The sequence below is a fragment of the Bubalus kerabau genome, chromosome 16, assembly GCF_029407905.1.
Source record: "Bubalus kerabau isolate K-KA32 ecotype Philippines breed swamp buffalo chromosome 16, PCC_UOA_SB_1v2, whole genome shotgun sequence".
Lineage (NCBI taxonomy): Eukaryota > Metazoa > Chordata > Mammalia > Artiodactyla > Bovidae > Bubalus > Bubalus kerabau.
In genome coordinates this window covers 29,059,937-29,132,025 of record NC_073639.1, presented here as the reverse complement: position 1 = coordinate 29,132,025, position 72,089 = coordinate 29,059,937, and the positions used below count along the sequence as shown (strand labels likewise).

The following is a 72,089-nucleotide window of genomic DNA, read 5'->3' as shown; positions in this document are numbered from 1 at the left end:
TCTCCCAGAAAGGTATTATATGAAATTTCACAACCATTCTACAGAAGCTAAAATACAATACTGAAAAAAACTAAAACACAGTTTCAACTCTATGGATGAAATTAAGTTAGAAACTAGACATCCACAGGTAAGTATGTATAAGATAATTCTACATATGCTGTAATAAAATAGAACTCATTGTGTGTAGGTGGAAGAGTGATTTACACATCAATATTTGAATGTTTAGAAGGATTAGAAATGCATTCACTAATTGCATTGCAAATCTATAAAGTGTAAGAAATTCTTTACAGAAAGAAAACAGGTTGTTGCAGCAAACCAGTAAGACAGAAATAATACAACTAAAAAAATAGAGTGAATAAAATATATAATGGTATAACTGATGCATTCATGTTTAAAAATAAAATCATCCCTACAAAGTAATTTTATTTACAAAAGAACCTTAAAAATTTCACAAACTACTTAAATATATCAATGTGAACAATTGTTATTAATAATGCAATTTGTTATTAACTCCATATAAAGGACTACAGAGCTGAAATAATTCTGAAATGTATTAAAATGTCTCTGTCTTATTAAGAGGAATATAGGCAACAACATGTAACATTTTCTCTGTCATCATTATGAATATCACATATGTAGCACCTAACTGAATTAATCCAGTTTGTGTCTCTGCTTCCAAACCTAGTGAGACTTCTATGTATGTCTTCACAATTATCCATTTCCCCTTTCCTATATACAGCTGTAATCCAGAAAGAACTAGTTATTCTCAAATTAGGTATCAAGACTAACCATATCACAGTTCCACTTTTCATACGAAAACATTTTTATCCAGGACTTTATAAGTATTTAGCACAATGTCCCAAACATAAAGGAGTTCATTTCATATTAATATTTTTTAATATGTGAGTACATGAATGTATGTAGTTAATAAGCAAATAAATAAGCAAGCGTGGGAGACAGGCATACTGATAAAATCAAACAATGAAATTTTAGCAAGAAAAAAACCATCCAGAGCACTACAAGCATGAGCATTTTATACTTACAGATTTTGTATGAACAGAGGACATAACTTGTTCTAAGACCACTGCTCGTCTAGGTACATACCTGAATGAATTGAGAGAAACCTTAGGAAACCTTATAGGCAACACACCCTATACTATTGGCAGACAGCACATTCTAGAAGAGTCTATCATATTGACATTTAGCTTGTTGATGCATTTTTCATTACAACTTGAAGGCAAGTCATATTTTTGTAAAGGTCAATGGAGGTAGGCACTTAAAGCACTCAAGTTTGACAAAGTTATTCATCATCAGTTTTTCTAGGAAACGTACTTGCTCAAATGACAGTCACTAGACATTGCTTTGCTTTTAATTTCCTTTGTTATTATTGTTTAACTATTCCCCATGGAAGATAAAGGTTTTGTTGAGGCAACCAAGAAATTCTTCTAAAGTCTCCTGCTGGGGACTTAATATCCTAAACCCAATTTTCCCCTCCACCAACACATCTTTAAATACTACCTTTTGTTGCTGGTGGGGGGAAAAAAAAGCAACTTTCAAAAAATTGAAACCTACTCTACATCCCATGTAGACATCCCTTTATTTTTAAAACCTCCTCGTCATTAAATGACAGAGTTGTTTTAGTGGTTCTCCCCCTAATTTAGTGTTAGGGGCAAATTGCCTAGTGGGAAAACATTCAATTTAGTGGGTAATGAGAAATCTACTTTAAAGCAACTCCTAAAGGAAACCTTAGAAAAGAACATCTCAAGTTGTGTTTGTTTTCTCTTGTCATGACAAAACAACCATAGCCAGTTACTAAGAACTCAATCTATTTCATGTCTGAGTTCTATTACCCTCACAAATTTGAGAAGGAAAAATTGATCTCCTTAATTTTATATTAAGAGATACTCTTAACTTGTTCTTCTTTTCCTATTCTCCATGGCACTTTTCACTTTCCAACATACTGGTTTATTTATTTATTACACACACACACACACACACACACACAAAAGCAGTTGCGAACACCTGTCTATTTTATTCATAATGTATTCCAAACACCCTAGTACATCATGGTGGTGGTGAGTTGCCAAGTAGTATCCGACTCTTTGCGACCCCATGGACTGTAGCCGCCAGGCTCCTCTGTCCGTGGGGAATTCCAGCCAAGAATACTGGAGTGGGTTTCTATTTCCTTCCCCAGGGGATCTTCCTGGACCAGGGATCAAAACCGCATCTCCTGCACTGGCAGGCGATTCTTCACCACTGAGCCACCAGAGAAGCCCCGAGTACACAGTAGGTGCTCCATATGTATTTCCTGAATGAATAAATGAATTAATCAACCAACCAAAATGTTTTGCCATTTTTCATTTCAAATTCAAGTCATATGGCACATTACATGCTATTAACTTTGGAAGGACCCTATATTTGATAAATTTGAGTTCACAAAAGAAAAGATCTAAAATCTAGATTATAATACAGCTCTATGTAAGCACTACGTAAAGAAACAACCTAAAGAAATGATCTTTTTGTTTTCTCTTAGGCTCTAGCTAAATATGCAAAATAAGTCAGCTGTACTTATATTGCAATATCTGCATCTTAAAGATATTTATTTATTTTTTATTAAACCTAAGCATCAATAGTGAGAAGAATTGAGATCTCAACCAAAACTTTCTTAGGGAGACATATCCAGTGGGACTAGGTTAGCACTAAGCATATCTGTTTCAAGTGAAAAGATACTCGTACTTAACTTGCTATTTCACTCAGAAGCTATCCAGGAAAGTAACTTAATCAAAAACAGGCAAGACAAAACCTGGGGCCCATTTCATTTCTCCAGCCCAAAAAGGAGACTATGGGTTCACCTCCTATTTTAGCAGATGTTCATGCCTTCATTTTATTTTAAAAATGAACTTAACTCAATACATTTAGCCAACGTCTCCTTGGGTTTCTAGAGGTTTGTTTCTGTTTCAAACTCCAAATGCCTAAGAGCACTCAGACTTCAGAATGCTGGAGAACTTACACCTCATCAAAAAACAATAAATTTCATTGGAAAGTACTTTGAAAATACTCAAGTTTAGAGAATTTATCTTACTGACTTGGAAAAGGGCAGGGAAAAAAAATTTGAAGAAACAGTTTCTGAATTTCTTTGTCTGATTATTTCATTTTGTAATTCATCATGCTTATACATCAGCTTGAGAGAACCAAATGATCCTAAAACAACTGGCCAGCAGTAAAGTGAGCATTTGCAAGTAAGCACATCTTCTTGAAAATTATAAGCTACATATGGGCCAATAATTGCACAGTAATTGAGTGCATTAAGATAAACAAATTGTGGCAGAGAGGACAAAGCCAACAAACAAATAGGAAATACTGGAGAAAACATAAATCCAAAGTTAGGATTGCTTACTTCTCCATGTAGTAGTGTGTAATGTCAACCCTACACTGATAATTACTGTCTTGATCCTGGGTAAGTATCCCATCTACTCAGCTCTCAATGTTCTTCTCTATACATGAACAATTTGAATTAGATAAAAAGATTTTAGTTTAAAAGGGAAAGGGGTGTGGTATTTCACAAAGTTCAGTAAGTAAATTAAAACAACAGGAAAACTGCAAGACACCAGGTCAGACCTGCTTACCTCTTAGGCTCTCACTTCCACTATCCCTGCCCTCCCCCTGCCACTCCTACCCCATCTGTCTGTGGGTAACTTTCAGGAAACCCTAGATGCACTTTGTGAAAATCTCTGAAAGAAATGGTTTCAATGGACGGCTAACTTTCTTATTCTCCATGAGGTGCCACAGTATGGCTGTAGATCATCAATTTAAGCTTATTCTGTTTTGCTACATCATTCATAATTGTATTATTGTTCTCATGAATATAATGCATTTAGAGTGGATAGCAGGCATAAAGAATAGCAATTGTGTACTTAACATGCTCAAAGATAGCTATCCCACCTCAGGACAGTAAATCAAGAAAGTATTGCATTTTTACAACTTAGCAATCAAATCGTATTTGCCTATAACTTTTATAACAGAAAATGTAAAGAGACAATAAAAATTTATCTGTCTTTGGTTTGATATATAATTCTGAAAAATGCTTTCAGCATTAAAATTCTGATTTTAATATTAAATCAACTGCTAGGTGAATATTATACTCTTTCTAGTGTATCTTTATTTGATAACATTAAAAATAAACTTCTTAAAAATGTTTCAGAATAAACCTGATACTTAAAACACTTTTTTTTTAATCTAATGGAGTTTATTTCATGCTCTTATAGTGACAAAAAAAAAGGAAGGAGGGGTTTAAAATGGGGCTAAAGAGACAAAAAGCTAAAAAATAAATTTGTTAACCAACTGAAATATCTTCTATATACCTGCAATAAAACATGGAATTTAGCTGTGTATACTGCCACCTATAATTCACCAAACTATAACACATTTCTCTCAAATAAAAGAAGGAAATGCACAAATGCTCTTGAACACAAGAAAAATTCTGCAGTGACTATGTGACCATCAGCAATTTAAGACAACACCATATTAAAATAATGTCCTTAAATGCCATAGCCTTTTTTTCTCTATCCATTTTATTCTTAATTATTACAGTTGAAATAAAACTCTAACAGTAATAACATTTCTGCCTTTACATCTAAAACTCATCTTCATATGTGGGCAAAATTTAAGAGCATAGAAATAAAAAGAAGAATTCCTATTACAATTTTCATCTATGAATCAGATCTCATGTTCCCATGCATGTATATCCTTATTTTAAACACAAAAACATTACATAGTTATGAGAATGCCAGCTAAATCCAAACTACTCACTTAAGGAGGAAGAAGAGCAGGTTTTCAGAGGGGCCTTTATTTTTAAATTGTAATTAAAATGTCCCATCTCAACAGAGCTTATTTCATAAGTGTTATTAAAAAGAATCATGGTAAAGAATAGATCTTTAAAATAAATAAATCATATGTTCTAGGATGATATCTACTCATTCCTGCCTTTCCGAGATAAACACAGTCTTAAATTATTTCAGTTCTATTGACAGAAGAAATATAGTTAATCTGACAAGGAATAATACACTAAAATACAAATAAATGAAGAAACAGAAACTTTTAGAAAAATACGAATGTGAATTCAGTAAGAAATAACCATACAACAACCAGTAACTTAGTTTTTTCTATCAGAAGAAATTGTCAAAACTATCTATGCATGTTAGAAGCATTCTCAGCATTAGGAATCTGAAAAACAGGTCATTAAGGATTCTCCCACTGAGAGAGGGCTTCCCAGGTGGCCTAGTGGTAAAGTATCTGCCTGCCAATGCAGAAGACACAGGAGACACCAGTTAGATCCCTGGATTTCTGGATTGGGAAGATCCCCTGGAGAAGGAAATGGCAACCCACTCAAATATTCCTGTCTGGAGAATCCCATGGACAGAGGAGCCTGGTGAGCTCCAGTCCATGTTGTCGAAGAGTCAAACACGATGAGCACACAACTGGAAGAAGCCTCTTCCTAGAGTTTCTAGAACCTCAGTATCAAAAACTGGGATTTTTTTTTTTTTTTTTTTATCCAGCTAGTGAAGAATATATATAAAGGTTAACAGTCCTAATTCCTTCTCTTTCCAACGTCAAAAGGGACCCACCATGCTGTTAACAGACATGTCTGACCTGTGAATCCTTGAATTCCCCTTCCAGAATCTGCCTGTGTTGTGACCATCAGCAGTTCCGGTGAAGACAGGCTACTGAGCAGCAGCTTCCAGCAAAGGATGACATCTCTGCTCTAGGAGCGCTTCCTGCTTCTGCTGTCCCTTAGATACTGAGGTTTCTTTTGTCTTTGTTTTTGTTTTTTCTTTTCTGCTTTCTGGAATAAATTTGAACAACAGGACATTAAACACTTTTAAGAAACTTAACTGGAGGGATGTAAATCCTCTATATGTGAACGGTGGTTTTCAATTCTAAATGAAAAAGCGGTATAAAAAGGATCACCTCACCAACTTCCCTCAGGAAAACAAAACTTGGGTACTGCGAGACTGAGTTCCCGTAAATGCATGATTTACATAAGACAGAAACTGACCAATGAACAGCTGCCATCAATCCTGCTCAAGCCAATGAACTTACCGCTTGGACTGCGGCTGGGCTCCCGCTGCGGACTCTCTACAGACTTGAGCCTGGGTTGGTGCAGTTGGCATTTCCCAATTATAATTCTTCTGCTGTTCTGGAATGAACTCAATTTCTGGTAATTCAAGCTTGACTCAGTTTACTTCATTATTCAGGCTGATAGATACTACTGTAGATCTAGTTATTCCGTGGTTTTATATTTGAATTAATGCTCAAATCCACCCGGAGTTCATTTTTGTATATTGCATAAGATGAAAAAGTCAATCTTTCCGTTCATCACAGACATGGAACTTTTCCATTGTAAATCAAGCAAACATATAGTATCCTCCAACTCTGATCCATCCTGTTTCACTGATACATTTTTATATTTTCTTATATGGAAAAATACAGTTGTATCTACTGTGCCCTTTTTCTTTCTTATGTGTGTGTACTTTATATTTACACTTAAACCCTTTCATTCTGGTCAGCTAATCCTGGTTTTATTAGCCTGTGAAAAACCTCTCAGATTATTCTTAATCCTTCATGTATAAAATAATTCTGACCTAATTACAGAATTGTTTCTAAAGTCCATCATATCTAAGCCATAAACAATACAGGTCTGTCAGTTATGAAAAAGGAAACTGGGGAATAAGAAAAGGAGAAAAAATACACATACTATGGTAATCAACAGTTCTTTTTGGAACTGACATCCCTTCATTTGAAGAGACTTGAAGAACAGAAGCTAAAAGCAAGACAGTGTCCTCTCTGACTTAAAATTCAGGACATTCATTGCTTTGAATCTAGCAAGTCAATCAACCTTTCTTTTAAACTTAACTCCAAAACATTTATAAATTATAATATCTCCTGATTCTACCTATGGCAGCAAATGTCCTCCTATCTCAGTCATATTTACTTTTAACATCTTAACATTCTAATCCTGGGGGACTGCTTCTTAGCTTGCCATTCTGACCTTATAAAAACAATAAAACAATTCAGAATACTAGCCATTGTACTTATTCTAGTTATAGTTATACAGTCAACATAGTAGATACGAAATAAGATGAAAACTAGAAAACAAAGAACATTGTAAGTTGATAACATCACTTTTGAGTAGTAGCAGTTCTGAGAGAGAAGGAATGCATTTCATGAGTTGTAAATGAGAGATCAAATGTTTTGAACACACTTGTACAGTGAATTTTCCATTTTAATTTGGGTTTCTTCTGAAATAACCCACTTCAAAGACCTTTCTCAAATACAGATGATTAAGAATATAGCCTGTGGAATTGAGTATAACATCTTAGATATATTTTAAAGATGAATAAAGTGGAAAGTTAAAACGTCAAGCATTCATTCATTTAGTCAGCACATCTTTATTAAGCATTGGTAATGCAGCCAACAACACTATCAAAAGTGGGACCGTTCAGCTGAGTGTTTGTTAGCTTCCTTGGGCTTATGCAACACATTTCTCCCTTATTCACCTAGCAGAATGAAAATATGTTTTTGTTAAATTAGATACTTGGTTAGGTAGTCTAACCAGACAAGGTTTTTAAAGTATTTTGAGAAAAGCAGCCATCATCACATCACTATTAAATTACAAGCAGCAGCCAGAATTCTCAAATATATATGCTAATGAATAAGCAATAATATTAGGTTTTATTATAATTCTAAGGCTGAGCACTGGCTATTAGCCCAATCCATACCAAAAGCATTACTCAAGTGTGAAAGCTAAATGAGGCTCTCACCCAACTCTGCTGACCTTAAATTTGGCCAAATTCTTGTGGGTGGGGATAAGGAGGAATAAATCCAATGAAACAAAATTGAAGCTGCCTTGGGATTCATGGGGTCGCAAAGAGTCAGACACTACTGAGCGACTGAACTGAACTGAACTGGCATCATAGATGTAAGTAACTGGGTCCAAAGTCAGGATGTTGGCCTCAAATTGAAAAGCTCAATTTGCTGTTTTTATGATCTCCATAGAAAAGCTTTTTGCTATCACTATTTTCACTTCTTTACTGTGCAAGTCCCTCTCACCTGCTTTAGATATGTTTTTTCGGCTAATCTGTATAGTACTGCTGCCTTTAAAATCATAACACAAACTGCCCTTTTCTATAAATCTTTGCTTAATTGTTTTTATTCTAGTCTTTTCTATATTTCCCATGCACTCAGCATTCATAGTCATTAGATGTTTAAATGTATTTTTATGCCATTTAATGAATTTATCTAAACATTTTATATGCATTCTTTATTTATCAAATAGATGAGGAATCCTGGAGAAATATATCCATGATTTACATTTATTTTCTATTCTTTAGGTATTCATATGGCTCTACTCCTATCACACCAGCACCAATGCATTTTTTTTCTAAAAGTATAATGAGTTACTAAGGAGAATACTAATAACAGCAATGCTAGACACAGATATAGCAAAAGAGGAGAATGATAAAGAGAAAGGCTTGAGGCTCAAAACTAGTCATTCTAATAAATTCATTCTATCTTAAGTGATTTTTAGCAATTTGTTTTTAATCTGGAGAATTTTTGTACCCATTGACATGATATCAGTTCAGTTCAGTTCAGTCGCTCACATGACTATAGTAGTATATACTGTATTAAGGAATTAGAGGGAAAATAGTGACTATATCAAATTAGAGTTTTTTAATCCTAAAATGTGGACTTTCTGGTGGCTCAGACAGTAAAGAATCTGCCCGCAATGCAGGAGACATCCTCAGTCTGGAGGATTCCCTACAGAACGGTATAGCAACCCATTCCAGTATTCTTGCCTGGAAAATCCCATGGACAGAGGAGCCTGGCAGGGTACAGTCCATGGGGTCACAAAGAGTCAGACACGACTGAGCAACAAACACTTTCACACAATCCTAAAATGTTGATAATTATAGAATTAAAACAACAGTATTTTATAATGAAACACCATGTTTTCATTTAAATGATTTTCCGAATCTACACGTATGTTTTTATCATATAAACTAAAACATATAGAAAATTTAAACTTATCTAGAAGAAAATTAAAGTGTTAAAACAACGCGATTATGAAGAGAAGCTCATTGATTTTTTATATTTTGATGTTTAATTAACATTTAGCTAGTTTGATCTTCACTTACGATTTGTGTTCTCTTTAAAATTATAATATCCTGCAAAATAAGGACAATGTAAAATTGTCCTCAAAGTAAATACTTTAGTATGGATTCCATGAAGAACAAAAAACACCAAGAAAATCAATATTAATTATTCTCAATAAATATTTAAGGACTATCTCATTCAAAACATCTTGCTATAATATTAATTAACATTTATTAAAAGTCTACTATGGGCTAAGAGTTTTACATATTATCATTTCAATTTAAGCCTCACAATGACTTAACAAGGTCAATTTTTGTCATATTTTAACAGATGCTTAGGATGTTTAACACACTTTGATAATGTTTCAAAGGAGTTAAGTAATTTGACCAAGCTCAGATATTTGCAGAAGCAGGGATTTGAGCCCAATTTGGTTTAATTCTTCATAATTTACTGTATCATCACCCACCACAGTTAGGTGCCTTCAGAAATAAGTAACATATAGAACCTTTCTTAGAGGGCCTACATTACACATACTCTGAGTTATTGGGCACATTTCTAAAAGAAATATGATATTTTTCTTCTATCAGTACTTATTACCAAAATAATAATACATATTTTATACTTACAGTAAGTAAATAAGACTCCATCATCTTCTTCCTTTGGTGATCTCTTCCTATATTTAAAATTGTTTTTAAGTCATTTCCTTTCATTTCCTGCAGGCACAGATTATCAAATAAATTTCATTGTTTGATTTTCAGAAATTTCAAATTTAAACAGTCTTTTTGGAGTAACATTGAAGAAATGAGTATGAAAATGATGGTTGAAATTTTGCTTAACAAAACACTCTTTCCCTTTTAAAGATCAATTCACAGATACATACAAAAAAAAAGAATATTTGTGCTGTGTAAAATGGGTACATGTCTTAGTTCTTCCTAGCTTTTAACAATCTCTAATAAACTAAGTGAACAAGCCAGTACTTCTTGGACCATTGATCAACTTAGTATATGTTTCAGGAATGGATGAAGTAGAAGTGCCTTCCTTTTGGATATGGTTGTATTATCAGTTTCTATTTTCAGTCACTAAAATCCATGATTCCCATGCCACACACTTCAAATGTGAGAAAGAGATGGATGCTTCATAACCTCACTTGTAAGAAAATGTATTCAAGTTTTGGTCTCCTAATAAATCTCAAAAAATAAAAGCCTCCTCAAATATGTTTATGAACTTCTCCTTGGCTCAACTCAGTGAAGTACTAGCCATTTTGACTGGTCTAAAATCAGTACTTCTATTTTACAAAATCTGGATTAAAGATGAACTTTAAAGATTGAACTCCATCTTTAATCTGTAAATTAATTCATTTTTTGTTTTACCTCCAAAGTAAATCCAATCAGATAGACCAGAGGAACATCATAGTGGAACCTCAACCTGAGAGCATCAGAAGGCCTGGATTTGAATTTTGTGCTAATCTGCTGAGTTACTTAAATGCTGAACATCCTGAGTATCATTTATCTATAATGTTGGGATGATATTACTTGTAGACATGGGCGAAAATACTACAACTTATCTAAGAATGCTTGACATATACTGGCTGTTTAAAAACCACTTTGACCTAAAAAACAAAAACAAAAACAAGAAATTGCAATCAAATAAAGCATTTTACAGTATCGCATAGACAAGCCTATTTAAATAAGACATCATGGAAATCAGGTTTCTTATAGAAAGAATTATAGTAACCAGCCAAACTGAAAAAGATATTTTTCTTAAACTGAAATATCTGTTCTACTATTTGGTCTGTTTACTATTATAATTCTAATTACCAATGTAATTCTCACTCTACATGTGATAGTGTCTCTGTGGTGCCTGTCTCCAGTAACATTTTCAAATCCTTTAGAAAAGAATACTATGACTTGTAACCCTAATTACAATTTGAGTAATCTCATTCTGTATTCATAAAAATCAAGGGGCTTCCCCTTGATGAAAACAATTAATACTTGCCAGGCAAACACTAGTATTTTGCTGACTGTATCAGTGTCAAAAAAGAAGCAAACTCACTGGGGAAGAAAACAGAATCCTAGACATCTTTTCTCCTACTCATATAAACTTAATCAGGGCTTGCAATTAAATTTTTGAAATTGTTCTATATCATCCTTAATGTTTAAAGCTTCATTTCTACCTCTGGGCCCCATCAGTAAGTAAAACCCACATATCATCCCTGTTAGCTGGTTTTTTAAAATGTGATGTCTTATAGTTTTATTTACAATCCTAATCACATCATTGATTTCAGTAATCTTCAGTAAGAGTAATTATTAATGCTGTCAAAAGCAGAGGCTTGGATTCAAGTTTTTTCTTTTCCTTTTAAAAAAAAATAAACCTGGATAATTAAGATAAAGCTTAATAATGTGACTCTAGAGGAAACTCATTTCCTATGATTGACTGTGTAATACAGCAAAGATAATGTCTTCACTTAAACTTCTACACATACCCCAAAATACTTATATGAGCCACAAATGGTTAAAAAAATGCTAGGAGTAGTCACTCATCATAACACAGAAGTAACTAATTTTCTTTTTCATATAGGCACCCCCACCAAATTCTATCTGATTGAGTATTTTTCTGTAATTTAAGACAACAATAAATCTATCTTGTCTACTTAATGCCCCCCAAACTAAGGCACATGACACTTTTACTAACTGAGGTGTGTCTTAAGGACACTAAGAAAAATTTAAAAATAAACAACAGGATAAACCAATATAAAGAGATGAGACATTTTGAAGAAATCAGATTTTTCAATATCTAAGGCAATTTTTTATAGAAGGATAAGATGAGGTAATGCATTTTGATTTTCAGAAGAACAGGTCATGATGTAATAAAGATTGTCATTCCATATCAGATCTCTTTATTTACATTCTGAAAGAAGGTGTGGAGCAAAGCATAAGTTTCCAAAGGATTACCTATTTTTCACTAGAAGACACAGTATGTGAAGGAGCTGACAAGTATGTGAGTGTACTCAATGTTGATCACCCACCCCATACTCAGGAAATATATTTGGAAACAGTATCAAACACTATTGCCTGATTTTAAAATACTCCTGGACTTCTTACTGATCAATACCTCTTAGAGAAAGGATAAGAGTATAGCATCTGAACTGAAACAGTATTATTAGAAAATGATATTTTGAGCATTAGGATATATAATTCATGTTGCTTTCATTTGCTCAGACTATTGTAAAAAATCCATAAATCATTTTCTTGTTCATGTATTGCTTAAGTGCAATTTGTCATTTTGCATTAAAGGGCTGCTTCAGCTCATCAGTGCTTTTAATTCACTGTTTAGAGTTTAACAAAATGCTGGCCCTGTCTGATAACGGAAAAGACACTGAAATGTGAATCCCCATCAATATTAACAAGGTTAAACAAAATGGAGAAAACGTTTCTACATTGAATATCAAGTAACATTTAATAGCTAGTATTCTCAGCCCCCCAAACAGGTTGGTTTGGTCTCCATTGGGTTCCAAGCATTAGAACACAGTAACTAAAGAGTTACCTGAATGCTTATAACATATAGCATGTATATGCTATAAATCTTTTCCAGCCAACTCTCATCAACACTCACTCTCCTGGAATGAACCAAAACAAACAGTATGGCATTGGTTCCAAAGCCTTGCCTTCACACCTCTGAAGTTAGGTTACACTGCTACAAATAAACGGATTTCATGGTTACCCATAAGAGCTGCCATACAGTCCAGATCCTTTGCGTTTGCTCTCTGCACTGTGCTTGCTGGGAGTAATATAAGTGCAGTGAACCACCCAGCTCAACCCTGGCAGGGGTTTGGCATTTGAAAGACTCCTTATTGACAATTTAAATTTTATTTCTTCTATTTCTTTAAAAAAAAATTCTCTCAAAGCTCTGGGCACACTGCAATAATAAGAGGATTTAGAAACAAATTGCTTTCAAGTCAAGTTAAACCACTGCAAACACTCATTCATCCAAATGCTAGTTAACAAACTTGTTTCCCTGCCGCCTTTCCCTGAAAAGGGCAGGGAGGAAAGCAGCCCCGTTAGTTTCAAAGTTTGTAACTACTGTGTACAGAAAACGTGACTGTGAGATTCTTAGCGCCCACCCTCGCCTGCTGCCCTTAGAGGACAATGAAATTAACAAGGATGGTTTATCACTCACACACCAACAAGGACTTCTATGAAGACTGATTTTGATAACCAACCCTCCAAATAATAGTAATAGCTGCTTTCCCCCATCTGTTTTAGGATACAGTTTGCGTTGGCCCGGAGAGTTGGCGCTCCTGGAGGGGACGTGGGGAGGGAGGAGGGTTATGTTAAAGATTGCTTCTCCCCGCCGGTTTCAGTTATGAGGGGGGAGGGGGTGAAGGACGCTGCATATAAGATATTCTGTACTTCAAAGAGATTGTCAGCCCCACCACCCGGGCTGTTATTTATGTAATCACGGCCTCACTAAATTCTGGGGTCCGCCGAGTGAAAAAGCAAAGGGGGAAATCTGCTCCATTGACACAGCAAGGAAGAAAGTACACGGGTTTTAAGAAGGCATTTTTTAAAGATAGATTTAAAGTGTTGTTTTGTTCCTTGGGTGATGGGGTGGGGCTGTTTAATGGTTCCAGGGTAACGAGGCAGAGAAGGTTGCTAACGCCAATGTCTGAATCGTGGCCCGGGACAACATGCTCTTGCAATTACCCTTGGCTGGAGCGACGTAGAGGGAGGCGGACCGAGGGCTCGTGCTTGTTCTCACAAGAGGAAGACCCCGTCGTCACCCCGCCGATTCCAGGGCGCCTCGGAGACTAGAAGTCAGAGAGGCGAGACCTCTAGAGGACCTCGGCCGGCTTCACCGGCGCGGATCCTAGCCTCTGCGACCCAAGAAATCCTGCAGAGCCCCCAACAGGCCGGCCCAGCCGAACCAGAGCCCCAAAGCAAAATTCACTGGCTTGTCCTGTGCGGCTTTCGCCGCTAGGAGACGCCTGTAACCCACGTTTGTGGAGAGAGTTTCCCTTTCAAACACAACTGCTTTCAAAAAAAAAAAAAAAAAAATGCAGCTCAAGTATTACAGTGGATGTAGTGATTATTTACAGGCAAATCTGGCCATCTCTCCACGTTCTCATCTCCACCTCTGGAAGCTCTCTGGCTCTAAGCGAATGTCCAAAGTCTGCTCAAACTTCATCTACGTTTTGAGAACACAATCCCCCTCCCGCAAACAGTTTCTGGATCTGCATTGTCATTCAGCCGCATGCTTCTCACACGCAAACACGCGCGCACACACAAGTGTTTCCGTACGTACAAATGAAATATTAGAAAATTACCGTCATTTTAAAAATGTTCCAGGATTATTCTGATGAGTCAGCTTGAAGACCTCAAAACATTTCATTTCAATCCTGCAGATCTAAGGAAAAATCAAAAGGTGGGGGGGGGGGAGAAAGTACAGATGCAATGCCATTATTAATATTCAGATACACTATAATCTCCTTTTCATTGATCCACAGGTCCTTTTAAAAACTGACGCTCCATTCTCAGCTGCAGACGTGACGCTAAAATCATTTTAACTGCGGCGGTTTTCGCTTGGCTTTGGCCAATCGTCAGTTTACTGCAGCTGGAAAAGGATTAGCCATTTTTGCTGGCATCCTTTCCTTCCAACCGCTCAAAGGCTGGACCTATCTCCATGAAAGAGCCAATGGGGGCGGGGGGGGGCCTAGAGCCGCAGACAGGCACTCAAGGGACTCGCAGAGACAAGCCTCAGTCTATGTTCCCGGCCATGGCCACTCGCCCTTCTTAATTCCCTGCCAGGAGGGAATGACAACATACCTCAGGATCGGGTAAATGACTCTCCTTTTCCCCGCAGGTTGTGGCGGTGTTACTCCCGGGTCATTCATTACCAGGAAGCCCCAAGGGATCTTTCTATCTTGTAGCATAAGAAGGCAACTCAACAAGGGCTGCATTGGTTGAATAAACAACCCCCTACAGCCCATTAATTAATACACAATTACGCTTTAAAAAATCTTTTTTGGAGAATTAACATTGAATCCACTCTAGCATTGAAGAGTTCACGCTGTATTTTAACTTCACAAGAACTGGGTGCGTTTACGCGCCGCTTTGCCCCGGCGCTTCGCCGAGAGTGAGCACTCAGAGCTCTTCAAGCGCATCCTTCGGGGCCCCGGAGGTGTTGGAGGGATGCTCCGTTGGGACTTATACAGAGCGGTGAGCGGAACCAGGCAGGATGGATGCGAGCGCCGTGGATGGATGTGCAAGCGCGTTTGCAGATACTCGCAGCCTCACACACACTGGGGCCCCGCGTGTGCACGGCCCCAGCCCACGCACCTACCCTCAACCCCGCCCCCACACGCGTTCACAGCCGTCCCTCTGCCCTCATCCTGCGGTCTTGCTCCAGGCTGGGCAAGAATCGGTGCTCGGGTCTAGTGTAGGGAGGAGGGGGAGATCGCCAATTGTCAGAAAAAGCAGAAAAAAGCCTGTGCGCGCCGCCGCTGCGTCGCACTTGGCAGGGGGAGGCGCAGGGATATTCGAGGCGCCTTGCAACGAACGGCAGAGCTCCGTGCCCGAGGCCAGAGAGTCAGCGCTAGGCTGGCGGGCTGGAAAGCAGAGCTCAAATGAAACTCTTCAGTCGTTGATCAAAGGGCTCACAGCTCAAACCAGGTCTCTAAGCCAATTAATTTTTTGGTAAGATACTGTGGATGTACGTTTAGGAAGGGAAGAGGCGAGTATAAAGCGTCTGCACGTCTATAGGAGCCGCCAGCGTTCATCCCTGGGCTTGCATCCCCTGGCTGTTTGGGACCCACCTCCCCTCCACACTCCAGCTGTCTAACCCCTTTTCCCCGCAGCCCCTTCAGACCTTCACACTTAGTTTGACACAGCCTACGCCATATCTGTTTTTAAATGTCCTGCTAATCTCCGCCAGGGTCCCTTAAATTGGTAACCCCAGCCAATTAGTGGCCCCTCTGCAACTTTTTCCTGTTTTTCTCGGTGACTTATTTTCACGATCAGCAGCAAGGAAAACACCTTAAAGGAAAAAGAATGTTAGCGTCATTGGAAACCCCGCTCCTGGGAGAGGATACCGCTGCTGCTATTATGTTTTCGCATTTGCTGATGCAAACAGGGAAACCTCTCTATTCCCTCTCCGTTACCTGCGGCTGGGGACTGGGAACTTTCCGAGGCAGAGTCCCCAGCTAGCACCTGGGGACCTGCCGGGCTGTTCTCGCTCTCACACTCACACTCACCCCGGCAGCTCAGACGCGGGTTCCATCCCGCCCGGCCCGGTTACTGCGTGACGCGCCTTCTTGACGGCCAGTTTGTCCAATTAGTTCTGACTCGGTGGGTGGTGCTCCTCGGCGATTGGTTGGCAGAATGAGGGCGCTGCGCAAAAACAGAGAAGCGGAGCGCTCGGAGCTCAGAAACTGCCAGCCGAGATCGCAGGCTTAGGGCTGAGGCAGGAGGAGGAGGGAGGAACTGAAAAGCAGAGAGAGGTTAGAGGAAAGAAGAGGCTTGGGAAGGAAACAGCAAAAAAGAAACTGCTCCTCACAGTTACTGAGAGGCAAACGACGGTGGAGATGAGGACAGAAAGAGGCAAGACTATGACAGCCAAAACAGACAAATAGAGCGAAAGAGGAAAAAATGCCAAGAACATCCATCCGGAGAAATGAAGAGAATGAAAGTTTTATGCTGCAGAGCCATTCTATGCTTTTCCGGCACAAAATTCCCTCGCTGTTTTTAAGCCCTTTTGCATTTGCCAGCCGTTGACAGTAAGAGGCATGTTCAGCGGTGCCAACAGCATCTCCTCTTCCTTCTCCTCTTCCTCTTCATCTTCCTCCTCCTCCTTCTCCTTTTCCTCCTCCTTCTTCTCCTCCCATCAGCGAGAAGACAAACCGAGGACAGTCTTGAAATACCGAAATTTCCTCCTTGGGATTTGCCAGCGCCGCGTTGCGCCAAGACTGTCGGAATAAAGGACGCTGACTATTGTATTATTATTTTATTAATTGGTCAGTGGGAAGATTACAGATGAGGAAAGGGGACGCCTGTCACCCTTCCTGTTCTAAGATTTAAAAATGAGGTTGAATTGGGGGAAACCCTAAAATGAAGCAAAAGAAATAAGATTTGTAAGGACAGAAAGCCACAGGAGCCCCCCCCCACCCCCCCACAGCGCACTTTTATTTGTATTTTTTATTTGAGATTTTTTTTTTTTCCCGTGGTGGTGGGGGAGGTGATTGGGTGGCTGACTGGCTGCGGGAAGCTGCTTCCTTTCCGTTTGGAGATGATTGTGCTATTATTCTTTGCCTTGCTCTGGATGGTGGAAGGAGTCTTTTCCCAGCTTCACTACACAGTGCAGGAGGAGCAGGAACATGGCACTTTCGTGGGGAATATCGCTGAAGATCTGGGCTTGGACATTACAAAACTTTCGGCTCGCGGCTTTCAAACGGCTCCCAACTCTCGGACCCCTTACTTGGACCTCAACCTGGAGACCGGGGTGTTGTACGTGAATGAGAAGATTGACCGCGAGCAAATCTGCAAGCAGAGCCCCTCCTGCGTCCTGCACCTGGAGGTCTTCCTGGAGAACCCCTTGGAGCTGTTCCGGGTGGAGATCGAGGTGCTGGACATCAACGACAATCCCCCCTCCTTCCCGGAGCCGGACCTGACCGTAGAGATCTCTGAGAGCGCCACGCCGGGCACCCGCTTCCCCTTGGAGAGCGCATTCGACCCAGACGTGGGTACCAACTCCTTGCGCGACTACGAGATCACCCCTAACAGCTACTTCTCCCTGGACGTGCAGACCCAGGGGGATGGCAACCGATTCGCCGAGCTGGTGCTGGAGAAGCCTCTGGACCGAGAGCAGCAAGCGGTGCACCGCTACGTGCTGACCGCGGTGGACGGGGGAGGAGGGGGAGGCGGAGAAGGAGGAGGAGGCGGCGGCGGGGGAGGGGGCCTGCTCCCCCAGCAGCAGCGCACCGGCACGGCCCTACTCACCATCCGAGTGCTGGACTCAAACGACAATGTGCCCGCCTTCGACCAACCCGTCTACACTGTGTCCCTACCAGAGAACTCGCCGCCTGGTACGCTCGTGATCCAGCTTAACGCCACAGACCCAGATGAGGGCCAGAATGGAGAGGTCGTGTACTCCTTCAGTAGCCACATTTCGCCCCGGGCACGCGAGCTCTTCGGACTCTCCCCTCGCACCGGCCGGTTGGAGGTGAGCGGCGAGCTGGACTACGAAGAGAGCCCGGTGTACCAAGTGTACGTTCAAGCCAAGGACCTGGGCCCCAACGCCGTGCCTGCGCACTGCAAGGTGATAGTGAGGGTGCTGGATGCTAACGACAACGCGCCGGAGATCAGCTTCAGCACCGTGAAGGAGGCGGTGAGCGAGGGCGCGGCGCCCGGCACGGTGGTGGCCTTGTTCAGCGTAACCGACCGCGACTCAGAGGAGAATGGGCAGGTGCAGTGCGAGCTGCTGGGGGATGTGCCGTTCCGCCTCAAGTCTTCCTTCAAGAACTACTATACCATCGTGACCGAGGCCCCTCTGGACCGAGAGGCGGGGGACTCCTACACCCTGACCGTGGTGGCTCGCGACCGGGGCGAGCCTGCACTCTCCACCAGTAAGTCCATCCAGGTGCAAGTGTCAGATGTGAACGACAACGCACCGCGCTTCAGCCAGCCGGTCTACGACGTGTATGTGACCGAAAACAACGTGCCAGGCGCCTACATCTACGCGGTGAGCGCCACAGACCGTGATGAGGGCGCCAACGCCCAGCTAGCCTACTCTATCCTGGAGTGCCAGATCCAGGGCATGAGCGTCTTCACTTACGTGTCCATCAACTCCGAGAATGGCTACCTGTATGCCCTGCGCTCCTTCGACTATGAACAGCTCAAGGACTTCAGCTTCCAAGTGGAAGCGCGGGACGCCGGTAGCCCCCAGGCACTGGCTGGCAACGCCACGGTCAACATCCTCATCGTGGATCAGAACGACAACGCTCCTGCCATCGTAGCCCCCCTTCCGGGGCGCAACGGGACTCCGGCGCGCGAGGTGCTGCCCCGCTCGGCTGAACCCGGTTACCTGCTGACCCGCGTGGCCGCGGTGGACGCAGATGACGGCGAGAACGCCCGGCTCACCTACAGCATTGTGAGGGGTAACGAAATGAACCTCTTCCGCATGGATTGGCGCACCGGGGAGCTCCGTACAGCGCGCCGGGTGCCAGCCAAGCGCGACCCCCAGCGGCCTTACGAACTGGTGATCGAGGTGCGCGACCACGGGCAACCTCCCCTGTCCTCCACCGCCACCTTGGTGGTGCAGCTGGTGGATGGCGCTGTCGAGCCCCAGGGCGGGGGCGGGGGCGGGGGCGGGGGGTCAGGAGAGCACCAGCGCCCCAGCCGCTCCGGCGGCGGGGAGACGTCGCTAGACCTCACCCTTATCCTCATCATCGCGCTGGGCTCGGTATCCTTCATCTTCCTTCTGGCCATGATCGTGCTTGCCGTGCGTTGCCAGAAAGAGAAAAAGCTGAATATTTACACGTGTCTGGCCAGCGACTGCTGCCTCTGCTGCTGCTGTGGCAGCGGGGGGTCGACCTGCTGTGGCCGCCAAGCCCGGGCGCGCAAGAAGAAACTCAGCAAGTCGGACATCATGCTGGTTCAAAGCTCCAACGTACCCAGTAACCCGGCCCAGGTGCCGGTGGAGGAGTCCGGGAGCTTTGGCTCCCATCACCACAACCAGAATTACTGCTACCAGGTCTGCCTGACCCCCGAGTCCGCCAAAACCGACCTGATGTTCCTTAAGCCCTGCAGCCCATCGCGGAGTACGGACACTGAGCACAACCCCTGCGGGGCCATAGTCACCGGTTACACAGACCAGCAGCCCGACATCATCTCCAACGGAAGCATTTTGTCCAACGAGGTAAGGCTGAAGCGAAAGGACCACCATCTCTCATCTCCTCCATCCGAAAGCCTCCTCTAGCCCGGCCCTTGTATCTATGGTGCACTGTGTATTTATTTTTAGGATATTAGCTTATTTGTATCTTTGTGGGGGCAGGAATGGAAAGCCGCCTCTCCCACCCCTTCCTGTGTATCTTAAACTTCTTGTCGTCCCTAATTTTCTGCGCTCCACCCTTCCACATTTATTTTCATTCCCCTCCTTTGGTGCTTTGCCACCTTGGATCCTCCTTCTTCCCTCTGGCATCTTTCCTTTAAAATCCTAGTCCCCCTCACCCCACCCTACCCCACCCCAGTCCTTTCCCTTCTTAGAAAGCTGGGGGTAAAGGAGAAAGTGCCCGAGGGGAGAGGGAAATGCAGGGAGGGACCTTCTGGCACTGGCAAAGGTCTTTTTTTCTCTTTGCATTTGTCCCAAGCATAATAAAGTTAATTGTTTGGCTTTGTTTATCGATGCCTTCAGTCGCGTGTAAAAGTAAGCTACAGATTGTTTAACTTTGCATAGTTGTCTAAACTCGAATGCATGTTTTAGTGAATGAGTTATCAGATCCTTGTTCTCTGAACTCGGGTTGCAAAAAAAAAAAGCCTTCAGTTCTACTCTGGACAGCATTTACAGACGTTCTTGAAGCCCAACGCCCACACAGTGTGAATTTGAATGAAGTTGCTTTGGCACAAACCCCTGTAAGCGTAAACTCACGGAAAGGCTTCAACAGTTCTTGTCTTACATATTCTTTTTAGCTAATAATCACCTTCTTGCCATCGTTTTTGATGAATTACTGCTGTTGGCTTTCTTTATCAAAGAATTTGGCATGTCAATTCCGATTTCCTTTTTTAAGATGGAGAAGTGGCAAAGTTGAAAGGAGGGAGGGAGAGGGAGAACAGAGTTGATTTCTGTAAAAGAAAGTTTGGACCGGAAAAGGTGTGTGTGGGGTGGTGGAGGCGGGGAGGAGAATGCAGAGTGTGTTTGGAGGGGGAAGAATTGGGGCCAGGAGGGAAGCGGGTATTATGAACTCCTTTCTTGGCAGGTTATTTTATTTATTTTGAGTCTTAGATATTATTCATTGACTTTCATGAATATTTGTACAGCTCATTTGTATCTTAAGCACATTTTGAAAATAAACAACAAAATAATTCCATAAAATATCCAACCTTTTTGCTTATTGAGCGTGCTGTTTTTCTTGTGTCAACCAGTATGCACCTAAACACTTTTTTTAGGCCACTGAAAGAAAGACTGCAGCGTATATCTAGGTTGACTATTGGAGACAATAGTTTATGAGGGCCAGCTATGAGGTTATTTGCATTCTCTCTTTAAAACACACACACACACACTTAAAATTGGCCTTTTATTTGTGTATTTTTTTAACCTTTACTGAAAATCTAGATATGCAAAATCTGCATATCTTCTTGTCTTTACTAGCACTAGTCTTTATAAAAACTAGTCTGAGGTCTTAGAACAGCTTAGAAATTCCTTAAAAATGTACACAATTCCTTAAGCTAGAAATAGTTCCTAGCCTCAAAATCAGACTGTTAAACCCATAGCGTTCGAATGCTCTTGATTTATTTATTTTTTTTCTAGACTAAACACCAGAGAGCAGAGCTCAGCTATCTAGTTGACAGACCTCGCCGAGTTAACAGGTATGGACTCCTTTTTTTTTTCCTAGCTTCGTGTATAGACAAATTAGGACCTACTAAAAGTAGGAATTAGGTATATTATTCAATATCAAAATAGAAAATGATAAAATATTTCCAATTAGGACAGGATATAAATATTGATTATATTAGGTTTTCTAGACAATAAATTAAAAAATATTGGTGTGTTTCTTTTATATACAACCACTAAGTATATTTGAATATTTTGTCAGTTTACACTCCTACGCTGCTTCTGATAATCTTTCTAACTATTCCAGACATATACATATATATCTGTCCTATGAAAATGATATAAGCATATGCTTAGCTCCAATCATAGAATAATGATTGAACTTTACATGCCTTAAGGGCTCAAACTGACTGCTGATGCTCAGTGTTGGAGAGTTAGGCTTAAGGTTTTAAAAACTAGCTTTAAGCAGAAATCAAGAGCTATAAGCATCTGCAGCACCATAGGTGACCATGTGGTGGCAGAAGAATGTTTTCTGTGTTTCTTCAATCTTTTTTATTCTAATATTCACATTTTTGTACTTCTAGTTCTGCATTCCAGGAAGCCGACATAGTAAGCTCTAAGGACAGTGGTCATGGAGACAGTGAACAGGGAGATAGTGATCATGACGCCACCAACCGCGGCCAGTCAGCTGGTAAGTGTGATTAAAGGGCAATGCTGACTTTTATAGTGGATTTTTTAAAAATAAATCCTGAGAGGATGATGTTATAGGTAGTTTTTAGTGTTAGTAAACCTACAGAAAACTGGTGTCATCCTATGTTGACAATTGTATACTCAAAGGGACTTGTAATACCGTCTAATGTTCCTTTAGAGAATGAAAGTTAGAAATTCATTGTGGAATACGTGAGATCATGAAACTTTTCTTTTTTATGTCATATTCTTTCTGGGAATTATATTGCATACAAAGGACATAGATTTCTCACCTGGTCCAGTCCCCAGTCTTCAATCAATTAAGCTATTATTAGACTTGCTTATGGATGAAATAACAGAAGATGAATGAAATTGGTCACAAGAAGATAAGTGGATGACTGGGAACCAAAATCCAAATTTTCTCATTTCCAGAGCAATGCATTTTACATTCCACTGAATATTGAATGAAAAAAGGAATGGTGATTAAAAGTCATGAATAGATTGAAAGCGGGATTTCCAAATCTGGGTTCTTAGGCTTCAGGACATTAGTAAACATTTGATAATGTCCATTTTCTGAAGCATTCTTCATATTTTCAACAGGATCCATGTTCAAAAGTTGACCTCTGGGTGTATTTGCATGTAAGCTTGAAGGTATTCCCTGATAGGAGTTACAATGTGATACATATTTTTTACTTTGTTTTACTTTATTTTACTTTACTTTTCTCCTGTATACATGTCCCCTTCAAGTTTTATAGAATCCTGATAACTCTAGTTACTAATAATTAAAGAAGACACTGAAAAGAAATAAAATATGTACCTTAATGAAAACAGTTTCACAAGGTTTGGATTTTCTTCCTACTTTGTTTGCATATCAGTTATGAAGGATGCTTTTTGAATTTTTTTTAAAACTTTTTCTCTTTCAACTGAGTTTTGTGTTTTATCTGACACATAAAGCAATGCAAAGGCAAGCTAGCTTGTGTCACTTCTAAAAAACGCCCATCATTGGACTGTTTGGAGGTTCAACTTCATTCACTTGAGCTTTTAAGGTTTATTTTGGTTAGTGATTAAGCCATAGGGAGATAGGGTTCTCATTTTCAAGGTAACATTGATCCTCGAGAGCACCCATTCCTTAACACACTCCCTGGACCTCTGAAAGGTGTTGAGGCAGCGTGTCAAAGGGCAGTACCCGCCCCACCGTCGCCTGGCAGCAGTTGGTGGCTGCAGGCCTCTCACTTGGCTCATGTGTGGTGTGTCTGAGGCTGCCTCGGCCTTGGGAAACGCAGGCAAGAGGAGGGGGAGAAAAGACTGCTCAAGGGTCTCTTTATATTGCTGCAAGTCATTAATATGCAGACCTAATGAGACTTGAGAACTGCCAAGAATCCCCGGAGGTCCCTGCCCCTTGCGGGCCTTCACGCTAAGTGAACAGAGCATCTATTTAGTGTCTGGGAACCTGACAACAAACCAGATCCTGCCAGAAGTTTATATTTGAGTACAAAGTCCCTTTCATTTTTGGCCTATATATGACATATGATTTATTGTTATCTTTTAAAAGGTGTACGTTTGGAATTGCTCATTCCTATTCTTTTTCAGTTTCTGATTTCATAGTCAGCCTTTTAAAGCTTTTGAAACAAAATGTTTAACATTAAAAAAAAGAAAATCCCCCGCTGCATGTTTCCTTGTGGGTATATTTTATTCCTTTCCCACTCCCCCTTACTTTCCTTTTTTTTTTTTTTTTCTGTAGCACTCCAGTCTCAATGAACATTTCAATTAGTTTAGTTCCTCAGACATAATGAGCCATAATAACTTAACTGAAGAAAGAGAAAGGAATAAACATCTGCAAAAAGTGCTAAATTTGGAAGATGGATGGGAATATGTTCTTATCAATGTGCCTTCCCAGCGGTTCTTTTATTTCGCAAGCACTCAATGTTGCCATTTTGGTAACATTACTTACAAATTATTTGAGATGTCAAAACATTTGAAAATGTTAAATGCTAAATTGTGTTTGGAAAACATGTTTAAAAGCAGGGTAGTTTTCATTTTTCTTATTAAAATGGAAAATTCTTTTTTTCTGTCTTTAGGTTTTTAACATGTAAAAGTATGACAGAATTAACAATCTGTGGATCTATTTCATTAGCATTTATAGGGTTACCACAACCTATTGGGCATAATGATAGCTGTTTTTGAATTGTATTAACACACTTGTATTAAGAAATAATTACACATTTATGAGCTGAATTGCAGTCAGATTTAATATATCTAGTTTTATTGTTAAAATGATTTTACATTGTTTACCTTTTAAAGTATAAAACCCTAAATGCAGAGAATTAGGATGCCTTTATTTAATGACTTTTTTCCAGTCCATTCTTTGTTGTGTACTATAAACTTCACACCAAGTAGCTAGAGTTAATTTCCTAAAAGTTAAGCCTATCTCAGGCAAACAGGTACATCTGCTTTATTTCCTTATACAACCAGGAAATAAAGGATGATCTTCCAACCAGGATGATCTTCCAAGTTTGCAATATTTAGAGAATATTCTTCATAGCACATCTGTTTCCAGGGTTAGGATATGAAAAACTTTTGAGCTAATAAGCAAATCCCACTCAGCTTTAGGTTTTAAAGGGGAGAGTTAGACTATCAGGGGAAAACAACACTGAAAAGATATGAATTCTGAATTCTCTAGTTTATACCTCATTTCATGTTACATAGTATACACTGTTTAGCTTAGTTCTTCACCTGTTTAAGCTTCCTAAGTCTTTATTTATTCCCATTTTCATTTTCCGTGTTAACATTAATTTGTATTTATTTATTTGGATATGCCTTCCGTTTATTCTTCTATGAACAGTTTTCTTTTTTGTTCTTTCTCCCTCCTCCCCACTTGCTTTTCTCCTCTCTAAGCCATTTGCAGTCACCAATCTTGTTCATAGAAGGGCTTTAAACACGGAGGCAGCTGCACAGAGAATCACATAAGCTTTTTCAGTTTTCCACTGCACCTGGCTCCATGTGTGGAATTCTTCGACTTGACCACGGGTCTGTGGCACTTTCTTTCTATAGCCTTGTCAAGGTGCTTTCCGTTTTTTTCAGTACACTATTGATGTATTGGTTAGGTATGGCAGAAGTCCAAGGAGATGTGGTAAATGCTTGCATAAACCATCACAAGGGGAGAAACTGATTAATCACAGCTTAAATAGCCAAAAAAAAAGGCCAAAGTGAACTTAAAACTAGTATATGTTCAACTTTATAATACCATTAGATTAAAAGATAGATTTTTTTGTCTGATTTAAATACTGATACAACATTTTTAGCTGTAGAGTCTTAAACATTTTAGTATTATCCGAGGTAGATCTAAGGAGATCTGTTTAGCTGTAAGTAGTTGTTTCCACCCCACCCCCATTTATTAAGTACACAATGTGCACACTAAGATTAAATTTGAATTTATTTTTAATAATTGACCTTCTTAAAATGTATATTGAAGAAGAAAACCCTCATAAGTTAATGTTACTTGTTATAGTTTACCTGAAATTTTTCAAATTTCTCTTCTTCTAAATTTTTCATTTATTTAAAAGACAGGTTAGCTTCTAAATGTGTTTATTTCTTAACTAATTATTATGAGACTTGTACACGACACATGGTCAAAACTTGACTATAAATTTAAAAAGTGATTTATATTGTCAGTGTTTTCATACTAGTAGAAAAACATATATCATGAAATAAATTAAGCCATTGTACTACTACTGCAATATCAATAAGAATTTTCTGCCTATCATAAAGTTAAAAATTTCCCTTTCTCAACTCCAATAAGAATTTAGATATTGGCACTTAGCTTCTGGCTTTATAAATAAGGTAAATTTATACCATAGTCTGAATAAGCAAAAGCTTTTTGCTAAGATTTCTGGTGAAAATATGAGCTACAACTAGGTAATGCAGAGACATTTACAATTGAAAAAGATATAAAAGAAATATTAAGATAAAATGGAGAAAAATATAAACATTGAAATATGTTAATAGTGAGAAAATTTTGATCTGCATGTTTTGATTTTTTCATAGATGAATTATGTTGTAAAATCTCTGCTCCCAAACCAAACCAAAAACTACAGAAATTTTGGTGATTATTGTTAATATCTCTAATTTCTCCAGTGTTAAATAATTAAAAGAAGACTTACAATTTCCTCAAAAATATGTGTGTTGATTTTTTTAACTAATTTATCATATTTGGGGAAAAATACATTTTTTGAAGGCTTGTTACATGAGAAAGGTCCATGTAATTTTGTTGTATTGAATTCATCAGAAAACAGAACAAATTGACTCTAATTACATTTTTGAAATCACAGTTTGTTCTCAGTGGTAATATCACAGCCTCTGACTATAAGGGATCAAGTTACTTGCTAGTGTAAAAAGATGTATTTTAAAATTTGTCTAAATATATCTCTATATAACATGCAGTCTATCACTTCAGCTGTCGTGCCATGTAGAACAGACCATTTCCAAGAAATGGAAAAAAATAAATTACAAGAAATTGCAAATAAAATCTGTATGTTGAAATGTTTCTTAAGAATGACCAAAACTTCATAACTCAGGTGTGGCCTGTACTTTTCTGCTATACAAGTCTCACAGGTTCTAAAATAAGGGCATTTGAATGAGAAAAAAAAATGATATGACGTTGAAGTTATTTTCTCTTGCGCCTTCAACCTGAGATGTTAAAAATTTCCAAAAGCAGTGTGAAAGATACGCATTTTTAAATGTCCCATGTACTGAAATACTTGGCATTCCGGTCCTTTGTGCAGTCACTGACCACCACAAAACTTAAACATACCTCTGCTTGTCTGGTCATTAAAATACTATACTTAATGGGGACTAGTGATATATGAAAAAAGATAAAGTCATTTTCATCTTTCAGTGGCTCCCTAAGGTGAGGCCAGGTATTGGGCACAATTTATTTGGTTCTCAAACTATACATTTGAGATGAAAAAAAAATTTTTTTGTCAATGAACATTTCTAAAACTTATTTGAAATTTATTGATATACTTTTTATGTGATTAAAAAAATTGTTTCTACGTCTGATATTTTCCTCATGAGAAATTAGTACACTTGTTTTGTTGGTAAAACGTGTGAAACATATTCACGCACAAGGTGTGCCATCTTCCCTCTCCTTGTACTTACATAAAGCTGTGTTATCACTATGGGGATCCCACTTTAAAAGGAGTAGCTCATAAATTTATGAGGAACATTATGTACAAGTGTTGTTCCCCTTCCAGGCAGGTAACACTATTTATCCAACAGAAAACTTTATCATATTTCTCACTTTTCTTGTTATGCACATGATAATTTTTTTGTACAGGTTTTCAAGTCAGAGAACTTTATTTCATCATCTAAGGGAATTTTAACTAGCGTCTAATAAGTCAAAGAGGCAGAAAACCATATACTTCAAGAGAAGAAATTTAGCACAATTGAGTATCAACTAGCCATGAAAACAAGTTCTAATAAAAGTACCTTCTAACATCTCATAAAAGTACCTTCAACTATCTAAAAGATAATTCAGAAACTAGATCATTAAAACTTTTCTGTGTGATTATCATATTCAGAATTATAAGAATCCTTGGGTACAGTGCTCAAAAAGATGTGAAATACTATTAATGGTCTCATGAGGTGTATTTGAAAGGGTTTTATCAGTTATGTGATGAAAAATTGTATTAATTCCAAATTTTACATTAGTACCCATCTTTATCAGGATCCGGTAATATAATTCTATCTTAATATTTGAAGTTTACCATCAACTTCAAATTTAATATGATATAAATTTATTTTTAAAATAATTGCCCATAATTGACTTTTAATGGTACCTCCATCTATCAAAAAGACCTTTTATTCCTTATCACACTATAAATAGGGAGTGTTTAGAGTACAGTGCATCAAAATACAGATCTCTCTGGTTCTATAGCTTCTAGTTACCTGCTGTGTCAGTGTGCATCAGGGATATTCTTCTTCCCTTCCTCTTTTTTTTTTCCCTAATACCTATCTCCTTATAGGAATAAGATAACTTAACTTCCCTGGTGTCTAGAAAATAGTTGACCTGTTTTACTTGCTGATCTTAGTCTGATTCCTTATCCCAGCTTCAACTCATGTTTATATTCCTTAATAATGCACTGATCAGTAATTTAGTTCTGGGTTTATGCATGACAATTATCAATAGATTATTATAATCTAAGTCAGATTTAGTTATACATGCTTGCTGCTGCTGTTTAGTCACTAAATCCTGTCAGACTCAGTGTGACTGCGTGCACTGTAGGCTGCCAGGCTCCTCTGCCCATGGGATTTCCCAGGCAAGAAGGCTGGAGTGAGTTGCCATTTCCTTCTCCAGTAGATCTCAGTGCAAGGATCAAACTTCCCTCTCTTGCATCTTCTGCTTGGCAGGCAGATTCTTTACCAATAAGCCACCTGGAAAGCCCCAGCATTATACACAGTTTAATTTAAAATGTAAAAAGTCATTATAACGTGAGATTAATATATGATAAGAAGTTTGGTGTTATTTCTTTAAGCAATTTACATAATTAACTGTTTTAAACTCCAAAATACTTGAGGATAATCTGGGGGCTTAGTAATTATGAAAAATTTATTCCTTTGTATTATATAAAGAGCTGTTAAAATATGCATATAAAAAGTAAATTATTGTGTGTCAGGATTTTACAAACTAAAACTTGCTCAAGAGCTCAAGTCACTCATAGTATTTATAGAAGAAACAAACAAGTGTTTTCATTACACTCTCTTGATTAAAAAAATAATCCTTGGTTTTTTCACACCAGGCATTTCATGCATTTGAGAGTTTCTGATGTACAGAATAATCACTCTTTGGTTATTTCTAATCGATCCTATTTTTAAACATATTTAATAAATGCATTGCTCTGTCTAGAAACACATTAAAATGTGATTTTTGTTTGTGTGCTTACTTTTTTACATAATGCTAGTTATCAAATTGAATAACAGATAGTATTCTGTAGTGCCCCAAAATGATATTTTGCTTAAGAGACTGAGTGAGCTTTCTTGGGTCATAAATATCATGTTTAATATTCTTGTCAGTATACAGGAGACAATGAAACTTGAAGATGTCATTTGAAATCTTGGTATTCTAGGATCAGTAAGCAAACATTTCTGTGTTGTCTGGGACAAGTGTTTTCCAATATAGAACAAGTAATAAGGTATTCGTCAATAGTGTCTGCAGCTGACTCACCTTGCACTTGGTTACCTTGGTTTCACTAATTACAGTCATTTATTCTGGGCTTGTCTAAGTGGTAAATGATAAGCAGTTTGTAGTAATATGGACTACAAGAGTGTCACTGAAAAATAACTTGTAGAAAGTCATTTTCTAAGATCCTAAAAAAGCATGCTCTTGGCCACTCTTGTTTTATTCTTATTATTTATTGGTGTATCAGTATGTATGCCATGTGTCTGTTGAATTTCACTTTTTATTTCAGGTCTAGATCTTATTATCTAAATATCATCACTCACGCTTCCCATATTTCTTCCATTTTTGTCTCTAAGGAAAAAAATATGACTTATCATCATTAGAAATTACAGGTAATGAAGGCTTTCCACTTGGGTTTTATTTTTTCTGTTACAAATTTCACAGATTTTCTTTTTCTTAATATTGATTCTCACTATTTTCTAATTATTTAAATAATTTAGAGTCAATATTTTCCCTCAACATCCTGACAAGTTCAGAAACATCTATCTCAGAACCCTGTTTGCCAAGAGTCCTACCCTTTACAAAATAATATAAAGCGATTTGGGGCTCCTGTCAGGTTAACACAAGAAAAATCTGTTAAGATACCTTTACCCATTACTCTTTACATTGCCTGTAATTTTTCACTCCTAAGCCAGGAAGATTCCCTGGAGGAGGGTATGGCAGCCCACTCCAGTATTCTTGCCTGGAGAATCTCACGGACAGAGGAGCCTGGTGGGCTACAATTCATAGGGTCACAACGAGTCGGACATGACTGAGCGGCTGAGCACAGACACAAGCAGCTGGTCATGTTGATGAAGCCTCCATCCGTAGCTTCTCTGTTTTCTGCTCACAGGTATGGATCTCTTCTCCAACTGCACCGAGGAATGTAAAGCACTTGGCCACTCAGATCGGTGCTGGATGCCCTCCTTTGTCCCTTCTGATGGACGCCAGGCTGCTGATTATCGTAGCAATCTGCATGTTCCTGGCATGGACTCTGTTCCAGACACTGAAGTGTTTGAAACTCCAGAAGCCCAGCCCGGGGCGGAGAGGTCCTTCTCCACCTTCGGCAAAGAGAAGGCCCTTCACAGCACCCTGGAGAGGAAGGAGCTGGATGGACTGCTGTCTAATACACGAGCGCCTTACAAACCACCATATTTGAGTAAGTATTACATAAAAGGCTGTATCAAAGTCTTCCCTTTCAGGAAATAAAATTCAACATGCCCTTCTTCTTAGTAAAAACAGAATTCACGTTGTTTTCAAAAACAAAGATAAAAGTGACTCTGGGATGCAGGCAGCACTATACAATACAGAAACGAATATACTTAACAGGAAGACAGGTTCCTGGGTTAGTATATTAAATCAAACATAATTTCTGATGTTGTTGAAAACATTTTTCGAATGATCTTCATATTTCCTTTGAATATCGCTCACCTGTTTACTTGATTTCCATGTGTTTTGAAGGGCTTATGTAATTGACACAATTCACAGAGAAATTTTGTTTTCTTATCGATACCAGCATTATTGCTTAGTCATCCTTTTCCCATAAAGACATTAAACATGTTAGGCTAAGTTCAGAATACATTGCAGCCATCAGTTTGATAATTTTGCATAGTTTAGTAATATGTTGGCATGGATTCAAGTCACTTATCAGAATCAGAGGAACTACATGATGAAAGCATATCACTACAGCAATATTATTCATTTGATTACAACAATAGGTTCTTCTTCTAATATTGAGACTTTGATCATTGTACTCAGCTCTTTCGATTTGGGGACCCTAGCCTCTAAGTGGATTATTTTATACAATCAGCTGAAAAACAAATGCTTTAGGATTATTTAGTATATTTTATTTGAGGGTCTTGCTAAGGAAATTATTCCATTTATTCTCTGCTATAAGGGAATCTTTACTTTTTAGTTAATGGTTAAATACCACTGATGATTCAATATTTTGATCAAACAACATCAACTAATATTTGATAAGAATGGAAATTATAAAAATGTAATCAAAAGATGATTTTTATCTTGTACAGCAGATCCAATGTACGTGTCATTTTCTTACTTTCATCTTCCAGTGCAAAAAATAAAAATAATGGAACTATAAATTAGAAACAAAAATGAGCCACTGCAGATATATCATTTCTTTTATGACTTATGAAATGGAATGAAAAAAATACTTAAATGGAAGAAAAAACTAGAAGAATTTAGCCCTTTTATGTAAATATGAAAGTCATGGATTAAATATATGGAGGATAAGGATCTGACTACAACTCTGGATATTGATAATAAGAGTTAGTTATTATCTTACTGTGAATGGCAGATTCAAATGTGAATCTGCCATTGAATACATCCATTCTGATAGCAACAATGATCAAATTGTGTATTTAGAAGGATTGCATTCAGTTTTTCAAATTACTTAGGAATAACATAGTATATTAGCATTTCAGAACCAAATAATTATGAATTATTGATATTTGTTTTGCTTCATTTTATAAAGTTATGAAATATGAGGGCACAAATACTTATTTTGTTGAACTATCTAACAAAATATCTTATAGATGTAATTTGGATGCTAAAGTCCTAATGTTTAACTTACACATCTGCATACACTATGATTTAAAGCAGCTTAAAATCAAATTTAAATAAATAAGGACTATGATTCACTCTTTGCCCCTCAAACTAAATTCTGGATTTAAAATTTTACTTACCAAAGTTTTCCAAATTTAAAACAACATAGTCTCACTAGTGTTTCACTTAAAGTAAGACTATACACTACAAAAGTATATTGTCAGTAATGTCAAGGCAAAAATTCAAAGTGTATATGATTCAGACTAATTCAAATGTGTATTTCTAAATAAATATACAATATTTTCTGTTAGCATATATTACATGGTACTTCTACATTAAATATAGTGAGAAATCAGTTCACCCTCTTTAACTCTTAGTGAATACCAACCTTGATGAAGTTTCATTTACATTATAGAACTGAAATTTTGAACATCTATAAAAGTCTTTCTCTACTGACTAGTTTTTCTTTTTAATTTTAAAAATCATGGTAACATTTTTTATTTGATAAAAATTTTAATGCTGCATATATTATAATGCCAGTGTCTCTAATTTAGGAGTCTAGTATTTTCACTTAGATCCTTGATTTCAGGGATTATAAAATATGTTATCAGTTATATGTACTGCTAGAAATCAAAGAATGCATGTATTATTTTACTAAGAAAATTAAGATTTTTTTTTGCATCTTATCCAGATGTGTTTTATAATGAATTAATTTTGAGTAGCAATTTATGTCTTCTGTTTTAGTCAGCTCAGCTCACATTGCTCACAATTTAGGGTTTGGGGAAAAGTGTGACCAGGATGAAAAAGAAGCAGAAAATTAGCTATTTTGCTGTTTTTATTTATACTCTCCTCAGTTCTTCATATAACTTTAGTCATATCTGAACATTTTTTAACTTCCAGTGATTAATGTCATCTTAGACACACAGTTATCTTTAAATTACCTTGTGCCTCTGACTTAATAAGCGTAGTCAATTTATGCTTAATTTAACTATACAAACTAAATCAGAACCATCCATTCCTGAGTTTTTTGCCCCCAAATTCACATAGTGGTAGCTGTTAATATGTGTATCATGTATCATCAGAAATGAAAATATTCTCATCATCTAAATTGAAAAGCATGTCCCTTATGTTACTAAAGAAACTAAAAATTAGCACTAAATACCTTTTTAAAAATCAAGAGTGTTTAAATAATTCTTGAGAAAGCAGTTTTACTTTTGCTAAACATACATTTAGTTTTTAAATGAACATAATGTACATTTTGATGTTAAAAAAAGTAGCTATATATTTAGTTACTTTTGTGAAGCCCTAAAAAAAGCCTTATGAAGCTAGTACTATCATTTAGAAATGATCCCAGGGAAATGATGATACACTTAATAATACAAATGAGGTCATTGCACCCAAGAACTTTCCATTTCTACACCTCTGATTGCTAGAGTTAAAATTAAAAATTGGAGGAAAACAACTTCTACCCAAAAGTGTGTATATACATGTTTTAAAAACATACTTTGTGTTTCTAAAAAACTACCTGTATTCAATTTTATTTCTTCATTTTTCTATGTATAAGAAAAGATCCATGAAGAGTATATATAATGCACTTAATGAAATGGAACTTTTTAATCAGGAGTAATTTTGAACTTATCTGTTAATACTTAACATCATTAGTCATGAGCGCTTTACAGCCATGCCTTCTCTTATTTGTGTTATGTTGTAGATTTCTAATACTCTAGTAAGGATCAAAGGAATACACTGAAAGATTGAGAAAATAAATGTAAACATGTAGAGTATGGTCATACAGTGTTTAGATTTTATTTTAAAATGTTACTAAATTTTAGCTTAGCTTTACCTTTAATTTTTACTAGAATAATAAAACATAACTAACTTTTAATAAAAGTTAATAATTGTTTCAACACTTGCTAAAATGAAATAAAAATATTCTCTGGAGTTTAAAATTCCTTATATTCTTTCATATGGAATTCAATAATTTCTTTAAAACTGTTAACATGTGATTTAAAAATAACGTGTTTCAAGTGACACGGTAAGTTAAACATAAAGCAATCTAGATAGTCCAAGCAAATAAGGAACATAAAAGTAATTTAAGCTCAAGAATATAACTGGTTAAAGTTATATCATTAATGTAATTTAGAAAATCCCAATATTTAAAATAATATATTTAATATTGGGGACTTCCCTGGCAGCTCAGACGGTAGAGTCTGCCTGCAGTGCTTGAGACCCAGGTTCGATCCCTGGGTTGGGAAAATCCCCTGGAGAAAGAAATGGCAACCCACTTCAGTATTTTTGACTGGAGAATCCCCATGGACAGAGGAACCTCAGTTCAGTTCAGTTCAGTCGTTTAGTCCTGTCGGACTCTTTGGAACCCCATGGACTGCAACACGCCAGGCTTCCCTGTCCATCACTAACTCCTGGAGTTTACTCAAACTCATGTTCTTTGAGTCGGTGATGCCATCCAACCATCTGATCCTCTGTTGTCTGCTTCTCCTCCCACCTTCAATCTTTCCCACCATCAGGGTCTTTTAAAATGAGTCAGAGGAGCCTGGCAGGCTACAAAGAGAAGTTGCAAAGAGTCGGACACGACTGAGCGACTTCACTTTCATTTAATATTATTTTTGTAGTCTTTCTTGCTCATGATTTTGGCTTCACATTTTGAACATTATCTCTTCAGATTTTTTTTTTGTCTGGAAGCAAGTATATCTTTCAGTTTAAATCAGCCTAAACAATACAGTACTAAAGATATAAGGATTTGTGTTTTGGAAACCTATTGATTTCTTGTCAAAAACATAATCGTTCGCTAAGAATTGAAGATAATTATAAGATAAATGACTAATGAAGTTTCATCTAAACTGTATTTGTGAAATATTTCTTTTATTTGTTTAAGGAATCATACAAAATAAATTATATCAAATAGAGTGAAAAAGCCTACATTGATATGATTTTTTAAAAATCCTGAATCCATGAAATTTTCTACAATCCTAGGACTATAGGAAACCATCTTTTGAAAAGTGTTGCAATTGATTCTGTTTTCATATCAAATAACATTTAGAGTGGTCCAGATGTGTCAAAAAATCACTCTAGCTGTCTCCTGACCTAACTGTTTTTGCCTACTTTGGAGCCCTTTTGAAATTTCAACCCAAATCATACATAACATAGTGTTAAGAAAAGATGTCAGAATTTGGAAACATTGCATTTAAAATACTGCTGCCACTTTAACCTAGACTTTTCATTGGTGACCATCATTTTAGGAAAAATTCTTTTTGGTATCTATATCATTTCTACCTAGAACTTTTTAAAATTGTAGAGTATGTTTTGTTGAGTCACACCTTTTCCAATCCTTTCATTATTTCAATCTGCCCTCTGAGTGTTAAAGTCAAGATTGTGTAGGAGCATATATAGAATTCAAAGTAAAATGACTTTTCTTAGCAGTACAGATTACCCTTATATCCTTGTATAGTGTTTTCTTTGGGATTTGTATATTCCTCTAATGTCATAAACATAGCATCACTTTACCAAATATTAAATTCCACAAAAGGTATTTTTATATGTGGCCTTTTTAACATTTTTGTTTTTTAGGTCCTTACATTACTAAATGAATGGACATCTTTTTCAATATTTTTTTCCTTTTTTTAAAATGGATATGTTTGTTTCTGTTCACTTTTTCTTCAAGTTGTACTGCTTTAAAAAAAATATCCTATTTCTGAGATTTTTGTTCTCTCACTAATCTTCATAAAAATACATCTAGATTTGTGAGCCTAACTAATTTATTATTTTTTTTAGTTTATCTCTTTGTGACAAACCTCTGGTCTTTGAATAATACCAGTCTTTCTATTTTTCCATTAAATTCTTTTATTTTGTAATTATAAATTAATCTCTCATAGTCAAAAAAGTTTATTCACCTCAACTCTGTGAGCAGGAAACATATGACAACTCAAGATCAGAAGAAACCTGATCTAGTTCATATTCTCTATATATCTACTGTTAGAATTCAATGTTCACTGAATTTTATAATATTGCACTGTTTTGAAAAATGGTAATCTATTCACAATTCATATCATTATTCCAGTTAACTGATGCATCAGCTGACTGGAACCTTCCTATACTCTAGATAAGTGAGATGTTATAAGATTATATTGTTTCTTCTCCTTTAGTTGTTGAGTAATGATCTTCTGTAACTAATATGATTTAAAGTGAAAGATATAAAAATCTTCTGAGGTGCAGATATGAAACAGAGCAGTTCATTTTAAATCTATATATCTGACAATTTCTGTGGACAATTTGCATTTTACTTATTTAGACAGCAGTGCTTCTCTTACAACATGTCGTTTAAAAATTTGTGCCTTTGGGTGAAACTAGTTAGTAGCTGATACTCTCTTGGCATATTTAGACTCATTATGCACTATGCATATTATAAGTGCAAAGTAATTATGTGATGAGAAATGAATTAATGGATGAATAAGTGTTATTAAAGTAACCAAATTTTCTTTAATGCTGTCATCGTATTTTAATTTACACACACGTCTACACATAGTTTTGATATCTCTTGGAGAAGGAAATGGCAACCCATTCCAGTAATCTTGCCTAGAAAATCCCATGGACAGAGGAGCCTGGCAGGCTACAGTCCATGAGGTCACAAAAGAGTCAGACACAACTGAGCAACTAAACAACAACTACACACAGTTTTGATATCTCTAGGCAAATTATCTGGTAGCTCGGCGGTAAATAATCTGCCTGCCAATGCACAAGATGGGGGTTAGACCCTGGGTTGGGAAGATCCCCTGGAGAAGGAGATGGTAACCCACTCCAGTATTCTTGCCTGGGAAATCCCATGGACAGAGAAGCTTGGTGGGTCACAGTTCATGGGGTCACACAAGATTTGGATATGATTTAGTGACTAAACAACAACAGGCAAACTCTCTTTTTTCAATTAATAAAACATGTTTTAAATTGCTTAAATTTATCTCTAAATAGTGTCTATAAGCTTTTATGAGGGAAGACAGAGTTCGAACTCATTCAAAATACTGAAATACACCTAACCAAGGTGTTTTGTGAAATATGATGTTTTTTTTAATATCTTAAGATTTTAAATTTCTTTTGATTTATTCAAAGAATTGAATTCATATCCTAAGGAAGAAATATATTTGTTTTTATTTCTTAACTCTCTTAGAATTTTAATTGCTCCCCTTTCTTACCAGGTCTGTAAAACAATACTTTACATGTTTTACTTACTAGCAACTTTCATACATAAGATTTCATCTTTCACATTTTTTAAAGCTAGTATATCTTCCTTTCTTTGCTCTGTTACAGTCACTTATTCTTCTTACTTAGTTCCCAGGTAGGAGGTATTTATTTGTGTGTTATTAATTACATTTTTCAGTTCATTGATACATGGTTAAATAAAATATTGAAGGACATACAGAAGAGAAAATTAATAAAACTAATTTATATATTTTACACTGCTTAGTAAGCGATTCTTTATCTACATAAAATCATTCTTTTTGTGCACACTTTGCATTTTATTGAATTAACATTTAGCATATTAATATTATTTATATACCTCATTTTATATTACAGATCATTTTCATCCTCTTTCTTATTTTGTACATTGGAAGTAAATCCATATAAACATTTGTCCATCACGTGAGCCTAACAAAGGAAGATTATCAATTAAAATATAAATAGAATTATCAATCAAAAGGAATATCTACTTGGGAATTTTTCCTGCCTCATCATTCTGAAGATCATGGGTCAAAACTTAAATGCATTAATTTATAAAGATATTGTATATAAGTCTGGAATTTACAACTTCAATTGCTTATAAATATCATTAAACATTGTTCAATACTCAATGTGCCAGACTTTTTTTGAGTGAGTCTGCGTCTTCTGATATCCTTTTAATGGAAATTAGATAGCATCATTTAGACAGTTTAGAAAGTGTTTTGGACCATAGCATTCATTGTTCAAGATTAGATAATACTACTGAGTCAAGACTAAACTCAGCATAATGTGGATCCACTTAATGCTTCCTAAATAACATTAATAATAATAATCTTGGAAGTTTTATATTAAAGTCCAATAAGACTCCCTGATTACTGCATTAATGATTTCTAATAACCTACATCAGTTTAGGTGGGGACAGTATAGAAGATTTGAAAGATTTAACCCAAAAATGTAATCACATAGAAAATGACATGAATAAAAAACAAGTCATAAGGTATAAAATTTACAGGAAAAAAATCAGATCTTATTTCTTTGATACAATACACAACTTTATGTTTATACATTATATCTAGGCACTTCTAGGTACTTCTTTCTCCTAGAGATAGATTATTTTTAACTAGGGATTAAAAGATTATATGTGAACTTTATTTGAATAAAAGTTTTATAACCTGTACTTTAAAGTGCTATCTAAAGCTATCAAGCATAGCTTTTAAGTCATTGAGTTCAACAAGTGATTATAAATGTATTTTCTGTGTCCTATTTTCATGATTCTGTTGTATGGATACAGTTATGCATATATGTATCCCATAGAGAAGCATTATATTTTTAAGTTTAATTTTTAATTGTATCTATTTCCAGAGAAAGAATAAACAAGGATTATGCTTAAAATAAGAGTAAATTTATTTAACTCACTGCTACTTCATTATCAGAAGCTGTTTAACATGATAGTGTAGTGCTTTTTGAGGAATAGATGAGTGATACAATCAAGTTTGGTTGTTCCTTTATTTTTTTAAACTACTAGTTGTACTTTTGAGGACCAGTTCATATTGCATCATGTAGCGAAATTAACCATGACTCTGCAGAGAAAACAGATGTCTATATTATAAGGAAGACATTATTTTTACTGCTTGTAAAAATGTTGTAATCAGTAGGCCTTTTTTTCTTTTTTAATGTTGATGTCGACTAGAATCCCACACAAGATTCTAATATCACTTGTGTTGGATGTTTAACTGTATATTTTACACAAAGTAGAAAATTGACATTAGTTTGTCATCAAATATTCCAAGATTTATATATATGCCAGTAACTATGTTTCAGCTGAAATTTGGATAATTACTGTATTATTCCATAAAAAGCATATTTGTAAATGTTTTTGTCAGAAATTTCCAAAATAAGTGTTCTGAAAGATAAGAAAAACTTAAGCCTAGAAGTAATACATAAAATAAACTCAATATCAAAGGTATATTTCCTGGGTTATATTGTTAATCATCCTGGGTAAAGAAATAGGGTAGGACGCTTCTCTCATACCTAACTAAACACTGTTGGGCTTTGTCTCAAAGGGCAACATATGGTAGGAAGTTTTTGAGTCAAAAATGGCAACAGTAGATACAGTATACATAGCAAGATGTCTTGATGATGTACACTTGATGGTGTATTTAAGATAAAATATTTTCCATGTAGGTTTAATTGAAATGGTGGTAGGTCCTCAGATAAGAAAGTTAATGGTATAGTTTGACAGTTGCTATCAGTTTATTTTTAGAAATATCTAGAAAACCTAGAGATTGACCTATAGAATTATTGTACTTTTCATCTTTAATAAATCTGATGGCAGAACTAATCCCCTTGCTAGTGACTAGTAATATGGCTTTAAGTTTTATTTACCATAGAATTGTTCATCAGACGGTTGCATTGGAGGTCATGAATCTAGATCTGTCCTGGGGGAGTATATATTGGTTCTTGATTTATCTCAGTCTTTTTGATAAGAACAGTGATAACAGAGAACAATATTATGTAGAACCCATACATTCTACTAAGTTATGTTTTTAAACATTTGAAATGATGGATAATTTCAAGCTTATTCAAAAAAGAGAATAGTTTACTAAACTCTCCACATTCTCCAGCTTAAACAATTACCAATTCTCGGCCAAATTTGTTTCATCCAAAAGCTAATATACTTCCTCTTCATTCAGATTTTGTAAAGCAAATCCAGAAACCCTACTGTTTAATCCATAACTATTTCAGCAGGTTTATTAAAGTTTAGCATAACCACAAGAATACTGTCTCTCCTTAAAAATTTTCTTGCTATTGTTCACTGGTCATTGTTCAAACTTCCATAATTTTCTCATAACTCTTATTTGCATTTATAATTAATTTTATTCATGATTAAAATCAAGTTTGTTGATGGAAACCCATCTTTATTTTAAAACTTTGATTAATATATGATATGTATATTGGACAGACACGGCATAAATAGTGCAGTATACTTGAGTTAACTAGAATATAATAGCTGGTTATTCTCTCTGATAACATAGGGAAAGCAAATATAGCTAAAATATATCAGTGTGTAAGCTAAAAAGACAATTTACTTAGGATATATTCTCCTTGGATATGATTTCTCTTACTATCTTCGGAGTTCTTACCACATCTAACATTTTTAAAGTGCTTGATATATCTCATTATATCTTCTTATTGAAACATAATCTTCTGTTAATTTTGCAGTGTTTTACAGAAACAAATATTTAAATATGTTGACTTGAATACCAGATTATGACAACAGAGTAGAAAAATTGAAATGTCTCTTTCACATTTCTTTGAGTCTCGATTAGAAGATCGTGGCAAATTGGAGATCAAGATGCTTAAAGGAGATACTGAATAAAGTAAAGAGATTAACATTTTGGAAAATAGCATATCTGAAGAGAGTCTAAAAGGTTTGAAGGACTGCAAATTGAGAAGAAAAGGGGATCGGTAACAAAGCAAATGTTAAGTGTTTAAACAAATATGACACAGATAAGATAGCGATCAGTTAATCTGTCTTTATTGAGAGCAGAAAAGAAAAAAAATGGATCTATATTGAATCCTGAGAGATTTAAATGACATGCTATGGTAAATATCCTGACGCTGACATTGGTATTTGCTCCTGAGAGATATGAAAACACATTACCTAGAAAGCTTTACAAACTACAAACGTATGCATATGCCAGCTGTGATTTGGTGGAATAGCACTTTCTAGTCCTGTGATGTATTCCCGCAGAATGCGTTTCTAACACTGGGCCTGGTTGAAAGGAGTGAAGGCATGAGGCTCAATTTTACTAGGGGAGAAAAGAAAGGCAGTTGAGAAAGCCTTGTGCTTTTATATATTTCCTTCCCTTCCTATTTCTACGTAGATGACTTCTTATCTTTTCTACTTTGGAATTTTGGAAAGGAAATATTTGGTTTCTTAAATCCTTTTTTTGCCCTCTCACACCTGGAATTGCAATGAATGATTAAATGTCTAGGAACAGAAATTAAGAAATCATGGTTTTAGAAGGAACCTTGGGAAAATAATGCAAAATCTGAGTATGAAAATGTCTAGTGTATTTTATGTATGTGCAATAAATACCATTGGGTTTGTCTATTAAATGTATGTATTATGACTTAAAGATTTAAGACTTCTTATTATATAATAATAATTTCTAAAAAGAACCCATGGCTATAGATTTCAAATATCTATATGAAGATATTTTATTTTAAATATCTTAGTTCATCAAATATTGATCTTTTCTTCATTGAGTTGGCTTGTTTCTCTTATAATAAGAATTTTCTACTTTAGGTATTATATTTTCCTCTATTGAGCAGTTTTAAGGAAAACCCTTGGTGTTAGTTACTATGACGTGGCTCACAAATAAAATGAAACATCCAGCATTAGTGATTCAAGATCAAGTCGCCTACTCTCCTTGAACCTGGTAGTGATATATGCTTTCTTAATTATTTTGGAAGATATAGCAAACAGGCTATATATGATCATTATATCTTGGGTTGATTACTTTGGAGAGTAAATTAAGATGTAGCATTAGCATGGTAATGTGGAGGCATGAATTCATTACACACTTAAGAAAGGAAAAATAAAGGGGAATTGTGTTAGCTAAACATTAATGCTAGATTTAATAATAGTAGCAGCTACTACTGAATGCCTATTTAATATAGGCATGAGAAGATGAAAGAAGGTGATAGTTATTCTCATCAGTCAAGGGTGATAAAATAAGCTCTATGAATTTCAGGTTATAGTACATAATTTTATAATTATTTTAAAGTATTTTATGATTATATAAATCCACTCAGTTTTATATAGGTAAAGGGGATTTAGTATTAGACAATGTAGCAATAACTTTTTTTGGTAAAATGGAGTGAATTTTAACTCCTTTGAACTTGAATTAAGCTGAAGATTTGAGAAATCTACATTTAAAAATTATATTATGAAATGATGGGAAGATAATTATTTCTCAGTTATAACAAAATATTGACTATTTAAATGTTACTGGGAAAAGTATATATTTTTAAGTGCAGGTTTACTTTAGAATTGATTTTAGGAAAATACTTGACGTTGAATAATTTCATTTTCATTTCATGCTTAAAACCAAGCCTGAAATCTAGAAACACCATCCTGGAGAACGTAAATTATTTTGAGTTTGGAGGAATTTTGTAGGAATGTTTGTAGGAATTCTTCATGAAAATTGTGATTTCAAATGCTCATAAAAAGTGTGCTAAGGTATATAGTATGAGGGAATATTGCCTTCACTTTAAACAAAAACATTTAATGTAGTTCCCAAAGGGCATATGCTATTGCTTTGAAATTAATTTTAAATCTGTGTCTTTTAAAAAACCTTTTAAAGTTTTTCATATTTTCACTACTTTATAATTCTGAGGGGTAGACATCCATAGGTCCTATTGTTTGTAATACTGTTCTTTAATGCCACGGCCATTTATAACTGTAAAAAGGTTTTTAACCAGCTGTTTTAAACAGGTCTTCCCAAACAGTGTGACCCACATTCAAGAAAACTTATTATTGAAAACCTGCTATATTGCGGGCATGGTGGTCTTCAGTTTTGTTTGCCCTAGATCTAGATTATATGAATGTTCTGAAGACTGGCCAAATATGAAAATGATTTTGGCTCGTGAACTCATCAGAGTGATGTGAAAATAGGATTGATATCATAATTTAAAATACAGATGTAATAACTGAATCAACTGAAGTACTCCTGGAAGATATCCAGGGGAAAATACTATGAGAACTCTGATTGAAAATGTGTAAAGGGCATCCAATCAGCTTTATTACTGGTGATCACAGCCTCGGGCATCCTCACTCTGTAAGGACACTATGCTTCATGCACAGATCAAATAACTGAGTTTGGGTCATCTCAGTGACATCTACTCTGGGCCGTGTTAGAACCATGCAAAAGCATTTTTAGTTATTGATATCCCTCCACTCCATACCTCATAATACCTCATACAAACCTCCTTTGGAATAATTTTGAAAAAATGAATGAACCAATCTCAGGCATACTATAATGCCAATGAAAAGTTTTCTTCTTTCTTTATGAAGCTGTTCACCTGGCTGAACTGTGGTGTCATTGTTGTTGTTGTTTAGTTGCTAAGTTGTAGCCAACTCTTTTGTGACCCCATGGACTCTAGCCCACCAAACTCCTCTGTCCATGGGATTTCCCAGGCAAGGATGCTGGAGTGGGTTACCATTTCTTTCTCCAGGGGATCTTCCCGACCCAGGGATAGAACCTATGTCTTCTGCATTGGCAGGTGGATTATTTACCCCTGAGCCTCCAGGAAAGTCTGTGGTGTCCTTAGTAAGTACTTTAAAAATACTATAGTCTTATTCTTTTCAGGACAGGTTTTTCTAAGCATCACTAATTTTATTCATTTTGACTTTATGATAGTTTGGAATGATTAATTTCACAAGACATCATTTTCTGATTTTCTTCTCAAAGTATGCATGTATTTCCTTTGGACCCTTAGCTTTCTACAAAATTACAAGAGTGGATCTTTATTCTGATCCTCATGTCAAAGAAGTGAGGTGTACTTAATAGCTCCAGTTAGAGAGCCAGTCTGCCAAGCTTCACATACTGACCCAACCTGTTACTAGCTGTGTGACCTCTGTAATTTCTTTAACCTTCCTAGAACTCATTTTCCTCATCTGTGACATACATCCTCAAAAGCTCATTGTGGAGATTAAATTATTTAACATACTTAAAGCAGTGAGTGCCTGGCCCAAAGGAAGCACTCATTAAGTGTTCAAAGCAACCATATATTCAGTTAAAATTGGAACAATGACATCAGCCTGAGTATGGAGAAAATTTAAATTCTGGGTTTAAATAGAACTAATTATGCTTTCTTTTACTCCCAGAGAAAAATCAGACTCCAAATGTTCTTTTCATGATATATCACTATTTTACATCTGCAGTATATATTCTTTCACATAATACATATGCTTTAAAAGTACAGTATGACTATTTTTCTTTTTCATCTGTGAAATCAATGAAACGCGTAGAAGAGAACCAAAAGCATAATGCACAGCAAATACTAAAGTTTATTTGTTTCATAATGATGTTAGTCACAAAGCATGGTTATAACTTTTAACATTTCATATTCTCATTATTTTACTTCTGCATTTCCAGTGAGTGAAGATATTGATTATGTACAATAAACAGTAAAAATAATCTGACAAAGAATACTCTTTTTTGGAACAACAGATTTGTACTTCATACAGAAAGCAGCAGAATATATTTGATGATTGTAGAAAAATAAAGAACATTTTTTCAAGTCAAAAAAATTTAAAAATTATACAAACAGATGGCCATATCCAATTTGACTTTATCTGAATTTTGACAATGGTACTAACCCTTTAGAGTAAATTCTGGCCTTGGGCAAGATATTGTTAATTCAAAGAGTTCTGATAGCCCTGAATGAGAGACACAAATGCCCTAAAATTATCACACAAAGTAAATGTAAAGAGTCTATTAGTGTGGAAAATTGGGTCTTTCTATAAGATATGTTAGGTATCTATGTCTGCCATAAATCAGTCTTTACACATAGAAGCTCAAAGTTTTTCCTGCCTCCTTTTTCTTCTTTAAAATCCTGTTATCTGGTAAACCTGATTCTATCAGTCAGCCTTATATTTATATTTTTATACTTTTGTCTTTCAAAGTCAGAAAGAACTAGAAAATGATGTCATAAGCGCTTTTGACTAATGCCTGAAAAAGCTGCTCAAATTTTACTTTTTGTTTATGGCTTATTCACTGGACTCTCTCCAGTATAATTCTCATGATTTTATGATTCTCTATGTTTGTTGTTCTGCCTTCCACAGTGTTAGTTGCTCATTGGTGTTTGACTCTTTATGACCCCATGTTCTGTAGCCCACCAGGCTCCTCTCTCCAGGCAAGGATACTGGAGTGGGTAGCTATTCCCTTTTCTAGGGGATCTGCCTCACTCAGGATTTGAACCTGGGTGTCCTGCATTGCAGGAAGATTCTTTATCATCCGAACCACCAGGGAGGCCCATAGATATCATTATTTTCCTAGAAAGCAAGAGGCCTAATAGCTAAGTTGTTGTTAGGTGCCCAGTTGCATGCATCATATGTGCTTATTTCTTTTTATATTTGGCTCCTATGAAAATAAAGTTTTCTTATCTTTTATAAAATAGTGAAATTTTCCTGCATTTATAGTGCTGTTTCCCAGCTATGAAAGAAATGACATCTTAAAATAGATTTAGCTTTTTTTCACCTGATATATTCATGAATGATATTCAACTATCAACTGTATTAAGCATTGTCTCTCAAAATGCAATGGTTCCCAATGATTCTATGTTCTAAGTTTACTTTGCTAGAATAAAATGGCTTTGGTTATCTTCAGGAAAGATCCCTAAAAGCAGGGGTCCCCAACCTCCAGGATTTAATGGCTGGCGATTTACATAATAGAAATAAAGTGCACAATAAATGTAAAACATCCTCCTCTACCCTAGTCCATGGAAAGTTTGTCTTTCACAAAACGAATTCTTGACACCAAAAATGTTGGGGACTGCTATCTTAGAGTGTAATCAAAGAAGAATTTATAGAATTCTCTTTGGGGGCCAATATTGGAGCACTATGTGATTTTTAACTGATAGACAAAAAGTACAGACTTTCATGAAGAAAAGTATGGGATTAGAAAGCAAAAAATTATGAACTGAATATTCTAGGTTTCTAAATCTTTAAACAAAATCCAGGGTTAATATTGGAAGTTAGTTTGAAAGTCATGTTTTGGATAGATTCAGACATGATTTAATGATAATACCAATAGTAATAGTAGCTAACAATTGTTAAGAACTTAATATGTTCCTGGCATTATTCTAAGAACTTTTCAGACATTAATGCATTTAAATCCTACAATGGCCAACTAAAATAGGTATTCTTACTGTCCCCATTTTATAGATTATAACATTGAGAAACAAGAGATGGTGGGGAGCCAGCCCATGGTGTATGTCGGCATCTGATTCTAGTGTAAACATCTCTAACCAATTCACTGTTAAATCTCTGGCTTAAGAAATTGGACACTAGAATGAAGTCAGCATGGATTTGTTGCATGAGGTTTAATTTTTGGTGTTGTACTAATAGAGAGTTACTGCCGTTTCAAACTTTGTGGTACTACGGGCCCAATGGAGAATGAAAATGAAAGGATTAGAGAAATTTTGGGGAAAAAAAAAGTTCAGCATTAGAATTCTAAATGTAACAATAAAAGGTAAAGGAAGTATTAATAGTTATCAGGGATAGTTCTCAGGGCTTCCCTAGTGGCTCAGACAATAAAGAAGATAAAGAATCTGACTGCAATGTGGGAGACCTGGGCTTCTATCCCTGAGTTGGGAAGATCCCCTGGAGGAGGGCGTGGCAAGCCACTCCAGTAATCCTTGCCTGGAGAATCCCCATGGAACAAAGGAGCCTGGTGGGCTACAGTCCATGGAGTCACAAAGAGTCCAACATGACTGAGCGACTAAGCTAAAGGGTAGCTCTCAAGTCTTGAGGCTGGATGATTGGAAGAAGATTGCATCTGCAATCTCACAGTTGTGAGATGGTGTGAAAAACAAATGTGATTTCTTTTTTAAATTAAGATACTTAGACATGAAAAGTAGACACTGTGAAAGATGATAACTGAAAATACTAGTAGGTTGAGATATAATAGAACTTATTTTTGCATAGGAAATATTTGATCTAATGTATGTGTCCTTTAAGATGGCTCAGTGGTAAAGAATGACTACCAATGCAGGAGACATGGGTTTGATCCTTGTGTCCGGAACATCCCCTGGAGAAGGAAATGCCAGCCCACTCCAGCATTCTTACCTGGGAAATCCCATGGACAGAGGAGTCTGGTGGACTACAGTCCATAGAGTCCCAAAGAGTTGGACACAACTTCGCCAGTAAACAACAGCAGCAACAATGAGAACTTTAATCACTTTAAATATGTTATTTTAAATGCCATGATTAAAACTGTCCCTGTGTTATCAAGATTTCTGTGAGTTGCAGACCAGATGCTTCTAGGGAGTGATTTACTTTACTTGCGAATGTCTCTCTGTGAAAAAAGAAACCCTGAAGCAGTATTTTATTTTAAAAAATATTCACCAAAATCTTTATGTAAATCATATATAAATCTTATATATGATTAATATCAGTCTGTGATCCTTATAAGCCTAGTTTGTCTTTGTCAAAATTTATGAGAAAAAAAATGTCCGATGCTTTTCTAGAGGTTCCTGGTTTTTATTGCTGTTGATGGAACCAGAGGCTTGAGGTTGTTGGGATGGAATGACTTCTTTTAGCAGCTCATAAAACTGCTTTTTTTCTGTCACAATTATGCTTAGAATTGAGTTATCAGCCACGAAACATCCAGGCAGTCATTTTGGCTGCAAAACATTTTGTCACTCTTGGAAGATTTAGGGTGATGGAATGCAAACTATTTCCAGATGTGTGAAGTATAAACTCTGGATCCTTGCTTTTTCTCTGTGAGAAGACACAAATATGCTTTCCTTTGCATTCCCTGAACCCAGGCATTTCTTCCTAATTCATCAAAATTAATGAAAACCCCTCTACTTTTCTGTTTGACTTCTGTTGTCAAATAATTAGAGAATATATTTACATCCATAAACATTTGACTGTAATATTCTCCACTTTAAGAATGTTGAGAGGCTTTCTGTTTTGGCTGCAGCAATTCACATTTTTATTAGCTTTAAGGGCTTTTTTGTTTAAACCCTGCCTGCATTTTTTCTTTCATGCATTCAATGATTGCTGGCTCCTTTATATACCACTTTTCCCAGGCCCTTATACTTTGGCATGCCTTTCTCCTTCTGGAATGCTCTCTCATCTACAAATCCACTCCCCACCGTGTCTGCTTGGACATGCTCTCATCAATCAAGATTCAACTCCTTTTACTTAAATGGGAAGTCTTCTCAGACAACAATATATATATATATATATATATATATGTTCTCCTTGTAACTTCTTATAGGTTTTATATGTAATTGCTGTTTTTAAAATATCCTGTAAAACTAGTTAAGCTATTAAAAGGGTAGATCTCTTAGATAAGAAGCATGTGTACCTATTTTCAGTTCAGTTCAGTTCAGTTGAGTTCAGTCGCTCAGTCGTGTCCAACTCTTTGCAACCCCATGAATCGCAGCAGGCCAGGCCTCCCTGTCCATCACCAACTCCCGGAGTTCACTCAAACTCACGTCCATCAAGTCAGTGATGCCATCCACCCATCTCATCCTCTGTCATCCCCTTCTCCTCCTGCCCCCAATCCGTCCCAGCATCAGAGTCTTTTCCAATGAGTCAACTTTCGCATGAGGTGGCCAAAGTACTGGAGTTTCAGCTTTAGCATCAATCCCTCCAAAGAAATCCCAGGGCTGATCTCCTTCAGAATGGACTGGTTGGATCTCCTTGCAGTCCAAGGGACTCTCAAGAGTCTTATCCAACACCACAGTTCAAAAGCATTAAGGTCTCAAAACCCAGAACTTTGTCTGGAGTGAAGTAAATACCGAGAAAGGCTTATTAGGCTACATCAATGAATCAATAGATGAAACATCCTGAAACCAAAAAAGCAAGTGCATTTTTCTCTTCTTAGTTATTTAGCTATCTCCCCAGTTAACATAAATTAATATAATTACAGTAATCTCTGGATGGGAAAACAAACAACTCCCCCCAACATAACCATTTCCATTCCTAACATACACTGTCCTGGATTTCATCATCTTTCCACCTTCCATGATTTTCATGTTCTTTTATGCTGGCCTTACATATTTATTCTTTTCTGATTGGATCAATAACCTCTTAATCCTCATAGTTCAGTATCACCAACTGCTAATGTCACTAGTCTATATCTTTTTAATTGTCTGTCACATATAATTCACAAACATATATATGAACCTCAAGTAAAAATAAGGTAATCTTATACATGAACATAAAACACAATCCACTACAGAGAAACAAGTATGAGCAAGAAATTGTGGATAACTCAGGACAACTATGGCTAGACAAAATTTTTCTGGCTTTCCTGTAGGTTTTTGGGGTTTTTGTGTGAATTTTTAAATCTTTATTATTTTTGCTTTTCATCATTATCACGTAAGTTATTTTCAAATTTTTTCTTTATGCCATTGTGGCAACTAAAGAATATCTCAGATGCTCTTTTTTAAACAAAGATGCAAAATTTTTATTTTGCTCTATGAGAACTTTAGTATCAGACATGTAGGTACATTCATACTCTAGTCATATTTTATTAATGATATAGATATGTTACATATAAATATACGTTATTAATACTATTTAACCAGAATCTCTTACTGCCTTAACAAAGGTTAGTTATTTAAAATTTGAACTTGTTCCTAGATTTATTGTGATACTTTCCATAGATAGTAAATGTAATACATGACTTTTCCTTTTATTTTTTACTTTTATTGGGTGGTTAAATATTTGCAGTAATTAGGATAAACCTTAATCAAACACAAAGTTTACAGTTACGGAATGTAATATAACTGTTTAAGGATTTAAACCTTGTCATTTAATTAGAACATAACTAAAATGATTTTTAATGTTTAACAAGCATGATAATAATCTTATTTTAGCAATTTAGCATTTTTGTGATGTTTTAAAGCTGGGTTTTATTCACTGCTTATCAGTTTTCAAATCTCTAATTATCCTATTCTAGATTAATTTGAAAGGCCAAGAGGGAGGTAGTTTAATGAGTTTCCAGAATAGAACTGAAATGAGAATGTATATTTAGGTTTAATTTTTTAGAATAAATAATTAAAAATTATACTTCTTATGGAAAGAATAAAGAACATTTAATCAAATATGCTATAGCTACCTCACAGAACAAGTATCTGACTCAAAATCAGAGTTAAAATTTAATTATAAAACAAAAAAATTTAAATGACAAGATTGTATTCATGTATGATCATAGATAACTTATTTTTATATTTTATTTTTAATCTCCTTTTGAATTCCACCATTTTAACTTTAAAATCATTGTAGATGGAAATATGTACAAATTTATTATATGACACAGTGCTATGGAATAATTAGAGACGATAGTGTAATATTTTTCTAGGAAACACAGCATAACATTTTCCTAAGTGATAACTAGTATCATATGTGGGATCTTGTAACTGATGTTTTGAGACTAGGGTTGCCAGATTTAGCAAGTGAAAATACATGATACCCAAATATTGCATGGGGTATATAAACAATTATTCATTGTTTTTTTCTGAAATTTAAATATAACTAGACCGTCTGTATTTATTTGGCAACCCCACTCAAGAAGTTATTGATGCTGATGTCTATATTCTTAGATTCCTAACCCGTTCAGTGTTTTTTTTTTTTTCCCTAGATACAGAAAACTAGTGGTTAGCTTTCACTTTTCAGTGTGTTAGCATTTCAGTCCTCTTCTGACCATGTACTTCCTGTTATTAATTTGTTGTTTGTTTTGACATAGAAGCAACTGAATGATGTTAGGGGAATTCAAGTATATTAAATAAATAGCCAGACTTTTACACACAGTTTCTAAGTCATGTATGCTGTCTCTATTTTTTTGATAATAACCCTGTAAACGTCATGCTATTAGTATAATATTTTATTTACCAGCCCAAAGATTTTCCACTTATTTTCATAGCTTAGCTATCTAAAATGTTAAATTATTTAGAAATCTTATCCTTGTTTAAGTAGGCTATTAGTGGTTAAGAAATTAGATACATGGCTGTATATTTCTAAAATGAAGATCTTATGCATTTATTCTTAAATTTTTCCCATCTTTCATTGCTGAAATGTATGCTTGGTTTTCACATAAAAGATGAAGTTGTGCATGTCACTAATGGTTGGTTTAATATTGTGATACAGTGATGTTGGCTGTTGTAAATAAGCCTATACAGGTACAACATCCCTATTCTTAGAGGAGTGGCTAATGCCATGCATGAATTTTCCAAACTTTTGCTTGGAAAATTAATGTTATTTCAGCCTCACAGGGAAGTAACTAATTTTATCTCCCTATAATGTTGTTTTGAAGGAAACTACTTGAAATGTCAGTAAATATTATCAACTCCATAATTTTCAAAGAAAAAAAAAACCTGAACCATTTATTCTTTAAAGAAGCATATGGATATCTTGCTAGAAATTAGATTCACATGATAATGGTATTTGTCTAAGTTAAATGAAAGATCCTTTGTCATTTTTAAAAAGATAATTGAGTGGATTGCCTTCACAAAAAATTACACAGATATTTCTTTATTGCCATGTAAAGAATATAATTTTCAAATAGTCGTGGAATAAATCATAGTTTCTTTATCTTAGTACATTGTGGTAAAGTTTTCCAGAAATTTTTTCAATGACATTATGAACATGGAAACATTAGAGTTTCATTTCCTAAATATGTGCTTAAGTAGCTTCAGAGATTTAAAAAATAATTCTGTCTTCAGACTTGATTGTGAGATACCATTGAGGCAAGGGGGTTTTGTTTGTCAAAGAGATGATGGCTAAAGATTTCTGGGTAGGATCATGTCCTATTACTTTTTCCTCCTCAGGGAATATTTGTTAAGCTTACAAGGCAAAATTTCTGACATTTCTAGATAAGTTTGTAACACATCATTGAATCTATAAAATTTTATGCGAGTACATCATTATGATAAAATTTTTAAGCATATATTTTAATGTCAAATTTTAATTCTTTAGTGTTTAAAAATGATATTTAAAATATTGACAATTTTTGTGTCTAGATGATTACCATGTGTTTTTAAATATCTTGCTTAAATCAATTCAAATAATGATAAAGTATATTGTCTAATTAAAGGAGTTAATTACTATCTATTTTTTCTTGTAGATTTAAAAGCACTCATTTAATATAATTAATTACAGACAAAGATTTTCAAAGAAAACAAAATTGAGTTACTATAATTACCCCTACCCTGTTAAAAGTATTAATGATAGTTGACTAAGTTGCAGTAACCCATAGAATAGATATTTCTTGATGAAATATCTTATTGCCTTAGTAGGCTTCCCAGGTGGTTCAGTGGTAAAAAATCCACCTGCCACACAGAAGACTCAGGTTTGATTCCTGGGTCGGGAAGATCCCTTGGAGAAGGAAATGGCAACCCAGTCCTATATTCTTGCCTGGGAAATATTGTGGACAGAGCCGTAGGGCAGGCTACAGCCCATGGGGTCTCAAAGAGTAGGATACGACTTAGCAAAAGTATCTGCATCGCCTTTAATAAGAATATAGTTTTAAAGTATACATACACATACACATTACATATAAATCACATACACACAAATATACACAAGTATGTAGAAACTTCTAGAAGCCTATGGATCCTCTATCAAGAAGAATTTCATGGTGTTTCTGGAGACTCTCTTCCTCAAAGCTATGTGAAGGTAATGGTATTCTGTCATAATTTTGGACTGTGCTTGTAGACAAATAGAAGCCCATATTTTCAAGGCTATTAAATCTAACAACAAAACAGGCTTTAAAAATAAGTTCCAAGCAATACTAAATTCTGAAATTTTCACAGGTAATAAACTATGGACTTTGCATAGTGCATGAACTCTGCTTCACCTCAAGGGTAACTTCCAGCTTATGAAATTAATTCCATCTTTGCACAAACCATTCTTAATAAGCAAATGATGTCCAATTTATTTTTATTTTCTAATCTTAAATTGATATACGGTTTACATCATAACTAAAAAATAAATGTATTGGTAGCTAGATTCTTAGGTAAGATGGTGACTATTTAGGGGTGTCAGAGTTTTTAGACCTAAAGTGTCAATGTTTATCTCTTATTTTAGAAATGGTTCATTTTACTCATTTATTGATGTACATTTGTAATCCACAAAACTACACTTGCCGATTTCTTATCTCTTAAAATACCCTTGGGTTTATCTTTTAATTTAATAGATATTTAATAACTACAAAGCATATTGTAAGCGTTGCATGCCTATATAGATTAAACTAAAAAAAAAAAACACTTGGTTGTATGACATATTTCTTATATGAATGTTCTGAAGGCTTTTTTGAGTCATTTATTTCAGTTTCCTTTCTAAAAGATTAATCAGGTTTACAGGTGGAAATGTCCTTCTCCAAATGAACTCTTTCTAGATATATTCTATAATCTCTTAACTATGTCAAAGTAGAATAAAGAGGTATATTGTTTGATGAAAGGAAAAAAAATAAATTTAACATGAGGGTGGTGTGAAGAATATGCAATAAATATAAGAACTCAAGATTACATTGCTCTGAGCTAATGTAGTTAGAAAGACAATCTATATTATACTAACAGAAGGCTTTTGGTCTTTATAATTCATAATAAAGCATAGCATGTAATGGTTTTAATTATATACATATCTAACTTAAAATATTTTTGTAATTTTTGAGAGGGGGAAACATAATATGAACAATATGCAACTATATTGAAAAAGAAAAGCAATATGGGGAAGTGGGAAGATAAAAAAAAACAAAACAGCAAATTTTAATAGTTAATGAACTATGCTCATTTCAAAACTTCAGGGTTAAAGAGAAAAAAAAATTCTTTAGAGACATTTTTGAAGAGAATCTTCAAAAATGGTTTGAGAATGAGACAGAGGAAAGTTAAAAGAACTGATTATTCAGCTGGAAAGATCTCTAATGGGGGCTTGCTTTTAAATGCTCTTTCAGTTTATCATAGGCTATCACACAGGGAACAGAGAGCAGGTGTTTCAGACTCCTACAAGGGGGAACGGGCTTAAACTCTTGTGTGCTAGGTTGACTTTATACATAAAGAAGTGTCCTGACCGTGAGACTCATGAAACATTTGAATGACGTCCCAAGTCGCTTACTGATCTCAGCTTCTAGAAGTATTTCACTGTAGTGGAGAGTCTCAATCATGTGGGATATTTGAAGGCTGTTCTTTCTTTCAGTGGCAGAAATAGATTAGATCACTTCTTAAGCTTTATTTATTGCTTTAGCTTCTGTGATCTACACTGTCATAAAGTATAAAGGGTATTATGCTTCTTGTTATGAAAGCAGAGGAATGTGACTATCCAAATGATTAAATTGTCATTTTAATATATCATACAAAATTATTTTCACCAGACTATTATTAAATGATATTATGCTGAATAAATAGAATACCACTAGTGATTTTTTTCAATTATTTTTGAAACATACATATTTACAGTCATTCTTCTTAAGTCATTAGAATTTTTAACTGTCCAACAGTTTAATATCATACTTTACAAATTACTAAAGGCAACAACATGATTCTCCAATATAAGAAAAAATTTGCATCATGGAACTTTCATTGAAATTATACATATATGCTGAAAATATACATATATACATGGTAAATATATGCATACATATATGCTAAATTATGAGAAGATGGGTATTTGAATCTCTTCTACATTAATAATAATTTTTCATATGTAGTTAAGACTGTAAAATAGCTGTCTTAAATGTAACATTCTTATGACTCATTATGAAGAATAAATGCAGTGAATGAATCGAGGTAAAAAGGAATGGCAATCATCCTTTTCCTATTACTTTTGATTTGACTGAAAGTAAAATATTTCATTCATATCAAGTGATTAAATCCCCACATATGCTAATGAACAGCTAAGGAAAAATACATTTGTGAAATGAAAAGAAAAAGCAGAAATTCTTCAACTATGCTTTGATAATTCCAAAATATATATAGAATACATCAGAAAGCATAGAGATTCAATGTATTTGACCCATAGTCTGTAGCCTGAAATGTAACAGATGCATTGACATAATAGTTAATACTGTGGAACAACTGTCCTTGGTACAGAGCCTAAAATGTAAAAAGATTGATTTTTCTTTTTTATTATGTGCTGCTTGTTCAACCTTAATCCATACAACACCTAAAGAATAATCATTATTCAGTATTCAAACTTCTTAAAAGTTTTGAAACAAGATGTATATAACTGTAACTTTAGTAAATAAAACTTTTTATTTTCTCTAGCTTGTCTAGCAATCCTTAACATTTAGGAAATTAACTTTTGAAGTAAAAGAAATCTTCCCTCTCCATTCTAATTTCTTCTGACCATCCACCTCAGTCCTTACACTTGTCTTATTCACATTTGCATTCCTGAATTAACACATAGGTGGGAAAAGGTAAATGTAATGAAAGGTGGTTTATATTATTCAGAGCACTAGTGGAATAGGTGCACTTTAAATAAAAGCAGCACACATGTAACCCTAAGCAACAATAAAATAAACCTTTTAAGCTTTTGTTTATGTTTCAGATATTAATTATAACTGTGAACTATTTTCATAACACTATTTCTTTTGGTACTCTAAATCAAATAAACATATAATATCTATGCTAATAGCTTTTTTCATAAGTGATCTTTTAACCTAATTAGAAATATTTTACTGATTTAAACCTGAGTTAGGTTCACTAATTTCTGTATTTATACTAAGATGCAGATTTTCAGTATAATTCATTTTTTTCACATAAAGTGTTGGCTTATAGGTTGAAATTGGAGAAGGAAATGGCAACCCACTCCAGTGTTCTTGCCTGGAGAATCCCAGGGACAGGGGAGCCTGGTGGGATGCCATCTATGGGGTCACACAGAGTTGGACACAACTAAAGTGATTTAGCAGCAGCATAGGTTGAAATAGGTTATTCCTGACTTTCTTCTGGTTTTGAACTTTGTAGAATGATGGTTCTTATAAATCAATAGTTTCTGTTTTATACTGTTTAAGAAAAAACTTCAACCTGTAAGTAATATCTCCAACTTATTTTGAAAACAAAAATTATATTATTTGTAAGATGATGGTATATTCTGGGTTGTCGGAAAAGTGCAAGAGTATGTCTTCTGTAGTTATTAATACTGCTCTCTTTCAGCCACACAGTTGTTCAGTTTAGACAATAAGTTATTTGATCACAGCAACTATATGTTCTAATTCATTTTATAAGCCCAAGTTTCTATGATGGCTAAATATTTTAATTTCCTGGAGAATTTTAAATCTTGATTGATATATACAAAATAAAGCATTCATTCATATTTTCAAGTTTATCATGAAGCTGAGAATTTGAACACAAAGGCATATGGAAAAGTAGGATTTGATTTTTCGAAAAAAGCAAAGTTTCTATTTGCTCGAGAGTATTATGTGTAGCATTATGACCAGGTAATTTATAATAGCTACCATGTGGTCCCCTGTTACAGCTAACTCATTTTATAATTCATAATGTTATATATTATAAAATACATTTTGATTATTTTCAATACCAGTTAGTACACAGAATAAGTATATGCTTGTTTTCACTTTCATTTCTGTCAGTGGTGGTACCTGATTTTTATAATTTTATTTGATGTCTTTTCTAATAGGTGAACAAATGAAGAAATGCTTGATGATCTGGTCAGGAACTGAGTTTTTGAGGAGAAATAAATAAGATAGTCAGCAAAAATAAATTAAGAATAACATATAACTTGAAAATCTACTTGAAATGAGTAGAAATACTGTACAAGAGAAATTGAACTCATCAGCATGTTCTTACTCTCGTAAGAAACAGTAAAAATATAACTATCCACCGGATTGAAACAGTTCAGTTATGCTATTTAGCATAGCTCTTAATTTCTAATGAGATAGATATACATGTATATTTTAATCACAATTGAACTATCTTGATTTTTAGCACATTTTTATTATATATCTTATGTGCCAGATACTGAGCTAAAAGACACAGTTTCTCTTCTCATTGTGCTCGAGGTCAAATATTACAAAGATAATGAATAACTGGGAAGAAATAGCCTTTATTTTTTACAAATAAATAAAAACAAGATCATAAATCTACATGATTGGATATTCTGCTTCAAAACTCAATAGCACATTCAATAATATCTTTTTCTCCCCTCCGCCTCTTCCCACTTTAGGAGAAAACTGATTCCTTTGAGGGGATACACTTACCTTAAAAAATTATAGGCCATAAAAAGATTTGATCTTTATATGATTCTAAAAAATTAAATAAAACAAAACTTAAAAATGTGAATCATCCTTTAATTTTTAACTACATAAACACTTCCTGGTATAGTTTTCTCTTATTATATGTAGATTAAGAGTATGAAGTATAGAGCTTATTAAATTAAATATATATGTAGTTATTCATAGATATACTGAAGACTTATTCTGCAAATGTAAGGACTACAAATTTTTCCTCTATTCTGTGTATAGATAGTGAAGTGGGAATTGTTTTATACATAACCTTAAAAAGTTAATAACATAATTGGAGGTTGGTATTTAAAGCTCACATTTCACTTGCAAAACCGATTTGTATAAATGTCAAAATTGTCATTTTCAGAAAGTCAAACAGCAGAATGACTATGACTATTAGAAGCCAAAGGGACACGGAAATATTTTGCCATCACAGGGGTCTTTTACGGGGATACAACTTGTTTCTTACTGTATTTGTTTCTTTTACAATAATGTACAATTCTAACCACCAAAAGTCAGGCTGTTTTTCTTAGAGTATTTTTCTTTTCTTTTTCACAGCACGGAAAAGGATATGCTAGTCAATTCTACAGGACTTACCTGAAGCAGCATGATTTGCACAAAGTCGACCAACAAAAGCATCAACTTTTCAACTTCATTTATCTTGGCCATCCAGTTAGTTGTGTGTAACTGAGTATTAGATTGCCGGCAGAGTATCATGGCCAATTATAGGACCTAATTGCTCTCAGCAGGCCTGAGAAATGAGTTGAAATGTGCAGAACTGTAGAAACTTTAGGCAACTGATTTTGCCTCTCCGATCAGTGTGTGCCTGTTTACAGCACTATATATCTTTTCTCTCCAAATGTCACTGAGCCCTTTAGATGTTTATATTCACCACGAGAAGCCAGTCATAAAGATAAAGGAAATTTGTGCATTATAAATGCAATATCACTGTTTTAAACTTGACTGTTTTATATTATTTTTGTGTGATCAAGTGTTCCCCAAACTATTCCAACTTTACAAGAGAGATTGTGATTATGTTCTTTTCACCTGTGGGTTATAAAAAATGTTGTATTCTGAAGACCCACAAAATATCAAAGACATTCTGTAGTTTATACACCGTGTTGCAAAGTGTTTACTGTACTATTTCAAAGCTTCTAAATAAATATAAAATATATATATTATATTATATAATTTTCCTAAAATGTGGTACAACTCAGTTGGTTTTTAAATGGATTCATACAATCCGCATCATATAATAAAATAAAAGGTAATTCAGGGTCCCAAAGATAAACATACGAAGGAAAAGAAAATCATTAATAGTTTCCTCCCAGTTTTCATATCTTTTTCAGCCCTGTTTTTCCTTGTTTAAAAAAAAATGAAGCTCCAAGCTACAAAATTTTGTCAAGAACTCGTACTGAATTTTCAATGCCAAAGATATAGCTGTCGATGTTATCAAAAGAGCACTGAACATGTACTCTCAAAATATCTAACAATCTAGATAATCTCAATTCTACTTCTATGGCTTTGAATTTAGAATCATTTAAAGCTTTTATAAAGAATCTATACATTTACCTGTATTTGTTGTTAGCAAAAAAAAAAAAAAAAGCACTGGTGTCTGTACATTTTGTGGTGTAAAATATGTAGCTGAAAATTACTATTTTAAATGGAGTCCTCAATCATACAACTCACATAGGATTTTATTTTGCATAGTTTTGCATAGCTTCATGACTTCTAATAACACATGCTACACATATAAAATCTATAACTCTATATGAATATATAGAGATACATAAATAGTTAAACTGGTAAAGAATACCTATAAGATATAAAGGATCTCTAAATTTAAAACAAATAAATTTGGTATAGAAACGTGGTACATTACTGTTTCAGCATTATCTTATGTGTGAGAATTATAGTTTAAATGTAGTCATTATTTTATTAAAGAGAAAATTCTTCATGAGTCAGCCTTGAAAAGTGAAGTTTTCCTTTTATGTTTATGTTAACAAGTTGATTATTAAATTTAGTAATCTGCATTTTCCTCTTTTACATATATTCCTTTTATTATACTGCTGTTTATTGCTTGTTAAAGTACGAATAAGAAAGGGAAAATCAGAAGATGTGAGATAACCTTCTAAGCAAAAACCAGCTTTGTCACAGTTCTTCTCTAAAAAACTCCTTCAACATTATATCTAAATACTTTCCCAACCCAAATTGCAGACTGATTCTGAAATATTTTCCTTAATTTTAACTGATCACATGTTCAATGATAGTTTGAGCCAGACTGTTATTAAAGAACAGACTAAACTTGACACATAACAAATGTCTTCCACTTAATTTTGTGTCATTTGAATGGGGATATTTTCCTAGATTTATCAATAAAATGCATATAAATATGCATATATATTCCTAGGTCATTGCTGTGCATATTTGAGTGATATCTTGGTATCACTTATTTGTCTTATCAAAATAGATATTAGTATGTCACAATCCCAATCAATTTATGTAACGAAATAATCTATGTAATGTTCCAGGCTTTGGGGGACCTTTTAAAAATATTTGAAGCTAATCCATCACATATGACACAAAAAGCACACACATTCACTAGAGGCAGCAGTAAAATATTCTCAAAACTTTTGCATTACTACATTAATATTTTGGATGATAGACTATTTTAGTAAGAAACTATATGTTTTTAAATAATTTAACTGGACAAAAAGTCTGTTCATTGTAATTGCTTTTTAAACAAGAAAATTATTTTCTTGTTGAATCACTCTGCTTTAATTAAAACATTTCACTCACAATTTTACAAATATGGGGGGAAGCCCACATCCATCAGACTTATTACATGCATTGAAAATATGTTATACTCTAAGAGTTATACTAATTTGTCTGACCAAAACTTTATTTAATCATTTAGTCTTTCATATCATTGAATATAATCCCCCTTGAATCAACTTCTCATATCATATGTTTGTCTGTTTTTTTAATATATTGTAGTAAACACATACTAATTTGCATTTTAGTTCTTAAATTTTATGATCTTCTAAAACAACAAATTTTTTGCCTAATCTGTGATACAACTAGAATGATTTAAACATGAAATATTAAGTGATTAGTTATTAATCTATTCATTGCAACCAGCATAAATCAGAAGTTACAACACAGTAAGCTTATGACTTTATTAAATTGGCCAAAATGTTAGCTACCAGTGAGGGGGATTTTAAGATGGAAAGATTCAACCAACCAATAATGAAGCTTTCCAAATGAACATTTACTAGGTTTGTATGAAAAGAAAATTTAGAATAAGTTTTCTATTTAATCTAGCCATCCTTATATCCAATCTTCCATAATTTTATACATATCAATGCAAAACAATATCCAAATTATTAGACAATATTCCATCAATGAATTATTTCAGAAAAGAATAATCATGACATTTACTCCTTGTTAACATGGTTAGTTTTAGAGTAGTAAAAAGTCGATATTTTCCTGTGGAAACAGTGTCTTGATGTTTCAAAGGTATGTCAAATGACAATTTTTAGAAATATTTCATCCATATATAAAATTCTAATTTTTAACTTGTGAACATAATTTTGTGAAATCATTTTAAATAAGATATTTAAATATTGCATCAGAATTACTTTACAGATATAAGACGTCTGTATCATTACAAGCATATCATCTATCTTAGTAAATACTAAGGAGATATGAATATTTATTTTATGAAGATATTAAATGCAATGCCTTTATCAAACATTGCAAATTAAGTGCTACAGTAGAAGGTTTAAATATTTTAATTATTTTTTTCTTAATAGTGTTATAATTTGCTGTCAGATCTTTTGTAATATAGAAACCCTCCTGCATCTCCAGTAAGAGGAAGAAAGAAAATCCTTACAGTTTTTGACATAAACTTCAATAGTTGTGCATTAATTGTACCATTTAACTTCCAAAAGTTATTTACTGGAGTAAAGTTCATCTTTAATATAATTATTCAGTCAGAATGTTGCAAGTGTTCAGCAAGATAAAATAATTCATGTCACTGACTGATAATAGTACTGTTATATGTCATTGCATGTGGTTTTTTTTTCCTCCCCTTTACATTTCTGTGTGTGTTTAATATCCAAGGAATTCAAAAATACTGAAAACATTGATATACTTGATAATTTTTCTGAAAATCTTATATTTTTCATATTGCAATTTCTTAGGTTATCTTTTTCAACTCAAATTTTGTAGTGGTAAAGGCTTTGCACTTAACATCCTTTTTATGTTCCTTTTCAACAAGGAAAAACAGAAAATTACAAAATTCCATATTTTTTATGCCATGGAGTAGTAATATTACTTAATATATTGTTAGCATTTCAAGGAATATCCCTCAAACAAAACAACAAAACCCTAAGACAGTAATTTGAGAAACTACTGTTAGGTATTTTTATTTTCTTCTGAAACTTGGCATAGGTTTTAGATTACAGCGTTCTATGAGAATGGGTGGTGGTTGTTGTTTGTTGTTTAGTCACTAAGTTGTGTCCAACTCTTTGCGACCCCAGGGACTGTAGCCTGCTAGGTTCCTCTGTCCGTGGGATTTCCCAGGCAAGAATACTGGGGTGGGTTGCCGTTTCCTTCTCCAGGGGATCTTCCTGACCCAGGGACTGAACCTAAGTCGCCTGCATTTTCAGGCGGGTTCTTTACCACTGAGCTACCAGGGAAGTCTGTGGGTTGCTGGGTGCCGCCAGAGTATTGCAGGCAATAATATGACTAAAATTCTAATACCTTTAGTGTGCATGCATGTATTTCTAACCACTGCTATTTTTAAGTATTTGTTAAATTAGAAAAATGGCTTTTATTTCTTGAAAACTTGTCACATGCTTAGTTTGAAGTTTTACACTCGAGATGTTTTTGAGTTGCATGAGAATAATGCATTAATAATGCAAAAAAAATTAAATTTTCACATGAGACTCAAAAATTTCTGAGTGACAGAACTCAGACTTCCAATACATTCATACATGCTGGAGCTGAAAGTAAGCAGGGAATTTCAGCTCTAAACACATTTTTGAGACAGTTATCTGTGAGTGAAAACAGGGTATTATAACAAAAGATGAGTTTAAATCTTAACTATAGTGTTTGTTACTGTGAATGCTATAATAATACATAAGTAAAATGAGTGTAAATGTAATATATTATTTTATACTGCTGTATACATATGAAATAAATAAAACTAGGATACATATTATGCCATTTTTCCATGCATGGGTCTTCCACTTAACGCCTGTGGGAGCTTTCAATAAAAATCAGTGGCAAAATGTGGCCCTAAGTATAAAAACAACTAATGTTGATTTAGTACTTTTAGTCTTAATATAACAGGTCTAAGGGGACATCTGTTCAAAACCAAGTCTTATTTGAAGCAACATATGCTAGGTTTAAAGGATTTCACTATATTTATAGTTTTGAAAGTAGGCATTTAGTTCCATATGAGTCTCATGATAGCCTCAATGAATATTTCATACATGTATTTTTCCACCTAATGTTAAATTTTCTTTTTAATTTTTTTAAGTTGTAGTAATACAAAAGTCCACAAGGATTAAAACAACATTATATTTAGGATATGAGTGTCTTCAAGCAATAAAAGAAAAAAATTTTATCTGAAATTTTAGAAGCAAACAGTTTCATATTTAAAGTCAATGGAAACATTAAAAAAAAATCATTTGGGTATCATTGCCCAAGCTGAAAACATGAATTAAGGTATAGAATTTTCTATAATGTAAAATAATCTGAATGAATCTTATAGAAATTTATGTTTTTTAATAGCTAAAAAGTAATAGAAAAAATGTGTGCTTCTTAATTCCATGTGTGGTTTGCATAAATTATTTTCTTGAGTTCAAACTACACACATCTGGACAGAGGTTCATGTTATGAAACAAAAAGAGAAGACCAAGTATATGAACATGTAGTAAAGCCAACCTGATAATGGAAAAGAACTAATAAAATATGCAGGAATGATGGTTCTCAGTTAAATGTTAACAGCTATAACTACAAGTAGCTTTGGTTCCCCTGTGCACCTGGATCTCCTATCCCTTACTATTATCTGCTCTGTGAATCATATCATGTACTCGTCTATTTAATCCAGATTATGAATTTTCAGAGGTAAAGTTAAATTTTATTAGATTCTCAACATATATTAAGGTTTGACAATGAGGGGATGTAACATGGTAATATCTGTCTTCAAGAAAATTCTATTAATAATTTGCTTTGGGGACCAAAGAGATAAGAGGAGACTATTAAATAGTAAAATGATCAAATAAGTCAGTGATCACATTTGTGGTCAAAACCCAACATTGAGTTGTGAGAGCAATTCAATATATTAAGGTGGTAGCATAAGATCAAAAATAAGTACTTAGGACACAAAAAACGTCGGTTCAGTTCAGTCGCTCAGTAGTGTCTGACTCTGCGACCCCATGGACTGTAGCACACCAGGCCTCCCTGTCCCTCACCAACTCCCGGAGTTTATTTAAACTAATGTCCATTGAGTCAGTGATGCCAAACAACTATCTCACCCTCTGTTGGCCTCTTCTCCTCTCACCTCTCAACTAACCCTAACCCAGCATCAGGGTCTTTCCCAATGAGTCAGTTCTTCACATTAGGTGGCCAAAGTATTGGAGCTTCAGCTTTACCATCAGTCCTTCCAATTAATACTCAGGACTGACTTCCTTTAGGATTGACTGTTTTGATCTCCCTGCAGTCCGAGGGACTCTCAAGAGTCTTCTCCAACAATTCAAAAGCATCAATTTTTCGGCGCTCAGCTTTCTTTATAGTCCAGCTCTCACATCCACACATGACTACTGGAAAAACCATAGCTTTGACTAGATGGACCTTTATTGGCAAAGTAATGTCTATGCTTTTTAATATGCTGTTTATGTTGGTCATAGCTTTTCTTCCAAGGAGCAAGCATCTTTTAATTTCATGGCTACAGTCATCATCTGCGGTGATCTTGGAGCCCCCAACAATAAAATCTGCCACTGTTTCCATTGTTATCCCCATCTATTTGCCATAAAGTGATGGGACCGGATACTATGGTCTTAGTTTTTTGAATGCTGAATTTTAAGCTAGCTTTTTCACTCTCCTCTTTCACTTTCATCAAGAGGCTCTTTAGTTCTTCTTCACTTTCTGCCATAAGGGTGGTGTCATCTGCATATCTGAGGTTACTAATATTTCTCCCAGCAATCTTGATTCCAGCTTGTGCTTCATCCAGCCCGGCATTTCACATGATGTACTTTGCATATAAGTTAAATCAGCAGGGTGACAATATACAGCCTTGACATACTCCTTTCCCTATTTGGAACCAGTCCATTGTTCCATATCTGGTTCTAACTGTTGCTTCTTGACCTGGATACCAATTTCTCAAGAGGCAGGTAAGTGATAGGGCCCACATGGGGTCTCATTGATAAGATGGCTCCTTACATTGACCTTGCAAACAAAGATTAAAATCACAGTGATCTGTGAGACTGACCAAATTGTCCAAATGGCATGCTGTTATCTCACTGGAGCCTATCTTCTCAAAGCTATGAGACCACTAGATTCCAGACCTCTGGCTATGTGACCCTCCCTTCAGAGAATTTTTCATTGATGGGATATAAGAAGGACTCCATCAGACAGGGAGGATGCCTGTTCTCCTTAAGAGCCAGTCACCCTCTCTTTTCCCTCTAATAAATTTCCCTTTTCTTGCCTGACTGCCCGGCTTGCTCTCTTTTTCTCTGCACTTGCCTTAACATTCTGGTGCTGAAACCTGGGAGGGAAGATCCACCGCAACTGGGTGGGCTCCTCTCACAAGCCCAGTTCCAGTGGTCCCCTCGCTCAGACCTTGCTGAGAAACTGAGTGAGCTCTGGGATGTGACTCTCCACTTGCCTTGTGACTGACATCCACTCACCAGCCCACATTTCATCCAAGGGTCAGTGAAATCCCATTCCCTCGGATCCTCTCTCTCTCACCTCTTTTCCAAGTCCTAGCACTAGGCGGGAGGATCCCCATGGCCTTCAGGCCCTCTGCCTTGTGCCCCATCTGACTTTGGAATAGGGGGCACCCATTTCAAAGCAGACTATTATTACTCTCTGAAAAAGTCCTGAGAATGGGGACGCCTTTTTTCTAGGACTTTTCTCCTCACTTTCTCTTACCTTTGTCTAACCTTCCTATTTGGCCACAATGGGAAATTCTCAAACCCAGCCCTCAAAATCTAATCCTCTAAGATGCCTTCTCCAAAACCTAAAAACCTTGGGCTTCCAAGGGGAGATAAGACTAAAAAGACTTATTTACTATTCTAACACTGTCTGGCCTAAATAGAGACTTGATAACAGGTCCCAGTGGCCAGAAAACAGAACTCTCGATTATAATACTCTACGGAACCTCGAAAACTTCAGCCGCTGCTACAAGGGAAAGTGCTTAGAAATCCCTTATGTTCAGGTTTTCTTCGCTCTCTGCTCTCTGTGAATCCTGTTCTGCTTCTCAAATACTCTTAGCCCACTCTGGGCCACATCCTCCTAATAAAATGTCTCCTGTTCCCTGTTTAGACTTTTCTTCTTCCTTCCACCCTTGGGACCACAGCCCACACCCTATAGCTCCCAATCCCCTTGCAGCAGCTCCAGATCCACCTTTTGGATTCCACCTTTCTGGAATCCTCCAGTTCCACAACCTCTACCTTAAGTCCCCTCCTCTCTCCCTCCTTCTCAGCAGGCCTCTTCCATGGCTGTAGCTCCCAACACCCCTCCCCAGCCTGTGCCTGAGATAAGCTAGGAGACCTCAGCCCCACCCTCTACCCTGAGGGTCCCAAGGCTTTACCCTGACCTCCCTAGATCTCCTCCCTGTACAGGTCTGAACAACTTTAAATCAGGAAACTTCACCGCAGGATCCCTCTCCTTCCCTGCCCCAATTCTCCCTTTACAGGAAGTAGCTGGAGCAAAAGGCATTGTTTGGGTTCATGTCCCATTCTCCCTCATCGACCTATCTCAGATTGAAAAGCATCTTGGCTCTTTCTCTTCAGACCCAGATAATTATCTAAAAGAATTCAAGTATCTTACCCAGTCTTATGACTTAACCTGGCATGATATTTACATCATACTTTCCTCCACTCTTCTCCCGGAAGAGAAGGAATGAGTATGGCAAGCCTCTCAGGTGCATGCTGATGAGATACATACTAAGCCTGTAGGGGCAATGGCTATCCCCCGAGATGATACCAACTGGGATTATCAGGCAGGGAGACCTGGATGAGCATATGATTGCTTGCCTAATTGTGGGCCTTCAAAAGGCAGGGCATAAAGCCCATAAAACATCAACTTTGATAAGCTCCGAGAAATAACTCAAAGACTATATGAAAATGTGGCACAATTTCTAGCCAGGTTAATGGAAGCGCTACAAAAATATACAAAATTAGACCTCACTTCAGCAGAGGGCACCATTGTCCTTAACACCCATTTTATCTCCCAGTCATCCCCAGATATCCAAAAGAAACTAAAAAAAGCAGAAGGCCATCAAACCCCTCAATGAGACCTTTTAAATTTAGCCTTTAAGATTTTCAATAACCAGGAAGAATAGGCAAATCTAGAGAAGGCCCAGTGAGATCAGGCCAAATACCACCTTTTAGCCACTGCCCTAAATGGCTCCAAGACTCCATCAACCAACAAAGAAAGGAAGCCCCCTGGGCCCTGCTTCAAATGCAGAAAACAAGGCCACTGGGCCTGCTTATGCCTAAAGCCAAGGCCCCCTCCAGGTCCATGTCCCAGCTGTGGCATAAAGGGACGTTGGAGGGTCCACTGCCCAAATCCCCCTCCAGGGATCCAGACATCCCCTCCTAGTCTTGAGCAGCTCTGCCCAGCTCTGCCTAGCCTCCTTGGACTTGCCACTGAAGACTGAAGGTACCCAGGGCCAGAGGCCCCAACTCTCATCACCTCTATGGAGCCCAGGGTAACTCTTAGAGTGGCAGATAAGCCAGTCTCCTTTCTCATTGACATGGGGGCCACTTACTTTGCTATGCTTGCCTACTCAGAAAAAAATAAGGTCTCTCAAGTCTCTATTTGGGGATTTAATATCTATGCCATGAATAACCAAGCCTCTATCTTGCACACTTTAAGATACCCCTTTTTCCCATTCTTTTCTCATACTCTCCAAAATGCCCCACTCCTATTCTTAGGAGAGACCTTCTCTCAAAATTCAAAGCCTCTATTACTATCCCAAGCCCACCCTCTGATCTAGCCTGCTTACTGCTCCTTAACACCCACCACTTCTGACTTGTGTCTACAATAGGTTCCTTTCTGTTTTTCCAGACAAAACTCTATGTGCAATTCTTACCCCCAACTAGGAACTATACCGCCACACCTCTGTAATCACACTTCACATCTCTCTTTCCCTTCAGGCTAATCTATCATGTCTCAGGAACAGCAGGACATTCTCTTACTTTCTTGGGGAGACTCCCTTCTGCATATGGTATAAATACTCCTCTTGTAGAAGCTACACTAGAGAGTTCACTGTCAGTTTCAGAGACTACTAACAAGTTCCCAGAAAGACACCTATTTGCTATCAATTTCAGGTGTTGTCTTCTTACTCATGGAATATTTTTCTTATGTGGAACCACTACTTATTTATGTCTTCCCACTAACTGGAGAGGAACATGCACCCTGGTATATCTGGCCCCAGATATTTCTATCGCTCCTAACAATCAGACCCTTCCTATCCCACTAACTCATAACAGGCCCAGACAGGCAATTCAATTCGATCCTCTACTAATTAGTTTAGGAATGGCTGCTAGGATTGGGACAGGGACTGCAGGACTCACAACCTCTTTAAATTACTATCAAAGCCTTTCTAAAGACCTCACTGACAGCCTAGAAGAAATAGCTAACAGCCTTATCACTATCCAAAACCAGCTAGATTCCCTGGCAACCATGGTCCTCCAAAAAAGAAGAGGATTAGACCTCACAGCAGAAAAAGGAGGCCTATGCCTATTTTTGGAGGAAGCCTGTTGGTTCTATGCCAATAAATCAGGCATTGTGAAGGAAACAGCAAGAAATCTGACAAACAGCCTTGAGAATACGCCAACACATTAGCAATACATGGGAAAACTGGGTAAGCAATTGGAATTGGATGTCCTGGGTCCTACCTTTTCTAGTTCCTCTTTTATTTACCCTAATTCTAACTTTCCACTCATGTTTAATGTGTCTTTTTTCAAAATTTCTTCAGGATCGCTTACAAGCCTTCACCAACCAAACTATCCACGAGCTACTTCTAACTCAATCTGATTATCAAAAACTTCTCAAAGCTGTGAGACCACCAGATTCCAGATCTCCAGCTATGTGGAGAATATCCCTTCAGAGAATTTTTCATTGGTGGGTATAAGAAGGACTCCATCAAAAAGGGAGGATGCTGGTTCTCCTTAAGAGCCAATCACCCTCTCTTTTCCCTCTAATAAATTTCCCTTTTCTTGCCTGACTGCTTGGCTCACTCTCTTTTTCTTTTGCACTCACCTTACAGTAAAGTGATTTGGTATTCCCATCTCTTAAAGAATTTTCCATAGTTTGTTGTGATCTACACAGTCAAAGGCTTTGGTGTAGTCAATAAATCAGAAGATGTCTTTCTGGAATCTCTTGCTTTTTCTATGATCCAATGGATGTTGACAATTTGATCTCTGGTTTCTCTGCCTTTTCTAAATCCAACTTCAACATCTGGAAGTTCTCAGTTCACATACTATTAAAGCCTTACTTGGAGAATTTTGAGCATTATGTTGCTAGTGTGTGAGATGAGTGAAATTGTGCAGTAGTTTGAATATTCTTTGGCATTGCCTTTCTTTGGGATTGGAATGATAACTGACCTTTTCCAGTCCTGGGGCCGCTGCTGAGTTTTCCAAATTTGCTTGCATATTGAGTGCAGCACTTTCATAGCATCATGTTTTAGGATCTGAAATAGCTCAACTGACATTCCATCACCTCCACTAGCCTTATTGGTTGTGATGCTTCCTAAGGCCCACTTGACTTTGCACTCCAGGATGCCTGGCTCTAGGGGACTGATCACACCTTTGTGGTTATCTAGGTCATGAAGATCTTTTTGTATAGTTCTTCCGTGTATTCTTGCCACCTTGTCTTAATATCTTCTGCTTCTGCTAGGTCCATGCCATTTCTGTCCTTCACTGTGCCCATCTTTGCACGAAATGTTCCCTTGGTATCTCTTGATATACTAGAGATCTCTTAAAAAAATTAGAGATACCAAAGGAACATTTCATGCAAAGATGACATCAGATCAGATCAGTTGCTCAGTCGTGTCTGACTCTGCGACCCCATGAATCGCAGAACGCCAGGCCTCCCTGTCCATCACCAACTCCCGGAGTTCACTCAGACTCACATCCATCGAGTCAGTGATGCCATCCAGCCATCTCATCCTCTGTCGTCCCTTCTCCTCTTGCCCCCAACCCCTCCCAGCATCAGAGTCTTTTCCAATGAGTCAACTCTTCGCATGAGGTGGCCAAAGTACTGGAGTTTCAGCTTTAGCATCATTCCTTCCAAAGAAATCCCAGGGCTGATCTCCTTCAGAATGGACTGGTTGGATCTCCTTGCAGTCCAAGGGACTCTCAAGAGTCTTCTCCAACCATAATAAAGGACAAAAGTGAAAAATGTAGCATTGAAAAATATCAAAACATCATTTGTGATAAAAGCCAATAGTTCTTTGTGAAATATTTTTTTCAGATACATGTGTGAACTAGGTCACTCTGTGAAATGTATTTCTTACTGTGAACATTGCCCTAAATGTTAGAAAAGCACTGCACCATATGATCTGTATTTTAAATTTAAACTTATTTAATGGCTGTGAAAAGACAAGCAAGATCTTTTTGAAAAGTTACTTCACATCTGAATGTTTACCTTTTAAAATATGGGGAAGTACACTAACTAAGCTGTAGAAGAGAACTGGGTGAATTGATGTATGCTAACACACAATAAGTGGCATATTTTATTATTATTATTTCTTCTATTGCTTTATACTTGGTTACCTAAAGTATGGAATACAGTCTGAGAATGGAAATAATTACTTTCCTGAAATTCCAGACTGCTTCAGAGTTTTTATTTAAGCAATACTAATTTCAAAACTTCGAGATGAAAATATACCTAAGTTTAGTACCCACTCATCAGCCTGGGTACTCTTTATTTCTTGGTGATATGGTGTCCAGGAAATCAAAAATCACAGCCACTGACTTTGAGTCATCTCTCTCGACCCCTTTTTGACAATCTCAAGTTGCTGTCTGTCCATACTAATGAAAAGTGTATAAGTATGATTGCCCTGATCTTGGGTGGCCCCAGCTTACAGTGGCTTAGAGCATGGCCCAGGTTCCCAGCTGGAGATTGAGGTTGGGTCGCAGTGGTAAAAGCACCAATGTTTAGCCACTAGACCAATGGTCAGTGGTAAGGGCCCTGGCTCTTGGGCTTTGAAGAAAAGAATTTCCATAAAGACAGAAAGTAGTGAAGAAAGTAAAGTATTTATTAAGAGGAAAAGAGTACAGTAAATGTGGATAGACATGGGGGAGACTCAGAGGGAGAATCCCTGAGCCATACCCTCCTGACAGTTTGAATTATTTCTGTGGGGCATTTCTTCCAGGTTTCCTTTGGTTAATCATTTTGATTAGCCTTGTTCATAGTCCATATTTGGTATATCTTAGGATAGTCCCAAGAGATGTGCATATCTCTTAGCCAAGATGGATTTTACTGAAAAGGCCTGTGGGTAGATCATCTCTTGGCATCACTCCCCTTTGGCCTCAAAGAAACCTTTCTGTGCATGTGTGGTCAGGAAGGTCTCCTGACTTCAAGAATGAGAAATGTATGGTCTAAGCAGGACCAATGGCACCCCACTCCAGTACTCTTGCCTGGAAAATCTCATGGACGGAGGAGCCTAGTGGGCTGCAGTCCATGGGGTCGCTAAGAGTCAGAAGTGACTGAGCGACTTCACTTTCACTTTTCACTTTCATGCATTGGAGAAGGAAATGGCAACCCACTCCAGTGTTCTTGCCTGGAGAATCCCAGGGATGGAGGAGCCTGGTGGGCTGCCGTCTATGGGGTCTCACAGAGTCTGACACAACTGAAGCAACTTACAGCAGCAGCAGCAGTTTTGATCTACAGGAAATGAATCTCCAACTACTTTTCTCTGGGGGCTGGGGAGTCACCTTATCTCCTGCCTCAGCACTAGGCCATATATACTTGATTTTTTAACCTGACCCCAATGCGCTTTCTGAATATCTTTATATTTCCATACAAATAAATGAGTTGGAATTAACTGCCTGACAGAATCACATTTTTTGCATCTGACTTATGTTATAAAAGTGAATGTGGGCAGTATTCACTATCTGCTCAGTGGAAATTGGATTTCTTTGTAATCGTTCTAATTGTAGACTTCTTGAAGTTGTCCTTTCTTAGCTAGGCAGACTGTGTTCTCCAGAGTTGTCCTTCGGCTCTGCAAAAAGTTTAAACATTTTTCTCTCTTTCTCTTTAATCAATTGGAAGGTTTATGTTTTTGTGAAAAATAGGATTCAAATTTTATCAGCTAAAATAAGGCAATTCTTATTCATCTTTGACTAAGTTAATGTTTCTAAGGGAGCATTTATAGTTTAAAGAAAATGTATTAGTCCATGTAAAATTTTCTATTGAGAATATTGTGTAGATTAAGATACTTTTGTCTTATTTCCTCTTAACTTACGCACTTC

The 72,089-nt window shown here is 36.1% G+C and overlaps 1 protein-coding gene across 3 annotated transcripts; it reads left to right on the top strand.

Annotated features, from left to right (window-relative positions):
• The first annotated feature begins 17,146 nt into the window (after positions 1-17,146).
• Positions 17,147-59,353, top strand: PCDH10 (protocadherin 10). Of its 3 annotated transcripts, none has more exons than XM_055550006.1 (5): positions 17,147-20,061; positions 21,670-21,728; positions 22,278-22,384; positions 30,450-30,755; positions 57,931-59,353. In XM_055550006.1, the coding sequence occupies exons 1-5, from the start codon at positions 17,434-17,436 to the stop codon at positions 57,948-57,950; spliced, it is 3,120 nt and encodes a 1,039-aa protein (XP_055405981.1). In that variant the 5' UTR covers positions 17,147-17,433; the 3' UTR covers positions 57,951-59,353. The 3 variants fall into 3 exon arrangements, with proteins under 3 accessions (XP_055405981.1, XP_055405980.1, XP_055405979.1); XM_055550005.1 differs by lacking the exon at positions 57,931-59,353 and adding an exon at positions 37,745-38,092; XM_055550004.1 differs by lacking the exon at positions 57,931-59,353 and having other exon boundaries at positions 30,450-31,719.
• Positions 59,354-72,089: the final 12,736 nt, after the last annotated feature.

Bases quoted from the DNA above. Each gene is read 5' to 3' on its own strand.
- PCDH10 (XM_055550004.1), top strand. From the start codon at position 17,434: ATGATTGTGCTATTATTCTTTGCCTTGCTCTGGATGGTGGAAGGAGTC. The intron at 20,062-21,669 runs GTAAGGCTGAAG...TTTTTTTTCTAG, and splicing joins GAAGCATTTTGTCCAACGAG to ACTAAACACCAGAGAGCAGA. The intron at 22,385-30,449 runs GTAAGTGTGATT...TTCTGCTCACAG, and splicing joins CAACCGCGGCCAGTCAGCTG to GTATGGATCTCTTCTCCAAC.